This window comes from Pholis gunnellus (assembly GCF_910591455.1).
Source record: "Pholis gunnellus genome assembly, chromosome: 16".
In the NCBI taxonomy this organism is placed as follows: domain Eukaryota; kingdom Metazoa; phylum Chordata; class Actinopteri; order Perciformes; family Pholidae; genus Pholis; species Pholis gunnellus.
Window position 1 is genome coordinate 10,457,979 of NC_136543.1, and position 72,089 is coordinate 10,530,067.

The following is a 72,089-nucleotide window of genomic DNA, read 5'->3' on the forward strand; positions in this document are numbered from 1 at the left end:
TGTTTGTGTGTAATCCTTTCCAGCCCCCCCCCCCCCTTCCTTTCTCTCCGTCGCAGGCATGGGAAGCAGTCATGGGGGGGATCTCTCACAGCCGCTCAGTGTGTGTGTGTGTGTGTTTGTGTGTGTGAGTGTGTCTCGCAGACAGCTGTGTGGACGGCCGGGAGCAGCCGTTACAGCAGGAACACACACACACGCGCACCGCACCCACAGCCGTCCCATCTCTGCATCCCACTCCCCTCCTGCCCCAAAAACTCTCCTCAGTAAAGGGAGATGTCAGATGTCAGCTGTGTGTGTGTGTGTGTGTGTGTGTGTGTGTGTGTGTGTGTGTGTGTGTGTGTGTGTGTTTGTAACAGGGTCAGTGGTTGGGTGAGGAGACAGACATGGTCGTCCAGCGCATAGGACAGTACAGGTTATTATATCATTATGTGTGTGTGTGTGTGTGTGTTGGGGGTTTGACCACCAGATGGTAAAGCGATGACCTCTTTACCGGTGTGTGTGTGTGTGTGTGTGTGTGTGTGTGTGTGTGTGTGTGTGTGTGTGTGTGTGTGTGTGTGTGTTGGTTAAGACAGGGTCACATTACACGGTTGACTAAGTGTTCATGTACCGTGTACCATCTCGAGCAAGTCAGCATGTGTCTGTGTTTATCTTACATCTCTGTGTGCAGAGGCTGACAGGTCATGAGAGGAGATGGTTAGATGGTCAATTCAACACTTGTAGACTTGTAGAGTTAAGTAAAAAAGTCCTTTATTTTTTTCATAGCCATCATTGGTTATGAAAACAGTCAATGTTCATCAGCGATACAAGCGGATAGGCGGTCACACAGGAAAACAAATCTCAGCCACTTATTTGGAAGTAAAATGTAACACTTTATGTTCTTTTATGTGACTATTTTAATCAATATGTTTGTGTGTGTTATCATTTAATTGTCATCTTATAGCTGTTTTTGGTGTTTTTTCTAATGTAATGTTTAGCTGCAATATTGTGTTATATTATATAACTTGTTACATATATTGTTCACGGTGCGGTTATGTAAAAGAAAGCTTGCTCCCAGTTTCTTTTCCCAGTATAAAATGAGATTTCAATCAATCTCCCAGTGCCCATTACATGGTTTGGAATTATGCCCAAAATTAGGTTTTAAAAAAACAAAAATTCTCCAAGACATTGTTTTAAAATTGTGATTGGGCCTCTTCTGCTTAATGTTTAAAATCCTCTTAAAGGAATAATTGAACATATTTTGGGAAATCTGAGCTCACCTGGCTTGTTTTTGAATGCTGATATGAGAAAAGAGGTATAATGTGTCAAGAATTGAGCTTTAGAGTTGTTGGTTGGCAGATATTGTTACCTTATAAACTGCCTATAAAACGTTGTGAGGGTTGTAAGCTCTTTGATATTTTCTTAAAAATCGTTCACACATTTTGTCTCAATGACACTGGGATTCACTATAATGTGCTTTTTGAAACAGTATAGTCTAAGTATGGTTCTTTACTATTTAGAAAGAAATCTTGTAATCATAATGATTTACTGTATGTTATTTCGAAGCACAGACAGGAAGCTTGGTGTGGGAGTCTCAGTGTGCAGGGGACAGAGGGAAGAGCGCGACCCCAGTGTTAGTGTTGGTACGGCCACAGGGACCCAATAAAAACAGAGCTGTCAGTAGCGCTCCTGACTGTTAGGCTCTGTGTCAACCCACAGACCAAATAAACAGCAATCAGCGCTGCGCTAACCACTCTGTGACAAAACACACATACACACAGCGAAGCCAAAACCTGGTGAGCGAACCCAAACTCAAATCATAGTCACCGCACACAAAGCACAGAAGAGCCCTGCATGTGTGCGCATGCACCCCCTAATACACACGTGCACGCATGCACACAAATGCATACACACGTCACTCACAAGTCCAAAAGCAAACAAGCCGGGGAAGTCTGTCTAATTAACGTTTTGAGTCTGGCCTCTAAGTGACATAATGACGAGGGCGTGCGACTTCTCATGAACCTGGAGTTGAGCACCAGCATGTCATCTGCAAACTAAACACCATTTTATACATCACATTTATCATTAGCTGTTTACATTGTGTCGTGCATCATTTCATGAAGCGATGCTTTTCATTAATTGGAGGTTGAGAGATGATTGTTGATGTGGAAGTCACACGTATTTATCCATAAAATGATGGAACTGACAGTGCTGCCGTCACAATCAACCTCAATCACAAACGTATTGCTCTATCTAATCTGCTAAAGGATAAAAAAAGGTCTTATGTTCAAGTCAAGTATACGAACAGCTATACTGAATTTGACATTGCATGCTGTACTTATTATTCACAATGGGATATGCTGATGGTTGATGAACAATAATATGAAGAACACATTGCTATATTTTACTTTTATTATAAAAGCAAAATGCAAATCTTTCCTAGTTGGTCTGTTTGATGCGGCACATTTATCTACCATCCATCACCACCCGACACATCGCAACACAGCAGATTCTTATGGACATCTGTGGCATTGCTTCAAAGGTTTGGTAAATTCCTGGCAAATTTTCTTTCTTTTTGGCAAACCTCAAGGAATATCTGAACAGGGTGTGCGCATATCCACGCAGGCCCCATGTGCAGCGGAGGGATCAGACATCACAAGTCCTGACTAATGTATCTGATTGTTTCGAAATGTCTGTACAAAGCCTCCGGGAGGGCGCAGACAGACAAAAAAAAAAAAGCTCACGAGATCCCTCTGTGATTGAATAAGCACGAGGAGGGATCGGTTTTGTAGCTGCCATAACGAGCCTGCAGATATGACTGAAGTGGTTGCATCTAAATAGGCAGACCAGACGCACAGCGGAGGCTTGGCCCGAGAGCTCTGAGAAGAATAGCAGATGCTGAAGATGAAAGAGCAGCCTTCACTGGAGGGGTCTGTCTCTCAGATACTGACACACACACATGCTTAAAAACAACCTCGATGTGACTTTTGCTCTCTGCAACATACAACTCGTCCCGATCATGTACATGAGAACAGTGGAAGAGGAAGTACTCAGATCCTTGGAAATAATACTTGACAAAACAATCTCACAAGGTTCATTAGCATCCTGTCGAATGATCTTCCTCAACAGATAAAATTGTTGTCCCAGTTGTGATGGCTTACACTTAGATGAGAAGATCGATACGTCCTTCCTATACGAAGCGACATGTTTGCAGCTGGTTAGCTTAGCTTAGCATAAAGACTTGAAACAGGGGGAAACGGCTAGCCTGTCCCCCAGGAAGTGACTGTTACTAGCCAAGAAATAGTCTCGCACATTATTCCCTGTAAAACCACAACTTGCAGTTTTTACACTTCTAATTTTCTTTGGATAAACCAAATGAGATGGGCTAACGTGTCTACATGCAACAAAGCAGCAGGCTATAAGTCATTTTCAATGGAAGTCGGTGACATGTATCTACAAACTGAGGCCTAACACGCGCCACAAATCCGCTGGTCTCAACTTTCTTCAGCGCTCCAATGATGCGGTGAAGCGTGGACTCATCACATTTTTTTGTTTTACTATTCCTGGTCCCCTTCTCTCCCCACAATCCCTGTCCCATTCCATCTAAAAACATGAAGGCAACACTTATTCTTGCAGTTAGTCAGTTTCCAGTGCTATTCAATGATATAACCACGTCAACGAGCGCGGGGGCAAATCTTAAATGGCGACTGTGACAATCTAGCTGGGCACGCTTGGTCATTTAATAGCTTTGTCGCTCGTAGTGTAAACATAGCATAAGAGGTGCTTGTTGTCGGATTTTATCACCGTTTTGGACAGCCTAGCAGTTTCCCCCTGCTTCTGGGCTTTATGCTAAGCTAAGCTAACAGGCTGCTGGCTCCAGCTTCATATTTACCTTATACATACATGAGGGCGGTATCGACCTTGTCATCCAACTCTCAACAACTATTTCTTTCCGTTCTGCCGGCTGGCTGAGATTGGTAGCTTTGTGCTGCATTGTGCTATTTTAACTATGAGAAACACTATTTTGGGGGTTAAATTTGCTTTTTTTCTCTCTGTCTCAGGAGACTTTTCCCGCCTGTCATTCCTGCTGTAGACAGGCACGCAGACAGGGCACCCTGGTCACGGCAAGACAGGCCAACCTCTGGGATCTACTATTTCCGCTGCTGTGTCTCCTGTCGCGGTCGCTCCCCTCCTACACACACTCACACACACTCACACACACACACACACGCACACACAACCACCACACATAAATACACACCACTGGTCCCCTCTGGAGAGATCAATTTCACAGGATCACACAGCGAGCTCTGGTTCCCAGGCGCTCCTCACGTGCTCAGCAGACGTAGACGGTTCCTTCACACAACCTGACTCCTGACCCTCCATCATTACCGAGGTCAGAGGACCAGCAACCCCTCGCTGCAGCAGGAGAGGGTGGGTGCGGTGTGTGTGGCTGCTCTCTCCCAAGACTGCAAAGATACTGAAGGGAGGCTCGTCTTGTTCTCTCTTTCCTTTTTTTCTCGAGGCCAAATGTCAAACGTTAAAACATGTTTCAACTGTTCTGGCTGTTATCGAATTAGTGAGTAAAGATGGGCGATTAGAAGTTTGTATCCCATTATGTGTGTGTGTGTGTGTGTGTGTGTGTGTGTGTGTGTGTGCACATTTGACAAATGCATGAAACCAATGTTGTTTTTTGCTTCACAATTCTAACTTCAGGCTCAGAGATCCCTCTGCAGCCATATCAAAAGATCAAATTCAATCTGAGTCACTCTTCTTCAGGCACAAACCATGAACTTCTTGGTCTGCTCGTGACTTCTGTCGCATGCCAGCTGGTTTTCCTATATAATTATGTAAGATGTCAAAACAGGACAAAATGCCCAGTTTTCCAGGGGCACGAGGCCATGTTGGAAAGTGTGACTGGGTCAAACTCAAAGCGAATAATTACCTCGAGCTGAGATGAAAGTAAAATAACTGCCTTTGTTCTCTATGACTTTCTCTCACTCTCCCCTCACAGTGACCACCCACCAGCAGTGGGAGTTTCACTGACTCCAGACATGAGTCACACCCAAACCCCCACAAAACCAGCCGCTCCGCTTCCCACTTTACCTCCAGATTAAAGTCAGACAGCGCTGATTATGACATCCTGCGGATATTCACCGGCAGGTCTTTTTGATTTGACTTGACTGGATGCAACAAATGGGAATCAAATACCAAGTTCTGCCTCCCATCCACCTGTTGAATTTTGATATCAAATGTACCAGACTGAGGATTAGCAGACCATTTAGAAGATCAAAGAATGGCTGATGAAGGGGATGTGTTCAAGTCGTCTGAGTTTCCTCTCGCCAAAGAAATCACAGACATGATCCGTGCAACATATGTCCATCAACTCAGCTGTCTGGGAATAGCTACAGGTGCCTCAGAGCCCTCACATCCAGGCTCAAGAACAGATTTGTCCTGAAGTTGTTAAGCTAAACTCATTTACGCTAATGCTAACTGCATAGTTTAGATGTAGAGTAGACGATTCTTATTCTTCTTTTTATTATTATTCAGTTTCTTTTCTTGTCAGCTGATCCTATGAGAAATCGACCAACAATGAATCGATCCTGTTAACAGTCAACGTAGCCTAAAGCTTGATGTAGCTGATTCCTCTGTGCCACGGACCTCCATTTGTGTTCAAAAACTACTAAAAGCACATAAATGAGATAAACTGTTGCACTGTGTGACGTGTTCCCTCATTACAATCAACATGGCGACTGTAGTTCCCACAATCTATCCTGTTCCCGATGTTATCCAGAGCACCTAATGTGTTTCATCCGCAGCTGAAAATAGTCCTCCAACAAATGTACCGAGTACAGTACTCAGACTTTTATCAGGAAATGACTGTGACTTTAACAAGAAAATAAATGTACAAGTTGTTTTTAAAGATCTACAGGAGTAACCCATGAGCTTGGGGCTGAGAGCCACATAAAGATGGAATAACACATTGTTGGTTTTGGTCTTTTTTCAGTTGAGGTATTTGGTATTTAGCATAATCCAGAATGATGCCTTGACCTAAACATGTATGAATGATGCACCACTATGTATTTTCTTCTTCTACTTATTATAACAATTTAGATTTTACATTCTAGTTTTTCCAGCTATTAGCTCATGCATTACAGTATTTACACGTCTATGAGCAACACCATGATTTGTTGTATGCAAGTATAATGACAGTAAAGTTGAATAGACTTGTCTGTGTGTCTTTGAGCAAAATTGCAAGAGTGGATGTTGCAGGAAAAATAAAAGAAATACTAGTAATTTGAAATTTTCCAAATAGGTTTTGTATGTAGATTTTTAAGGAAAGTTGGCATCACATTTCAGCACTACAAGTTGCTTTATGAAGCAATTCATGAAATAGATTTAGCTAAAAGATGTCCTTAAGTAAAATAAGGAGCCTGTTAAATAATCATTTGGAGCACAAAAGGAGAAAAAAATACATTTGTCTTTTGTCATCGAGACAGAGTTGGTTTCTCTGTGTGTGACAGAAGGAGGCCCTCGAACACTTCCCAAGGGGAGACAAGACAGAGATGTGTGTCAGTGGGTCAACTTTGACACGTCGTTCACTTCCTCAACACACACACACACACACACACACACACACACACACACACACACACACACACACACACACACACACACACACACTGAGAAATATGTTCTGTGGAGAACCAAAGTGAAGGAGAAGACCCGGTTAACAAAACTCACGGTGGAACTGTTGGTGGTAGACAAGAGCAACAATGAAACCAAGTTCAAACCCCCACCCTCCTGAAGGACAATACTAGGGTGTCTCACACACACACACACAGCCCTCACCCTGCCTCACAAACAACCCACCCTCCTGAAGACACACATTCATGAACAATGTCTCTCTCTCCCTCACACCCCCCTCTCTCTCTGAGGCACAATGGTCGGGTGTCACACACGTCTGCAGCAGAATTAGCTGTCGCTTCCTCTCCCTGTCAGGGGAAACAAAGTTAGCCTTCCTCAGTGGTGCACACAGCTCTATTTATAAACAATAACAAGGCTCGCCCTCCGCAGGGCTTCACCAGAAAGCGGCTCAACGTATTGTTATCAAGCGGACGAACATCTGTCTGGGGCTAACCTGCAGACGCCGCAGCTCTCGGTGTCTCACCGTGACTCACTGTGGTTTTTTAACAAAGCCAGAGATACGCGTGTAACAAAAATATTTAGAGTCCCTCTGCACTCAAAATATGTTTTGCTTGTTGTTACTTCGCTTGGATGTCTGAGCTTCCCCGTGCAGAATGATGTATGTTTGACGCTGTTTCCACGTTCATCTGCTGAAGTTTGAGCGTGACTTCATGACATCACAGCTGGAAGACAATCCCGGTCCAATACACAACCGGTAGTAACTGTTGAAATGGAGAAATATTTGCATATTCATTGATTATGAGGTTTTTAAATGAGGGATTGAACATGCTTTTAAGACATTTTAACAAGTTTATAGAGCGTTTTTTACTCATGTCTTCATACATTTCTGGAAGGGATTAAACTAGTGTTGGGAAACCGATGGTACTGACATCATCTGTATTTGCTTACACAAGGATTTAATGATTCAAAGACTCAAACCCAAATCAATAGACACACATTTATTTGACATGAACTTCAAAGGCAACATGTGTTGAGGGATTGTTTCCTGGCAGATGTCAATTGATTTATTGCATCACATGATATGTGTTGAGTTTGATATATTGAAACGATATATAACTGAGACATCCCCAAATGAAGGCTTTGTGTTTGAGGACCTTCTAGCTTTGGTGGAGCTTTTCCAAATCAAGGTTAGAAGAATAGAGATTCTTGTTGTAACGAGCTGAAGAGAGTTTGTGTTTTGGGGGGTTAATAAAATAAATTGAGAAGTTTTGTAAAAATAAAAAAAAAACACCTTCTATATACTTTAATTTTATAGTGCTGTTTATTGGAATAACCCTCATTCTGACCCAGACAAGAAGCACAATCATTGTATTGTACAGTTCTTTGTATAATCAACCTTATTGAGTTCTTTTTCGTGTTTTGTGTCTGTTAATAATATTAGACACCACCAAGATTATTTCAAGCAGTCAACAGTTTAGATTGACTTTGTTTGGTTAAGGAGTAACTGAGAGTTCCCGAACATGATATCAACCTCATTCATCATTGTCACTCCGTCAACACTGCAGCCGAGCTGAATTTACACTCACTGAAGTCATGTAGATCCACACGAGCTCTGTGCAGGAAATCAAACCTAAACAAACTTATACAACTAAATACCTGATGACACGTGGACCATTGTGTAAACGTGTACAGCAGAAGCAGTTACACTTAAGGCAGAAAATATTAACTGAGTACAGCATTTATTGGTGAAATCCGCCTTTAGAACGACTTCAAAGCCTGAGTGTGCATGCATAACTCCAACCATTTCCTTCTGGTAAGACAGTCTAGACTCTTTTCTGTCTGCGATGATGACATGTTATTGCCAAAAAAATGCACTTGTGGCTTTCTAATAAACTGAAATTCAAAACCCTTTTTGATTGCACAGGGCGAGTCGGCAGAGGACATGGAAACATATCATCTTCTGGCCAAAATATCACAACGATCCAATGTTTAATTTATAAGTTAATGTCTTAATGCGTATCCTTGAACTGACCCTTAACCGAGTGTATCAATATTCTGTGTTTGAGAGGATCTGGCAGCTAAAGAGAGGGTTTGGAGAGACAGAATTACCATTGGGTTAAATCTCAGCAGCAAAGTACTGATTGAGAGGGAGGAAAGATTAGCATTTGGGATGCAAGAAAACAAGACAATATGTGAAAACAGGAAATTACACATGAAAAACGACTGAAACGAATACAAGAGCAGAGAGATCAATGGAGGTGAACCGTCACTGCATCCCTGATTATTTTGGCCCCGAGTTTGACTCGGTTCGGTGGCCTGATTTGGAGCGGGAGAAGAGGGGAGGTGGGTGGGAGAAGGAGGAGGAGGAGGGCGGGGATTTGATGATGCCGTGTAGCGGGCCCTCACCTTCAAAGGGCGGCCCCTGAAAGGCCCTACTAATCACAACATGTGATGAGACCGGTAGAACAAAGACAGCCGTGCAGAAAATAACAGCGTGGGAACTCTGGGTGAACTTGAAATACAACAAGAGGGCTCACCCCCGCCTCCTCTCCCCTCTAGTTACACACACACACACACACACAAACACACACACACACACAGTCAGAAGCTAATGTGGACGCACACCTGTGTTTATTGTGACAAAAGCTTCAGGTTGCATGAACTCAGATGTATGTGAACGCAACTCCCACACTCCCACTCCACACACACACACACACACACACACCAATAATGAGTTCGATGACTGTTGTGCATCTGTGTGTCTGTCCTGCTATAAGCGCAGCCTTGTACAACAACAATAAGATGAAAACAGCCCTAAGTGCTTCCTGTCATTCATATAAACCAAACAGGCAGCCTCCTCTCTCTCTGATGACTGTTGTACGTCTTTGGTTGCTTTCGGCTCCCACTGATAAGGATCACCACACCACTTTGTGTGTGAGTGTGAGTGTGCGTGGAGATTAGTCATGGCTGATCCATAGTTCAGTGTTGATCTGTATAAGCACAAGATCAACAGTCCATTACCTCGGGGAATGAATGGCGGCGTATATTTGATTCATGTTGTAATATTGTTTTAATGTCTGATGAATCACGATTTTGTGTTTCCTGATTGCATGTTCATGGAGTAGTGCATATTTCCCCACCTCAGTCATAGCCTTTCAGTTTAGCATGCCTTTGAAGAGATATTTCCCAGGAGGCATTATTTATATTTGAAAAAGTAACGTATAAAAGCAGTTTTCCTTTTCAGACGGTTTGGCAGGTTGGGTGAATTGACAGTGTGCTGCCGGCACCGACTGGTTTTAATGTGGATTGGAAACAATGTTAACAAACCAATGTGTGTGAGACTGAGAAGCCTTTTTCTGTTAATGTTAATGTTGTTTACGTTATTTTCTGCTTCTGTTTTCCCTCCCTGTTGGAATGTATTTCATGTCAAGGGATATTTCAATATATTTAACGTGAGAAGTAATATGATTGTTTTTAATTAAGATATAGTTTTAATGAATGCAGCTCTCTTATATAATAGATAACAGGTCTGGACAGCATTGTAGAATGAACTTCTGCATGTGAAATCTGCAGTAAAACTGCATAAACTTAAAGAAATAATTAGAGATCTGGGACGATATATATATATATATATATATATATATTATATGCTTCTTGGTGGGGAGTTTGATGAGAAGATGCGCAATACACGGGGCTGTATCAGATCTCTGTATGTCCTTTGAAGAGCTCATTCTAAGCCAAAGAAAACATGATTCTTATTCAGGTGATTATAAACCCATGAAAACATTATTTTAAATATATATTATATTCCATTTCTGCCAATAAACTCCACTAAATCCCCCACACTGGCACTCTAAACTAGAATGTACTTTTACCATTTAGATTATCTAGCCTATGATATTCTCCCTTTCTATATTAACTGCAGTCTTCTATTTAAACATGCCGCAGTCCAGTCTGCAAGGAGGGCCTTCACTGAAGAGCTCCTGCTCCACATGCAGTAACACGAGCCCTCCGTGTATACAAACACACACCAGCAGCTCTGTCAAATTATTTGGGGAGTGTGACTATTATAGGAGCCACCAGTCTTGTGGTGGCGATGATGTGGAAACTCCGGGGAAAAGGGACCGAGGACGGCTTTGATTGCATTATGGTCTTTTGTTGAAAGTACTTGAAGTCCCCACAGCGTCTTTACCGAGCATGAGGTCTCTCTGTGGGGTAAGATTAGACTTGGTGGCTTCCTCTGGTTGCGGCGGTGCTCCCTGTCTCTCCTCCCGGGCTGAGTTAGTATTGGATTACAGGTTCACACGCTCGCTCGCAGACCGCCCGTCGCCCCGACCAATTGCTCCATTCATTCCAGCGCCGGAGACGGCCGTCGGCCTCTGATTGGTTATCAGCGCCGGTTAGGGAACTTTCCCACGGCCAGCGCGTGCTGACAGCCGGCCAGCCACTCCTCACCACCACCGGGACGCACACGGGGGGAACAGGGAGGGAGGGGGGGGGGGGGGGGGGGGGGGGGGGGGCGGGCATTGGCGGGGGCAGTCACGGACCGAAAGTCCATTGGACCGCTGTCAAAGTTTCTCCAAAGATCCTCTATTTTAGGAAGATGAATTACTACAACGTGTCGTGTTACTTTTCAAGAAAATGGCAAGGCCAAGATTACACTTGGAAGGAAGAAATGATATTATGCTTATGCATGGTAGCATGTGTTGTTGATATATAGCCTATGGGTCCTGCACATACTGCCTGCTGGAGATGGAAGCCATGTCTGTATTTGCAAAATCGATTTATTTGTATAGACTATCGTAAATTCTGTTATAGTGTAAATATTTTCATGCCTTCAGATGAAAAAAAATAAAATTCATACATGTTATTTGTGTTGGTTGGACTCTATTTAAGATGTTAGAGAGAAAAAAGAAACAAATAATGACAGACTACAAAGATGGTTAGTGTAAAACAGCTGTTCATGGAAAGCCATTAGCTCCACTTCAAAGGTCCGTTTCAAACGAGAATTTGCTCATGAAACAATGTTCGGTGGCTCTAAAGAAAGAAACATCTAACTGCTGTTTCCAAGGTCAAAAACAAACTTAATCTTAGAATTGAAACAACCCTGGGAAAGAGGTGCTCAGAAATAGACATTTTCAGACCACGATATCTGCTCAATATGGGACGTTTTAAGATGTTTTCATAACCTCAGAATTTTTGCATTTAAACTTTTTTAGGTGTGGATGGCAGGAATAGTTTTGGTGTTTTCATGATAAGAGCCAGCTACAAAGTCATCTTTTGACACGCCTCCAGTAACACCCACAGAGTGAGATGTCTTTATCTTTTTTATCCTCTCTGACTTGGCAAAGCGCACTGGGATGCGCTTGGGCCAACTGCGCTGTCACTCAAACCCACTGCCGCTTTGTGATTGGTCGGTTTGTCCCGAGGCCCCTCCCCTGCTGGCCGGCAGCAGCGTTGAAATGACACCGTGGGAAAGCTGAGTGCTTCAAACGGAGACTCTCCGGGCTAACTTGGTTCAGACGCACGTCTGGAAGACACAACAGGAACACTGAAGGACTATTGTGGACGAATCAAGATGAAGAGGAATCACGATTTCAGCTCCTCGGACAGCGAGTTGGATGAGACTATTGAGGTGGAGAAGGAGAGCGCGGATGAGAATGGGTAAGTTTGGCTCTGAAGTGTGGTTTATTTTATAAAGTGGTTAAGATTAAAGGGTAGCCCAGATGATAAACTAGCTTAAATATTTAAGAATTAAGTCACAAAAAAAATCAATGGGATTTTGATTGATCCTCTCTGTTTCGTCTCTTTTAAGGAACATGAGCTCTCCTCTCGGGTCCATGTCTCCAATAACATCAACTCAGGTGCAGGCGAGGAAAAGGCGTCGAGGAGTAAGTACATTTATTTATTTAAAAAAAAAGAAAAACCCGTTTGTGCAATTGGAATCCCTGTGCACGAAGTCCATACATTTGTTTTGTCATATGCACATATTGTGAAAATAACCAATGACTGTCTTTCTTCAGATAATCGAGAAACGGCGCCGTGACCGGATCAACAACAGCCTCAGCGAGCTCCGCAGGCTGGTTCCCAGCGCCTTTGAGAAACAGGTAAGCAGCAGGCGACACGCCTTTAATATATCACGAATACAAACATACACACAGCACTTTGATATGAAACCACCGTGTTCATGTATGCCCTGTTGAATTGTTATTTACATCTAATTGGCTCCTTTTTTTCCGTCTTCCTCGCATTGAAGGGCTCAGCCAAACTGGAGAAAGCAGAGATTTTGCAGATGACTGTTGACCATCTAAAGATGCTTCACGCTGCTGGAGGCAAAGGTATGTCTGGGATTCATTCATGGTGACGGAAAAACACCTCTCACGTGTTGAAGAATCACAACCATATGCGTTAGAGTGCAAACTGGACGTGGAATGCTTTTGTGCTCACTTGGTTCTCATTTCTTTAGAAGAAAAAAAAAGAAAATAAATGAAGAAACTTCAACTAGTCTGTCTGGTTTTGACTGAGTTTTTACACTTTCACACTCTCAAAGCCAGCGGCACATTGATTCATGTCAGACAAAGATCCCTCAGCTCTGGACAAACTCGTTTTGTAGCATCTCAGCGGACTTTTCTTAAACTAATCTTCTGTCTTCTTCTTCTTCTTCTTCTTCTCCCCTCAGGTTATTTTGACGCCCATGCCCTGGCTATGGACTACCGTGGTCTGGGTTTCAGGGAGTGCCTGGCTGAGACGGCCCGTTATCTGAGCATAATCGAAGGCTTGGACAGCGCGGACCCTCTGCGGATCCGCCTGGTCTCCCACCTCAACAACTACGCCAGTCAAAGAGAGGCTCACTCTGGCCTGAGTCACCTGGCGTGGGGCTCTGCCTTTGGATCCCCTCCCGCCCACCTGACGCACCCCCTCCTCCTCCAGCACCAGCAGGGGGCACCGTTGGCAGCTTTAACCCGCAGCACCACCAGCAGCCCCCAAACTCCCCTTTCATCTACATCCACCTCTTCCTCCTCCTCCTCCTCTTCTTCTTCATCCTCCTCGTCGGTCGCAGAGACTCACGTCCCAGGCAGGCGCAGCGGCAGTGCCACCCCCCACTCAGAGCAAGGCCCGATCCGGGTTCCCCCCACCACTGCGGCTCCCGCCAGCGTACCACACCCGGCCCTGGTCTCCTCATCAGTGTCCAAGTTCTCCCCTCCTCTCCTCTCCTCCCTCTCGGCGTTCCCCTTCCCCTTCAGCGCCTTCCCCATCATCTCCCCCGCCATCAGCGCCCCAATCCCCACGTCCAGTGTGGGCAAACCCTACAGACCCTGGGGAATGGAGATAGGAGCTTTCTGACTGAGATGAAAACCTCCTCTCAGTCTACTCAAAGACTCAAGCTGAGCTGGACTTTCAAGGACTAGACTTTTTATTTTTTATTTTCCCATTTAAGAAAGTGCTATTTTTTCTATGACGTTGACATCCCACAGAGGGGTACACCTAGATATATGATTTTTACCTTTATTGCTAATGTATTGTGTTTTGTACAGAAGAGAAAAACAGTGAGGAAGGGGACCACGTCTAAAAAGCAACAAGAGTGATTTATTGTGACTGATCTCTGTCCCTGCCCACCCCCCTTTAGAAGTTTCACTCACTGTTGTCAGCCTATCAGGAATGGCTTTTCCAGATGGTCAACCAGTCGCCGCCCGTCAAGTTCCTGCCTGAAACTGGCCCCCCCCCCCCCACCCCTTTGTTTTCCCTCTGCGCTGAAGCACCCAGTGTTGGTGCCCTGGTTACATACAGAGAGGGGGAGTGTGAAAGGAGGACTTGAAGTAGTGGAGCGTCACCCCCTTTTTACAGCATTTTATGGGGTGGAATAACCGAAACCAGGTGTTTGTTTGACAAAATACTGGGAACATAATGTAGCTACCAGCTTGGTTGAAGTAAACCTGATTTACCCACAACCTCTGAGGTCCATTGTTGAGGCTCGCTTCACTAAGTTATGTTTCCTCTCTACGGTAAATGTAAGGCTTCACATATGTTTCACCAGTGTCTACCAGCTGTTCCACATTTCCTTTTGATTTCTCATGTAACTGATGCTTGGTTGATTTGAATCACCTTTTATTTTTCTTGTCAAAGTAGCAGCATTATTGATCTGTAATTACCAAGAGGGAGCTCATTTGTATCTGCCACAGTATTTGTTGTAAAACAAGGCAAAACAGATCAGTTTCCTTCTGTCCGCCTGATATTGTTGTGTCTCCTGGTAAACCTCACTGTTTGAGTTTGTATATTTTATGGTTGTACAAAGCACAAGCAAGCACTGACAAATCAGATTTCTCCGCTTTTCAGAGTTGTCGCTGGTGGTAATGACAACTTCCCTGTAATAAAAGAGTTCTGTTAAATCACCTGAGGCCTTATCAGCGTCATGTTATATGTCTGTGTTCATTGTAATGTTTGTCCAAGTGTGCGTGTGTGATATTTGTGTGTTTGCTTATTGATGCCTGCAGTGTGTGTGTGTGTGTGTGTGTGTGTGTGTGTGTGTGTGTGTGTGTGTGTCCCGTACATGGCGACGCCTGCTATCAGATGAGGCTGCTTGTTTCTCTCAGCGGCCCTCTGTGTGTGCACAGGAAACCATTAACAAGGAGGGGATATCCTGGACAATAGCAGCCCGGCTGGCCCCATGCGCTGCGTGGGAACTAGAGGAGGAGGAAAGAAGGAGGGAGGGATGGTTGGAAGAGGTTGAAGAAGGAAAGGAAGGAGGGATGGAGCATAGAGTGGGGAATTTAGGGAAAAGGGGGAAGAAAGAAACGGGTTAGGGGGGATCAAAAGGGAGAGAAGAAGAAAAGGGACGGAAAAGCTGCGAGAAAGGAAGTGTGCACACAGTTTTGTCCCTCTGCCATAGTTTCAGCTCGCACCAGCTGCACCTTCTGTTCTCAGCTCCTGCATGCCGTCACCTCTCTTGCTGCACCAAAAGTTTACTCACTCGCCAAAAAAAAAAAACCCTCGCTCTTTCATCTATTCCTCCAAAATGTACACTCTGTCTTTCCCCTCTGATCCCTCTCGTCATCCTCCTTAACCTTTTTATTTTATTCCTGAGGATGATGCAGAGCCAGGTGGTGATGTAAGCTCCACTGCAGCCAAAACCACAAGGTCAATGAGACAACTTGCCTTTTGTCTCCCCCAGCTGGTCATTAATGGTACTTCATCAACTGAGACCATGGTGCAGAGAGAGGACAGTGGGAACACTACTGACATTCATTCTTATGTGAATGGAGCAATGACACAATGTCAATATATGTTACAAGTAAAAATACTGCTTAAAAATACTTAAATAAATGTACTTAAAGTACCAAAAGCACTAGTAATGCAGAATGACAATAGTATGACACTGGAAGTGTTACATTATTATGCATATTGAATTATTATTGACGCTTTAACTTGTCAGCCGTAGGTCACTGTTGAAGCGTATCAGCGTGGAGCTGCTTTGTCCTCTTTATACTCCCCTTTGTATGTAAAGAAGTTGGTAACAAAAACAAAAGCTTTTATTTTTGGGGGCTCCTGATTGGAATAACTTTACCTTTATATATCTGTTCTCTGTCAACATTTTGCTAATTTAAAAATGTTTTGTTCTCTCATCTTAAAACAGATTTCCAATGTTTTCAGTACAGGAATTTAATGGAATAAACTCATCTTTCATGTTCTGCTCGACTGTTTGGTATAGAGCATATTTTGAGTCACTATATCTTAGTGAAACATGTTGGACTCAACCTGATTGAGCCCTCTCAACCACTCTGTTTATGTATGTTACGCTAAAAGAATCCACTAGATGTCACTGTGTCTTTAAATTGTAAGCCTTCTCAGTTATTCTCCTTACAGGAAGATGGCAACAACAAAAGTCACTCCAAACATGATGAGCACTTTATTTGGTCAAGTTTTCAAAGGTAAGCATACTTATTAGATATATCATAGTTATCAGAAATATGTAATTTGATACAATAAACTCTAAGAAGGGGCGAATCACTTTCTAAAAAACTTGCTCTGCCAAACGGTTCAGTTATCCTTTTATGGTCAAGGTAGTAAAACTAATAAAGTAATTTAAATGAAGTCTTTGTTGTTAATATGTTAGGCCTACATTCAATGTCATTACATTATATCAATGCTAAAATCAGAAGTATGATTTAATGAACATGTTCAACCAAACAGTTGAATTGTATTTTAGTGATAAAGTTAGTAATGCTAAGATGATCCATTTACAATTTGTTGGTAAATAAAAAAGGTTTCCGAGATGTTTTCAATAAATACGTGAACATAGTACTAGTACTAGTAATCCTACTAACTTCATGGTAAAAAATGTACACGTGTTTGAATACGTACAGTATTACTAGCATAATAACAGCACATGGTTTGTATTTCACCATGATGCCCCATCTCAACCATTTGGTAGAGACCTATATTAAAACATCTGTGGGGGTCTGTTTAAAAAAACATTGTTTTTGACGTTATTGCCCCAAGGAAATAATAAATGCAAAGTCCATGCGTTTTTCTTAGTGAGGACATTAAAGGGTTAACTGAATGTAAAGTTATAGTTTTTCAATTTAAATCAACTTAAAATTCAAACCACTTTCACAAATTGAAACTTTGGAAAAACCATCTATTTGAATAAGTGAATTAGTCCCACCAGGGGAATTGTTATGGGCATTTTCTATTGTTCTCTGATTTTGTGGACATTCACAGACCAAATTAATAATAGATTAATTGTAATACACAATGGAAATCCACGCGGTAATTTGTGTCTCAACACAGTGTTCTAATCTGATATGTTGAATGCTACACTGGAAACACGACTGAACACAGGATCTGAAAGAAGTCACTCTCAAAGCCAGCTTCATTCACTGAACCCCAAATCTTTATTAACCACTGCTTGCTCACAAAGATATACGTGGAGAGGAGGGATACACACAAATGGACAGAGGAGAGAAAGAGAGGTGGCAGGTAGGGTCGTCTGTCTGTGATGTTGTTACACACTGTAATGGCGTTGGTTTTACTTCACCGGGTCAATATCACATGGCACGAACATTCTGTTATCTACCTGCCATTCCTGCAAAACACACACACACACACACACACACACACACACACTCGCACACATCTATTGGCCTACCGTGCGTGTGTGACCGACATTCCTTTAATACACTCATGTACACCTTTACAGATGGCAATACTTTGTTTTAATCGTTGTTGCAGCTGTACCTGTTATGGCTTAAATATCTTTCTTGTGCCGACCTTTCGGTGGCGTTGACTGTGTCGAGGAGTGAAGTGTGATGAGAACAGCAGGAGCTGATGAGATGTTGGCCACTACTCTAGCCTCTAGGAAATCGAGAAAGCTGCAATTTATTTGTATTTTCTCCAATTTAAGATTCACAGTAACGCGCCTGGTGAAGTTGTTTTTTTTCCCACTCCAGCATTCTTGAGATGCACTTTAACCTCAGTTGTGTTGTATAGTACAGTAACTTGTGATTAGAAGCTTCTTTCTGAGGAATATCAGAGGCCAAGGATGTTATGTGAGCTTTCCGGTGCCAGATGGACAGAATTTAGCGAGCTCCTCCTGAGCTCTGTGCTGTGATTGGCTAAATGCCTGCCCATGTGGAGAGCGTGTGAGTGAGTGCTTCTACAGTATGTACGTATGTGGAGAGATGAAGAGGTCGCAGACGGAGGGAAGGAGGATGAGGATGGGCTCGTTAAATGCAATGGTGTTCTCCTGTGGTACAATCACCATCTACCTCACAGGAGTGGATGTGCAGCGACAACTTGCGGTCCCCAGAGAAAGCAAACTGTCCCCGTTCCTTTTGGCAACTCTCCCGCCCGTGTCTCTGGCTAATTGGAACATTGGCAAACTCTGGATGGAAAATCACTCCAACCCAACACAGATCCAGTTCTGTTTGCAGATCTGCTGGGTCAAATGAGTGCCCGTTCGCAGGGACGAGGGAACGGAGCCAGGATGCGGGCCTTGTGAGGACGCAACCGGTCGCAGCACACATCAGCTAGCTGGCAAACTCACAACAAACACCTACGCCTGAAATGATTCTCAGGCTGAAATGAACAAAACAAAAGCATGAAATTAACAAATAATTACATCCATATTTTAAGCAGGAGAGAGAGGAAACTTATATAGAAAAAATGGCACACTGCAATCAATACTTTTGCTGCTTGTATCGTACTGTATATAACAAAAAAAGAAGTATTTACAAAAACCAATACCCACTGTCGCTTGTCAATTAGAATTTTTTTTTCTTTTCATTTGAAACGGGGCAAAAACATTCTTTTTTGGGAAGAGTGGGCGGTAGACACGAATTATTTAGCCTAAATTATTTTTGCTGTATTTTTCCACCCCCACCCCCATTTGAACCTCCCACTGTCTCGGGGTGGCATCTCAGGCTGTGGTAGTTTCATAGTAGTATGGGGGGAGTATGGCGGAGGGGTGGAGAAGGTGGGGACATGTGGGATAAGGTGGGGAGAGGGGTGGTGGTTGGGGTTGGGGGGTTTGGAGGTGGGACGTAGAACCTGTTGGGGCTTCTCACGCTGTCACTTCTTCTCTCAACTCCTTGTTCCGGCGCACCTCCTGAGCATGCCTCTCCTAGAAAAAACACAGATTGAGCATGTCATGTTTGTCTCTGCTGCCAGGCCTTTCCTGACATTTACTTCCTGCTCACTCCACCATTCCTCTTCTTTGACCTTTGTACAGAAAGCACAAGACTCCATCTTTGTTCTTATCAAACCTTAATCTTCTCTGAAAGGTGCTCTATTACAGGCATCAAGTGTATCAGTGCTCCTTACCCTTTCCTTCTTCTTTTTTTAAATCATTCTCCTGTCACTTGTTATAAATCCTCACTCTTTCATCACACTCCTCAACAGGAGCCATGTTGTACCAGTTGCACTGCCTTAGTTCAGACTTATAGCTGCAACATAAGTGGACATTTACGCGTCATTAAATTAAAACGACTTGCACCACAAATATAGCTGATTCTTGCATAGTTGTTATCGAGTTTATACACCCAGTAACTGCCTGGAGTAACTATTACGGAGCTAACTGACAAAGCTAATGTTTCACAAATAACATCGTATACCTCGAAGCTTCAGTTACATTAGCCTTATCAGAAATCTCCCATTTAAACTTTATGAATATCACTAAATGTTATGTTAAAGCTTGTGATGCTACAGTGACTTCCTGTTTACATTGTTGGCTGCTTTTGATTGAACCCTGCTAAATATCGTTTTCTAACAACCAGTTTTTACATCACTTGAGACATTTTTTTGAGTTTTAATTGTGCAACCTAATTTACTATAAATCACAAATTTTAAATAAGTAAATAGGAACTTACTGTTTATATTAATAAAACTTGCTGTACAGACAATATAATTCAACAGTTAAATGAATATACAGAATGTAGAAAATCCAAATAATCAGAATAATTGAGAGAATTTTTTTCTTCTTCTTTCGGATTTATGACCCGAGCATATCGACGTCTCTGCTCCTCACCCTCTCCTGCAGGCGCTCCATTATGGCAGCCAGGTAAGCCTGCCGGTTCTCCTCGATGTGCTCCATCTTCACCTGGAGCTTCTCCTCCGCCATGCGGCTGAAGTTGCTGTTCTCCTCCATCGCCTTCAGCAGCACGTCGCGCTCGTGGTCCCGCTTCTCAGCCAGGGCCCGGAGTACCTGTGCCTCCTGGGACTGGAAGGAAGAGAGACGGTTAGCAGAGGGAATGAGTCGGAGAGCAAGGGGTCGATAGGGAGACGGTCATTTACTGAAAACCACTCATTGATTTTTCTTCAAATTGAAGCATGACTCAGCGCTGCTGCAACTAATCAGACTTATTAATGCGAACTATAAAAATGTCTGGAGGTGAGAGAATTTCTCCCCTTGACGTTTTCATCCTCTCTTGGCATTTACTATGATACAAATAATACACTGTATGTTTGACCCACAGTATTGGACATCTGGTGTTTGGGGATGCAGACAATGTGAAACTGCGCTATTGATTTTAATGATTGATTTGTTGGTGGGCTGCTGGATTTGCCAGCTGCTTATATTGACTGCATTGACATTCAAATCAATGAGATTCTTGAATTAGCCAATGTTGGATTAGAGTTTTCAGTAGTCAATGTGACCCACAACTAACCAAACATCCAGCCATCAAATTAGATGTCAAGTGAAGTCTAGTAGTCATTACATCATCACCATACCAGCGGCATTGCGGTAGAACCTCTCCTCTTGTTTTGAGTCAGAAATGGTTTTGTTTGGGTGCCACAAAAAGCTTTTTGTGGCTTATTAAAGCAAAGTGATGCGTGGCAGCTGGGTGCAATGGAAATGATTGGAAACGTCCTTACTCTCCTCCGTTCCTCAGCTGCCTCCAGTTTCTTCTGGATGTCCTCCAGGGAAACGTCCCTCTTTGGGGGGGTGGTGACGCAGTGGGTGGCATCAGACACAGGGGAGGACGGCTTCAGGATGACCTCAAAGGCCTGGCCTGAGGCTCGCTTGTTAATGGGCTTGATGGCCATGTCTGCATTGACGTGTAAGAAAGACAGACAGAAACACTCTTCGTTTACTTTTAATTCAAGCACGTTTTTATAAAGAAGATGGAATTGATTGCCACGTACCTTCAAAGTCACCCAAGATGTTTTTGGGGGTCTCCGGGTACAGACAAGAGCAGATGAATGAGAGAACTGAGATCTCCTTCATCTTCTCTTTGTAAGCTGCGGAGGAAACGGGAAACATGAAACATGACTGTGTGTTAACTGACTGTGTACACACATGCATATACAGAAAATATCATTAGCCTACTAACATACAAAAAGATGAAACATCATTAACCCACTTGTACCTCCACAGGAGGTCCTTGATGTAAAGAATTATTCAAAAGAAAAGCTCATCAAAGGATGTCTCGTGCTCGAGCTGCCCTGGGTTTTGGAGGCATTTTGTGGCCTTTGTTTTCACCGAGCTGCGAGGGGAGCTGGATGGAAGTGTCCTTACTTGGCCTAATTTCCCCAACAGCCAAGATGCTGCCGTCCCCGCAGGATTCCCCACACATCATTAGCTATGCATTATTATTTATTAACAAAGTCAGACCAACGCCCTATTGCCTCCCAGCCGTTCTGAGACAAACACACCAAAATACACCATACTTTGTTTTGTTTACGATGGATGTTGGGCTAATGCTTGGGTTGTTCCTTATCTTCTTTGTCTGCGGCGTGTGGATAGAGGCTAATAGTTGAGGGTTTAGCTTATCAGCACAACACAGCAATGTGGCTGTCCAACCCTGGTCCATTGATGGTCCAAAAAGTGAATAACACTGAAGCAAAGCTGGCATCAAATCATGCTGGTTGTATTTGGCAACCTGCTTCTTCTGCTCAATAGGGAGGGACAAAGAGCTCCAAAGGGCAGACGGTGAAAAAACAGAAAACTAAAGAACACCCAACCTTGTCTAACCTTGATTTTCTTTTTTTATTTATTGGCATCTACTACTTTGTAATGTGAGCCCAGAGTTCAGCAGTCCCTGCAGGGAGAACGGCAAAAATATCTGCAACGCACAGCAGCTTGTGAAATATTCTGCTTTTGCTCATTGCTGCTGTGTTCTGTCAAGGCACACTGTCCCATGGAGGAGATTTGAATACCGACTGTCATAATATAGCATAATCCATCACCCGGAGTACTGGGCCTGCAGGGCTGAAGGGTGCCACGCTGATTTATGATTTGCAGAGAGCTACAATAGCAAAGGCAAAAATGAGATTCGCTGTGAAAGAGCTGCACCGTGGTGGGGTATACGGTGTACAGTATGATTACTACAAATCCTCTTCCTCGATCATATTCCCTGCTCACTCTCTCCTCCTCTTCTCTCTGTGTCTCACTTTCTGCCCTGCAGACTGGCAGACGCCACAGTAATGTGATCAACTCTCAGATGTAGCTCTCACTACTCTCTCATGGCCTTGTTAACCCCTTCCCTGAGGAGGAAGTGGGAGAGGGTGGGAGCATGGAAGGGGTTGAACAAAGGAGAGGAACGGAGATAAAGGTGTTTTGAAGAGAAACAGAAAATAGTCATATTTCAGTCGGATGAAAGGAAAGAGAAGTTGGAGGAAGATGGAGAAAATGTTTGGCTGCTTCACCGTCATGGTAACACCTTTCTGGTATAAACATGAATCCCAGACAGGAGGATTAAAAACCAGTAAAGGGGGCAGCTCCCAGTGGGACTTGCAGCCACCATCAACCGCCCCGAGGACAGCCTAATGGAAGCAGCCACTGCAGGTGGATAGCGCTTTAATTTGTAATTAGCGGACCGCACCATTTCTGCTGACGAAAGGGGGAAGGGACAGAGCTTTTGTAGGGTTGTCACGGGCTCATTAAGTGCGGCGTATATGTCAAGACCCCAGTAGCCATTTTCTCCCACTCACACAACCCCACTTGACTGCTCAAGACTCAAGCAGTTAACAATTCAGTGGAGCAGGTAATTTCAGTTAAGTGCTCATGGAGATTCTTGTTCAGTGTTTGCAACATTCTGGGTGATTTTCTGTGTTCAATAATGTTTTCATTTAGATCTAGATTTTTAGTTTTGGGCTGACTGTTTGTTTCTTATGAACGATTGATGGTTAGCTTAGTATTTTCTCAATTAATTGGTTATTTTGTTGGGTCTATAAACGAGTCATTGACTGTCTTGTTTTGTCCAAACAATCCAAAACCCAGAACTTTTCCATTTACAATTATATCAAACAGAGAAAAACAGCAAACCCTCTCCGGAACCATTAAATGTTTACTAAAAAATGACTAGGGACTAATCAATTATCAAAATAGTTGCAGAATTATTTTCTGTCGATCGATTGTTTGTCAAATCGTTGCAGCTCTATTCTGGTTTGTTGAGTTTTATTTGAGGCGGTTTGGACTATCAGAGCTTCTTGGAAGATAAGCACTCACTGTAAATTGAAACATCTCTCTATCTCCTGCACATTTTTTTTTATATCCCTAATCAAAAATATATGAGATTCTCCATTGTGCAAAAATATGAAATTGCCTCTGTATTTCTCCTGTGAGAATAGATATTTTCCTTCTCTAACCGCTGTAGTAATAAGCCAATTCCCAGAAGGTCAGGCACATTAAAAATGTCAAATGATCCAGAATGACGTTCCACAGCAGGAAGTGTCCAAACACCAGCGTCGGTTCAAAGATATCGGCTGAGTTTCAGACATGCTGGGTCAGGCAAAATCATTTCAGACAGAAATGACACCACACCAATGCTCCCACTCCACTCCGGCAGGCTGGTTTCAACCAGCCAGCTCTGCATCCTCTCAGAGAGCTGCTCCTCCTGCCCCGACCACAGACACACAGCCAGCAAACTGCACTGCATCTCCCAATCCATCAGCCAAAGAGTGTAGATCATCAGTATCTATACATCCTCCCCCGCAAGCATCCCTCTTCCCCAGCACCTTCTGCATCCCCAAGCCTCCGTTTCATCTGTTGCCGATGTATTCTCCCTCTCAATTCCAATTTTCTCTTTTTTTTTTGTCGACCCATCCCTCCACTCTCTGCATCTCCTGGGAGCTTCAATTCTGCGTTAGCAAAAGCCACCACCACACCTCTGTTTGGTACCATTATTTCTCTCTGCCACACTCTTCCTCTCTGCCTTCTTCCTCTTCTAAACACCCAACCCCCATCATAAAAAATTAAACCGGCAATAGAGTCACTTTGAGCAAAAAGGCACAAAGTGAGAAACATAAGTAAGACACTGTTGACAAGGCTACGAGCAAACAGTGACCGCGTGTATCGCAGCGTTTACTGCCTTCCTGGGTCCAGTAACCTGGCAGCAATATGGGCTTGGCGTCTGTGTTCGGCATATACAGGCCCTTTACAGCTGTGCCACCCAGCAACAATATAGTCACAAAATTATGAAGATATTACCACGGCAAAATTGGCTATTAAATACAACTATACGACACCCAGATGATCACGAGCAAGTCAAGTAATTTAATGTAGGAGGGAAGGGGTGATGGGCCACACCCTGTGTCCACCAGATCAGTGCACAAGGCTGCAACTAAGGATATTTTTCAATTGATCAATAATCTTTTGGTTTATATCATTTCCAATAATTGCAATAGTACACATCTCAGTTTCCTAAAGCCAGGGGGATGACTTTACATGTCTTGTTTTGTCTGACAATCCGGCCAAAGCCCAAAGATATTCAGTTTATTATCACACAAAACCAAGAAATGTAGAGGCTGTAACAAGATTATCTATTAAAATTTATCAACCGACTAAATGATTAATCAACCAGTTGTTACAGCTCCAGATCAGTGCATTAAAAGAGCAGACCAAAGAGGGAGCGGTGTGTAATGTCCAGAATTTACCGTTTAAAACACCTGAGGATAACATCAGATTTGCCAAACTAGGACGCTAAAATCACCAAACTGTCTCATCCTGATGTTGATTTTCACAAGTGATGAACAAACCATGAGCGTATGGCGTATACCATCACCGCTGGATTGATGTCACCTCTTCCTCGCAGCCTCGTTTTAAAGAGCAGCAGTCCTCTGAACCAGGAATGGGAGTGTGCTGCATTGATCGATGAGACTCAGCGATAAATCAGCATGAATTATGAGTCCGGCAGTCTTTTGAGCTTTATACACATGGACCATTAAGACAATAGTGATGCGGATGATAAGATGAGAAATGTAACTGCTGGATGTGATGCCCGAGAAGCCTCTGTTTCTGCACACAAAGGAATTGATTTATAGGGGAACCAACTGAATGACCACACCTAATTGGATATGACAAATGTGCATGATAAGGATCAGGAAAAGGGCTTAAGAGGCCTTAATGCACACAGAAGTGGTTGTTAGCACGTGTTTGTTTGTGGGATAGTTGATACATCTTGTTAGAGGCTTTAGGATGTCTCTATCTTTAGCTCTCAGCTCCAAGGAAGGAAAAAAACACACATTCACATATATACAGGCGTATTTATCCTGCCTTTTATAGTCCTACAATTGTCAATGTTTATTGACAAATGAAGCCTACGGTGTTTTTGCTAGAGTTAAATTCCACATGTGTTTCTGTAGGCGACATGAACTCAATGAACTGCTGGGTGCTGACTGGCATGATGACTGCTTTCACCCAGAGTGTCTGCTCCCTGCCCATCCCCTTCAGCCTGTCCACGGCTCGAATCACGGAGGAAAGAAAAGGAGGAGGAGGAGGAGGAGGAGGAGGAGGAGGAGAGGGGAATAAATATAACAGTCGGGGCTTGATTGCCGATGTCCCTCAGCGCAGACACCATGCAGGACCCCTTACTGTCTGTCTGCATGCCCCTCCATCCATCAAGTGCTTAGTCAAGCAGAAAACAAACAGACTATCCCCTAGACTGGCCACACGCACTTTACAGCCTTAACACGCACCCCTTAAAACAAACACACTATCTTTAATGTCAGATATGATTATAGGCTTCTTTTCGATAAAGCCTGCAGGTCACGTCCAGTGTTTATAGGCCTCCCAAAGTGATATATCTAAATAATCTAATTAACACATAAATAAGAAATATATATAAAGCCTTGATGTGTAAATCCATAGGATGGCACACATTCGAGGCCTACCACCTGCCATAACATGCAATCTAATTTTATTTCTACCAAACACTGTCACATTACTACTAAAGCCTCAATAATAATACAGTTATCCAACATAATATGCCCCATTTACAGTCTATAACCCTCCTAATAGGATTGGGTTCTGAAATTCCTGAGACGACATTCATTTTCATCGCCAGTCGTAAATTCTTCCCTCGACTGCAAAGCAATTCTGGAAAAGGATGCTCTTTTTATCATCTCTCTCTCTCTCTCTCTCTCTCTCTCTCTCTCTCTCTCTCTCTCTCTCTCTCTCTCTCTCTTATTCATGCCTTTTAGCGGTCACCCACAAAATTGGTTGCGCAGGCTTTCCAGTACAGCTACATACTGTAGGATGGCCCAGTTTCCATAAGGAGATTTGTCACGGTAAAACATTTCACACCCTGGAGAGAGCGGCTGGCTTGCTTTGAAGGGACCGGAGATGTTGGGTGGGGTCGCTGGCGCTGCATTATGCTGCACGGCTCTGAGTCAGGTGCGGCAGGCAGGCATCGACAAAATGCTGCTGTGTGAGGAAATAAAAAATCGCCTTTCTTGTGTCGATATGGATTCATTCTCTTTCATTCGCTTTAAAAGTGAATTAAAAAAAATATGCGTCACTGATTTGGCAAACTGAATCTCATATTGATCGCCACTCATTTGGATTTAGGATCAAGCATTAACCACACAAAGAAATACTTCTTAAAACAAAGGTTGAAAAACTGAATAATTCTGCTTCAATTGTGCAACTTCATTTAAAAGGAGTGACTTGCAGTGGAGTTTGGCCGCTCCCTCTAATCAACCAACCCTCAGCATCCTTTTGTGCCATGGGTGTCGCCACAGTATCTCAGCATCCTCAAACCTGCGAAGACGCTGCTATCTCACAAAAATAAAATGAAAAGTCAATGTGCAAAAACTCACCGATTGCGGTCTTAGCCATTTCTGTACGGTGGTGGTGGTGCCGGTTGAGCAGAGGAAGGTGCGTCGGTTGCTGGATGCGGTATCTCGGGGTGAGGGGACTGCTGGTAAGGCACTGAGTCAGCAGAGACGGGACTGCCGGTGCGCCTGGTGGTCTGGTATGAGCTGCGTCAGGTCAGCGGGAAATAACTAGAACTAAACCGGAAAAGAGTTGATTAGCCCTTCAGAATAAAGGACATAGTTGCGTACCCATTATGAACATGGATTGACACAGTTGAATGTCGATAGTACTATCATAGACTACTCTGATATTATGTTTGGAGGCAAAGATTAGTCAATTTGTCAATTGGCAGAAAATGAATCGGTGACTATTGTCACAGAGCTCATTTGTTTCAAGTCAACAAAAAACTGAAAAACAAAACAATTCCCTGGTGACAATTATTTCACTATTATGAGGATTTGATAGTTATTATGTCAGACCTTAGCTTACATGATAGTAAACTGAATCTCCTTGGATTTGGAAAATGTGTTCAAATAAAAAAAGGCTATATGAATAGCCTACATCATCATCTCGTGCTGTGATAAAATATAATGGGTATATGGCTATATTTTTCACTATTGTCTGACATTTTCTAGCCTAAAGACCAGCCGCTTAGTCGAGAAAATAATCGACAGATTCATTGATAATGACAGTAATTGTTAGGTTGGTTGCAGACCTAGCATGTTGCATAATATGCACGGAAAGGAAACGCATAACTTTTAAAGTTAATGGTAACTATTTGTTTTTGCAACTTCCCTTAGAAGGAGAAAGACAATGCTTTGGTTAGGCTGGGTTATGTTGAGTTTCTCATCCAGAGAGAGATTTAGCATTGGCAAACAGTCAATGACACCCTGACCCACATTAAGATGAGCCATTTTTTAAAAAGGTTTTATTGTGAAATTAATGCCAGGAAGTCTAAACATATCACAATCTGATGGGTTTTACACTGGGTCACTAATGAGCGTTTATGTGCCTCCTATAGCTCTCATGCACCCCTTGACGAGCCTCCCCTTTCTCAAAGGCTTGACAAACCCCATGTCCCCTTACGGAGCGTTCAGGTCCTCAACAGGATGGGTGTTTCCCTCTTTGTTTCTGTGTCGATGAGCAGGTAGAGCACAGTTCAGCTCTCTCTCCATGCTGCGAGGAAGAATGACTCTTCACAAGACAACAATAGAAAGACAAATAAATATGTAAATAACATTTTCATACAATTTGGATTTTAGGCCTTGTGAACCTAAACATGCATGTCATTCTGGGAGAAGCAGGGTGAAGGAGAATTACAGTTTTCATATCTCATATTAAATAATACCCGCGGCTTAACGCATCCTATAATGAATGTCTACAGTCAAAAGGCCAAATCATACTAGTGATCACCTCGATCTATGTTACCGCAGAACATATTGATGGTCAAATCATAAACTGCCAAGTAGGTGGGTGGAATCATTAAATCAACAACCAATAGGTGGCAGCACATCTCAGGCTATATGAGAGGAATGTGTGGTTTGAAGGAAACTATTTTACAAGACAGCCTGCACAATCATGCAGTGTATAGACTGTCCGGTAGACCATCTCCATGCACACTCAACAGGACGTGTCCACTGTAATTCATATCAGGATTTTGCAGTTATCGGCATGTTTGTGCGAGTTTTATTGACAGTTGAATATGTGCATTAAACACAGAGTAGGCGACCAAACACCAACTCCATCGGCATGTTTCTTATCAAAAGGCGCACGTTTGTAAAGATAGCAGTTCATAGGCCAGGGCTACTGTTTATTTAAAACGATACGCAAATCTCAAGGTAAGTATATGAATGGTCACTAATTAACCAGAACAGAGTTTTTAGTTGTTGTGGCTCGTATGATGCTGTAGATAAGCTTAGAACAGCTTACGAACAATATTTAAAGTAAGTGGGTACAAGAAAAGATATAAGCTTTCAAAAATAGAGATTGCTTGCATCCTAGATTTAGATCAGGCTGCACAATAGAGGCTAGATAAACAAGATGCAAATAAATGAAACAGGGTGTGACCGCATCACCGCTCAAACATAAATCAATGCGCTGCTGCTTTCACGTGTGTGTGTGTGTGTGTGTGTGTGTGTGTGTGTGTGTGTGTGTGTGTGTGTGTGTGTGTGTGTGTGTATGTATGTTTACTATCTTTATTTACGCTCTGTATTAATGTAACTAACTAGTACAACGTTCGTGGTTTACCGGTTGTCCTATTACCCATCAGAGCCGCTCTGTTAGTGGGTGACGCCCCCGGCCTTTAGGCGGTAGGTGAGGATAATGAGGTGGAGCTTACTGCAGATGCTGCTTCAGGACTTACGAGCCAAAGTTGGTCTCGCAATGCAGAAGAAGCACGACACGTGAACTGCTGCATTGCTCTATTGGGGGGGAAGAAACAGACAGCATCCACAAAGGTAACTAGTTCCTCTTTTATTATCGGGTGGATTAACTATCTAGCCGGTGCTAGTAACGGTATGTAGGAGAAGTGTCTCCACTCACACGAACGTTAACCGTTGCAACCGTCGTTCAACGTTCGCTACCGTTACATCACATACTAACGTTAGCATCAACTGCATCAAGCATGTTGCATCAGTGTGGTAAACTGGGCTAGCTCCGTTAGCCTAATGCTGTAGTTCAGAGTCTCTGCACAGCCAGTTTAATGTGTGTGTGTGTATGTGTGTGTGGTTGAGATGGATACCGGTGTAAGTTAAGTTAACAGCGGTAACGTGGTGATGCACGTGTTTTAGTTGACCCATTGTCCTCTTTTGACCATGTGCCAAGCCGGTGCTATTAGCCTACCAGCCGATCTGGTGCTATAGTCATTAAAGAGTATTTGTATTTGTCTTATAGAGGAGTACCAGGAGCGGGTGGTTTGATTAATATAACATTTAAAGTCGCACAAGTTCAGTTGACGTTAACAGGCGGTGTCGCCACGAAGTAGTCCGAGTGACAGTCCACGTATCACATCCCCATCCTGTGTGCTCTGTGACCGTGCAAGTTGTAAACTTTGACACATGAGAGGAAGTTGATTCCTCTATGCATTGTCCTCAATAACGTCTAATAACTTAGTTTAATTAACTTCTATACGCGTTCCCCTTGTCAACAGGGGGTAAATTAACAGGAAGTGAAGCTGTGAAAGTGGAGACTATAACTATTTGCTCCACAGAGATGTGTTTTTTTTGTGACTTTGTGAACAAGAGCACTTAACTGCAGCAGCCATATTGCAGATCAGCGCTACAGTAATGCCATTAGTCTAGTACTGGGACACATGGCGCGTGTCCCTCACAGACCCATTAGTTCTGGGCTTTTTTTAATTGTTAGGCAAATGTGAAACAGTGAAAGGCTGTTAAATCTTAGCAGCTGTGAGTCTGCAACCAAGTCTTCTTTTTTTTTACTTTGAATGAAAGTACATTTTAAAGTCAGTATTTTTGTCAGATGATGAATATGCAGTGCTTGTGACATTGAATGACTGAAAGGTGTACAACTTTGGCATTGTAAAGACAACCTTATCCCCAAGTAAATTTGTCGATAAGTGGCAATCTGTTTAAAAAAACAAACCAGTATGATCCTGTATCTTAGATTGTTTTTACCCAACATCAACATTTTAAACTTTAAGGATTAAAGGATCATTTCTTGTCATTATGCGACAGAGGGATACACAATGAAATTCAGTTGTAGCCCGTTTGTAACACAACAAACGTATGACAAACAAAACTAAAAAGTATTACATTCCTGTAATGCATTTCTTTAATTTGCATCATAAGGAATGTAAACGGCAGCAACAGAAACAATTCTCTGGCCGACATCTTCTCATTAACAATTCAACATGAGAACATTGGCCATCCAAGTTTAACTGTGCCTGAGCATCGTGATAAACACAGAGTCCACCTCCTCTCGCCCCACCAGAGTCCTGCTCTCTGTCCTACTGTCCTCCCGTCACGTTGCAGCTTGATCCGGGGTGAACCATGGAGCCAGGTCTCTGTGAAGATGTGGGCTCAACAGTCACCGACCTCCCGCTGCGTACATCCGTCTTATTTCTCTGCTACCAGGCATTAGACAGTCAGCAGTAGGCTGGGTAGTGGAGTAGCCTCAGGTCCTATAGTTCGCTGCTTTAGTTTAGCTTCCATCTCGGCTCTACTCCTGGGAGGCAGTTTGGTCTGACAGGTCCGACCGGTTGGTCGGCCGTGGGCTGTGATCGCCTCAAAGTCCGCTGCACTTAATCCCCACGCTAACGACAAATAAAGACACAAATGTAGCGAAATTCATGCTGGCTACCAGCTATGTGTACATTTAGAATTCAACAGTGTGTACAACTGCTTAAAATCCATTTCGCTGTGAGGCAGTATACTTACGTCTTATTTATTGACTTATTCGTGAGGGTTTTTGTTAAGTTTAGTCATTGTGACTGTTTCTGTGTTTGTGTTTCAAACATGGAAAGAGCATGTGTGATGGATTTGAAAGTTCTCTAGCTGAATGTATGTTTTAACACACACCTGTAAGGTTGTTTCAACCAAAGGAGATTTGCATACATTTTACTAGTGAAGTCTCAACACAAGGAGCTCCTTACATGTCTCTGGGTTATCAGTTTGGTTTAGGTCTCGCTCCAAAACACCCCCAATGTAAGCTTTGAATGCTTCCCATCTTACGCTTGCTCTAGTCTGATCCGTGTTTATACGGAAACAATCTCTTTGCTGGTGAAAACGGGCTTCTGTCAAACAGCAGTTTAGTCAAGCTGGTATGTAGTAGGCTACTGCTTCTTATTCGGAAAGCACCTCGTGAATCTAGGAAGGCGTTAATTCAATTCATTCTGTCACTCATTCATTCATTTACTCATTTGCGGTCACCCCGTTGCCCCCCTATTAGTCCATTAGGTGATAAAAGGATATATGCCAATGACACACAGGAGTCAGGCTCACTTACTCCGTCTCCTCTCTGCAAAACTGAGATTTGTGAAGCAGTTCTGTGACACGGTTTCCTTGTTTTTATTCCAGATTATACCAGTGGAGACTTGCTCCTCGGATTCAACAATGGCTGTTTAAAACGTTCATACGTCTCCGCCTTCCAGTGACGCTCTCTCCTCCCTGTTCTCACCCTCATTCCATTCCACTATATTGGTTTTCTGTTCTTTCACCTCGTGTCACATTCTGGCTCTTCCGGGAACTAGTCCGTCTACCTTCTCACTTCCCTGTTGCATCATCTGAGGTGGGGCTGAAGTCAGTTTAACCCCTCGCAATGGTCGCTGAGATAGACTCAGCATCTCAGGGCAGCGGCGTGCGGCTGAAGCAGGAGATTTCCCTCCTCCATGGGGTCTGTCTGATCGTGGGAAATATGATAGGCTCCGGTATCTTCGTCTCACCTAAGGTAAGAGTCTCTGCTTTGTTAGCCCAATTGATTGCCGTATTTGCCCTGATATATATTTATTTTCGTATTGTAAAAAGAACATAGTTTCTTGCTCTTTGATTGCAAAATGCATGTAGTGATTAATGGTAAGGGGTTGTTTTTTTTTAGTCTTTGTTCCAGTTCAACTGACAGCTTACACATCACTCTTGAAACTGAAACTGACCCGGAAACAAACAGGGAAATGCACTTGAGTTATTTTGAACCCCACCAACCAAACAAGTTAGACAATAAACCAGAAGTGAGACAACTCTGGGATGTATTGAAAATCTTTCATGCATCAAAGTGTACTTTCTTGTGTATCTTATACATGTATGATGTCTCTGCTCTCTGTTGTCCTGCAGGGGGTTCTTATGTACACGGGCTCATTTGGCCTGTCCCTGGTGGTGTGGGCCATTGGAGGGATATTTTCCGTGTTTGGAGCGTTGTGCTATGCTGAGCTGGGCACTACCATCCGTAAATCGGGAGCCTCCTATGCCTACATCCTGGAGGCCTTCGGCGGTTTATTAGCTTTCGTTCGGTATGCATTTATTTTACTCTTTCTCCCTGCAGACATTCCTTTAACATATTGTCCTGGGAACTACAAACAATAGAAACTCAGTATTTGTTCTACCATATGTTCTTTATTCAAGTCTACCAAACATGAAGTATAGTGTGACTAACATGAGTTTGGCCTTGTTGTCCTTTCTACTGTATGTCGGGTCACTTTTTGACAGCTGGAATTGTTAGCAAGTACAGATGTGATTCTCTCTCATAACTTAGTGCACAACTGTGACACTATTACCTGCAGTGTATTACAATATTTAGCATATATATTCTTAACTTCTAATGCAAAAGCTCACATATACAGCTCAGTATAATAGATTTAGTTTCCCCCAGTAAATGGTTAGTCTTGTGGAGCCAATATTGTCGCAAAACTATTTTCAAATGTGCGTGGAGAGTTGTGTAACTATCTCAATCTGTGTGCAAGGCACTTATCTTGTCGGTTAGCGGTTATTGATCGGTTAACAAAGGTCGGCTATTGGTCAGAAACTAATTCTAAATTGGCATCCCTAGCACACCTGGATTCTGAATACACAGAAGGTTCAGATTCCTGTACATATTCACAAATCTGATTAAGATGCAGTTACACAACTCTCCACACACATTTGCAAAAAGTTTTGCTTCATTAATAGCTCCATATAGTCTCCCCGCTAGGTCTGCCATAACCTAACAGCATCTCATCCTTTCTATTGAGTAATGATTTCAACAGAAGCCTCACACATTACACGATGTTCTTTGCTATATCAAGATATTTTCTCTCATGAAAGTGTTAATTTCTTACGACTTTATTGGAGACAGTTCACTAACATACAAGATAATTATTTTTCAAGCCATTTTCCTGATGGTAGAGGTATAGAAAATGACTGTTATTAATTATTGTTATCTTAATACAGTTTAACAATAGATATGCTACACGTATGCCTTATAATGAAGACCTTTCTAATTCTGTAGACTGTGGACGTCCTTGTTGATAGTTGAGCCAGCTTGTCAGGCAGTGATAGCTCTGACCTTCTCCAACTACCTGGTGCAGCCCTTCTTCTCCACCTGTCCAGCCCCCTATGTTGCTGTCCGCCTCCTCGCTGCCGTCATCATATGTAAGGCTCTCCCTGTACTAGACACCCTTACGCGTGTGTGTGTGTGTGTGTGTGTGTGTGTGTGTGTGTGTGTGTGTGTGTGTGTGTGTGTGTGTGTGTGTGTGTGTGTGTGTTTGACATCTGTGTAGTGTCCATAGTGAGAGGGGCTGTTGTGGTAGGAAGGTTTGACCAGAACTGGGAGCGCCTCTCTACATCCCTAACATAATACTGATCTTCAAAGGCAATTTTAACCAACAACATCCCTTCAAAAGGCTCCGTGCACCAATTAGATGCAGTACGACTGTTGTCTGTCACTGTCAAGTCCAGTACAGTCGGCACTTTAAGATGCCATGAAAACCACAGGGTCAAATATGATCACAGTGAATGTGTTGACAGTTGAAAGGTAGTTATTGTTACCAGCACTACTGGTACATGTTAAACCAGGCATGCTTAGATTAGATGACACACCTTCATGTTATGTGAACTCTTCCAAACAAAGCTGCCTCACTTAGTCTTTGTTTGCATTGCTCTTAAAGGGATATGTGTGTAACTACACTTAATACTTGTGGATTTCCTCTCAACTCTGCCTTAAATCTACTTTGGCTTAGTGAATGGCAATCCTAAAGCTTTGTTATGTGTCTGGATAGAGGGCAATGAAGAAGAATAATGGCAATGTAAATGCAGCTGTTCAACCTAAATATCGTTATGATTCGGGCTGGGCGATAAGGCCTGACATTAAATCACATTTTAAGGGATTTCTTTTCTATTTAAAAAAACAAACTAGGCCAAAAAAAACAATGGATGTGTATTGGCATGTTTGATTGTTTCCATACACAAACCTTACAACTAGGGTTGCAACGCCGACGCGACGTCCTCTTCTTATACACAACGCTCTCCGTTGCTGTTGTCGCTCCAGCGTTTTCATTCTTCTCATATGGGATACTATGCGGGCTGCAGCCGTTGTATGCAACTCACAGTGCAACACTGTTCACCCACTTGGCTGCATGCCTCAGTTTGAGATGCTGGAAAAACATTTGTTGTGCTGCTACTTGTAGTTGCCACAGACTTAAGACAATATTGTTTCTTCCTCTTTTTCTCCTACCAGGTCTGCTGACTTGTGTGAACTGTATGAAAGTGAAATGGGGCGCTATTCTTCAGGTCATCTCCACCGTAGCGAAGGTCCTAGCGCTCATCGTCATCATCATCACTGGCCTGGTTAAGCTTGGACAAGGTAGGATGTCCCAGAAATCTCACTGTGACTCCAACACCACTGCTCTGACTTGGCTGCAATTTGAAGGGATGAAGCAGTTCTGCACTATTTAAGATGAACTCATTGAATCGGCTAACTGAATACAGTAAAACGGTTAAAGCGTTCGTTTAAGATCAGCCAATATCAGTTTCTTGAAAACAATGCGAAAGTAAATATTGTACCTGCTGTACCTCTGCTCCAACTTAAATACTTATTGGACAAATTCTGCATTATTTTACTGATTAACCAATAGATGCAATTTTTGCATTGGACCACCTCACTAAGAAAACTATACATATTAAATGTGTTCGTTATGTATTGATACATTTTATTAGCGATGCACCAATTTGCAATTTTCTTTCTGATCGAGTCCGAGGAATAAGAACTATAATTTACTGCATACACAAACATTTTTGTAACTTTATCTCATGGAAAATTGAATTTCAATTGTATAGTCATAACGAAATGTTGACAGTTAAATAACTTCCATTTTCTCCAAAACTGCAACAAGTTTCAGGACTTTATTGTTGTCAAACCTTGTTTTTCAAGGTTGTTCCTCCACAGCTTACTTTGGTGTTTTATCTCTTCTTTACTCACATCATTTCATGATTGTTTTTTATGTTTTAGATTGTTTGGCACTTGTTATTGATGATTGGCATCTATGTTTTTGTCCTTTTCTATGACTAAACTGCTTCCAGCACATATCCACTTACAGTGTATATATATTGCAGGGTATTATACTAGTTATCTGAATATTACAATAAAAAATAAGTAAAACATCAGCTAGATTAAATATTCAGGAATGATTTAGCCTTAGATGATGCATCTTTATGGACTGGGGTCATTAACTAACCTTGTGTTGGTGTAGGTTTTGACCAGAACTTTGAGGACTCATTCAAAGGCTCCAAACTGGACCCTGGTAACATGGCCCTGGCCCTCTATGCAGCACTCTACTCCTACTCTGGCTGGGACACACTGAACTTTATCACAGAGGAGATCAAAAACCCAGAGAGGTACGACGTCTTGTTATTTCAGAACGGTTTTTACAACAAGCGTGACTGGTGGCATTGCTTTTAATGAAGCCCATAACGTTACGCATTATAAATCTGTAAATCGAGCATTTCATAAATCTGACTTAAAGCTAAGTAATCTGACTTGAGAATTTCACATGACTGAGATCTTAGAGTTCATGAAATCCACTTTTCTCATTTTCAGAAATCTGCCCTTGTCCATCGCCATTTCCATGCCCATTGTCACCGTGATCTACATCTTGACCAACATAGCGTACTACGTCGTCATGGATGCAGAGAGCGTGCTCGCGAGTGACGCCGTCGCTGTGGTGAGTAACTTGGTGCATTCTCCTAAAGATGTATAGGAGCAGTAACCAAATCCAACATTATGACCGTGTGCATACAAATGCCGACCTATAAACTCTATTAGTAAATCACAGAACTGAACCAAATTACATTACATTACAGTCATTTAGCAGACGCGTTTATCCAAAGCGACTTACAATCAGATTATATCACATTTCTATACCGTAGGCACAGCTACGGGAGCAATTTTGGGGTTAAGTGTCTTGCTCAAGGACACATCAACATGCGGCTAGTGGAACCGGGAATCGAACCGCCGATCCTCTGATTAAAGGTCTGCCCTGCTATCCACTTAACCACAGTCGCCCTGTAGCTGTAGGATCGAGGTGATGGCAGGAACCTCGGTTAGCTAAAGAGGTTAGCGCCTCATACAGGAACATGGGGATGTGATTAGTGCAGGAGGAAGAGTCGTACTGTTTTTTTATTATCTGCTTTTTACTGTTTTTTATTATCTGCTTTTTATGCCTCCGTGCCGCCGATAGCGGTGGAACGCAGGGAGGTAATTTCTTCAAATTTGGCACAAACATCCACTTGGACTCGAAGTTGAAGTGATAAGATTTTGGTGGTCACTGTGACATCTTGGACAGACATGGGTGTAAATTGCAACTTGACTGGTTGGCAAAGGTGAACAAACATAAGGTGGTAATTCTAGTTTAATTTTTAACATCATTGTTACTGATGTTCTAACTCGCCATGGGCCTCTCAATGATGCTGGATTTGTCACTACTTGGGCTTCACACATCAGCACTGCAAGTTCATAATATTTTAACTTCAATCTGGTTTGCTTCAAACATGTTAAATCGCATCCTGATTTAAGACGCTGAACTCAAAGAAGCTTTATTAAAGTTTTCAAAGATATTACTGTAATTTGCATAGAAGTGTGTATCAATGTTTAGTTGTTGTAAATTGTATGATGATGTGAGTTGCGCTTTTGGTAGCTCCCATGGATTTCGTCTTAATTTGTTGTTTATTATTATCTGTTTTTTTTACTTTTATTTGCAAACACCACTGATTACCAATAAATGAATGTGAGCAGTAATACACTTTGAATGTCTCCTCAGACATTTGCAGATGAGGTGCTGGGCTGGGGTCGATGGCTGATCCCTCTGTCTGTGGCCATATCCTGCTACGGAGGCCTCAACTCCTCCATCATCGCTGCTTCCAGGTCAGTACATAGGGGCACACCTGAATGCAGATTTACCTTGCTATTCTACAAAATCCTACATCAGCAAACATGGTGACGTGTTCTCAACATTTTGTTTCTCCTGCAGGTTGTTTTTTGTTGGTTCCAGAGAAGGCCACCTGCCCAATGTGCTGTGCATGATCCACATTAAGCGTTTCACCCCAATTCCTGCCCTGCTTTTCAATGTTAGTATCACTTATTCTTGTTGGTTTTAGTATTGATCTGTGTGTATTTGGTTGTTTTGATGCCTGTGTCCCTGATGCTTGCTTGTTACCAAACTTCTTTTCAGGGTGGCATGTCTCTGATCTACCTGTCTGTGCCTGACGTCTTCCAGTTAATCAACTACTTCAGTTTTAACTACTGGTTGTTCATCGGCTTGTCAATAGCCAGCCAGATCTACCTGCGCATCAAAGCTCCTGATCTGCACCGGCCTGTTAAGGTAAGAAATTGATGCAGCTTGAATGCTGTCTCTTGTTTGCACTATCCACGATGCTGCTGTACTCCTAATAAAGGATTATCTTATAATAATAATAATAATAACTTTTATTTATATAGCACCTTTTCAAAACAGAGTTCACAAAGTGCTTTGACAGTCAAAGCAGCAAAAACAAGGCAATAGTAACAGAAGGCTCAGTGAGAACAATCGAGTGCAACTGCATTTATTAAAATAATTTTGTCAAATCAATAAATGAAAAGAAAACTGAATTAGAACAGGAAAGCGAAGACATCACATAAAAGCCGGTCTGTAAAAATGTGTTTTTAAGAAGTGATTTAAAAGAGATTACTGATTCTGAGAGCCTCATCTCCTCAGGCAGCTCGTTCAAATCTTTCCCGATGGCAAAGACACGGGTCACCTTTAGTTTTCAGCCTCGACTTTGGAACAGCCAGAAGGGCCCCACCCGAGGATCTAAGGCTGCGAGCTGGCTCATAGGGGGTCAACAGTTCCTCTCTATATGTTGGGGCCAGACCCATACGTGCTTTAAAAGTGATCAGAAAAATCTTAAAATCAATTCTAAAACGTATAGGGAGCCAGTGGAGAGAGGCCAGAATTGGGGTGATGTCGTCGGTTAGAACCAGTGAGAAGCCGAGCTGCTGTGTTGTGAACTAGTTGGAGGCGAGAGAGAGTGACTTTTGTTTGATGCCAGAAAGAAGGGAGTCAAGTAATCAAGTCTTGAGAAGATGAATGCATGAATTACTTTTTCCAGGTCAAGGTTGAGAGAGCATTCCTTTTGATTTTGGCGATGGTTCTAATTTGTAGAAAACAGGACTGGACAACTTTTGTGACTTGTGGTTTAAACCTTGAATCTGAATCAAAAACTTCTCCTAAATTCCTGGCAGTGGACTTTATGTTAATGACGGATTTGCTAAAATTAAGTTGGAGAAGAAGGAATTTCTGGCACCCTTAACTGCCATTTGATAAGTCCTCATTGCATTTTTTTCAACTCTCGTAAAATACATTTTTTCCATTTCCGTTCCTTTCTCCGACAGTCTCTCGTTAAATCATGAGTGGTTTCATTTAGCCAGAGCTGGGGTGTTATATTTGGCCTTTTGTCTTTTAAAGGAGGCAACAGAGTCATCTTATCTTATCTTATCTTACAACAGTACAGAACATTCCCTGCTTGCATGCAGATACTGGGCATTCATAATATGTTGGAATGAAACCTGTTCAGAATACATGTTTAGCTTTGTGGCAGAAGAGGCTCTAGACCTCTTCTGCCGCAAGGCTAAACTCCTATTAGACATAGAAGACTTGTATTTACATTTGTTTACCCATCAACAGTGCCTCCATTGTAGCCCTGACCACCCCCAGCAATGGCTTAGAGTTATGACAATGTTAAAAGCCCATGATGTTCTGAATCTAATCACGTACTGCATACTGGCTGAGCAATCTGAGGGCGATTAGAGCCACAATTGTATAATCAGAGGAATGTGGTTAGAGTGTTTTCTTTTAAGTTTTCAACATTTCTTCTCCCTAACCTTTCTCACTAACCCTTTTGTTTGTCCTCCCTCCCTTCCCATGCAGCTCTCTTTGTTCTTCCCGATTGTCTACTGCTTGTGCAGCGTATTCCTGGTTGTGGTTCCCCTCTACAGCGACACCATGAACTCTTTGGTGGGAATTGCTGTGGCGTTGTCTGGTCTACCAGTCTACTACTTTTGCATCCACCTGCCACCGAGCTCACGACCAGCCTTCCTCACAAAGATGCTCGGTAAGAGGCTTCAACTGGCGCCGTTGTGCGTGTCATCGCTGTGGTCATGTTTGTGTTGGGAGACCCTCGTACTCCTTTTTTGAGATTTAGATGCGTATTATAGAGTTAATGACGATTCAACCATTATACAAATATGCATGGGTACCAACATGCCTAAAAAAAAAAAACATGACCGGTTAATCCCCAGCAGCAGACTGGAGGTTGCCTTTTTCAACGTTAGATTACAAACATTTGTACTAAAGTAACATTGAGATTAAAAGCCTGACAGATGAGATGGACTGGATTTGTGAGGCTGATATTGATATTTGGGAGTTTAAGTGTACTGAGTACGATTTATAAATGGAGCCGATAGTAATTTGTTTGAACTTAAACACATGTTAAAAATGTTCATACCTATCCCATAGATTTGTATTGATGCGTGCATAATGATCATTTTAGAGTTGGAAAAATCAACCCGTCAGTGCTCTCTGGTGGGAAACACTGTTAAGAGTTTCACTCTATCCAAATGACCTGAAACCTTATTTGGCATTTCTGTCCTGTGACTCCTTGTTCGGTTGTATCAGCCGACAGATACATCTACAATAGGCCAATATCGGTCTGTATTTTGGCTCGGCTAAATGATAACGTTCAAAGTCCGGGAACGTAAACTGTAAAAAAACAATCCCTGTGCATGAATGTGGACGTGTGGTGTTATTATGGATAACCTCCTTAAAGTAGCTTACAAGTCTTACTGTAAGTTGCATGTAGACCAGCCACCGTTGGCTCTTGTAAAAACTCCTGGTCTTACTGTTAAGAGCTGAAGAGTGATTGAGATTACCGTTTCAAAGTTCAGTGTATTAATGAGCCCACATACTGTAAAAACCTGCAGTTGAAGAATAATCCCTCCTAATACGATTTGTTTTATGCAAAATGTTTAAACTAGTAATCCTTTTAAGTAGTTTCTTCAGTACAACCCTTGATATATATTTTTTTTCTTCTATCACCACAGATCAGATGTCTCTGTACACCCAAAAGCTGTGCCTGTGTTGTGTGACCTCACCTGATATCGACCTGGACAATTTAGACCCAGAGAAGATCGAATGACGGCGCAACCAAACCCCTCGTGTGAAATACTGTATGGAGGGATGGAAGAGGAAGAATGAACACAAAGGAGGCTGAGAGGATTTAGATGAGTATAGCTGGATTGATTTAAACGGAGGATGAAGAAAACTGGAGCGGTGAGCTCAACACACCTCTTCCCTTCTTCCTCTCACGCACAAGCCATATAAATACAAAAGCAGGATTTTACTCGGCATGATTAAAAAATGGATGCTCGGTATAACCCTCCAAACAGCAGCACTCTCTAGATTAACTCAGTGGAACTTGAGCACAGTCACATGCTGTCACACAGTGCAGTGTTAACTGTGTAATTCCCTCCACACATGTGCCCGCACAACTGCAACTCACGCACAACAGCTGACAGAACGCCTCAGGGTGACAAATGAAAAGTGAGGACCTGATCCACAAGGAACCCACTCTGCAAACATGCTTCAGGTGATTTGTTCACAAACAGGAGGTTATGGCAGAAGTACACAAGTGTATTTACATGTGTTTATGCTTTACGTGTGTTGCGTCACACCTCACGTTAAGTTACTGTAGCTCATTTGAATGTGTGAAAGATGAGCATGGATGGTTCAAACCTTGTGACTCTTTTTTAAAAGGACGCTCGATCAAAGGCTGCAAATATCACACTGTGATGGCCAATCCAACCATTTTGGGTTCCTTAAGATCAAAGATATACCTCATTTATCTTTCAACCCAATGAGGCGGGACCGACCACTGCTTTAAATGCTGAGAGTTGCAGACTTGAAACTCCAACTGCTTGTGTGTAAATGTTTTGATTGGCAAATTACCGGTCTGATGTTGATGCAAACCAGTGTGTAGTTTTCATAAATGTATTACAGTTTTGTTGGAGTTTAAAACCTCAACTGAATCGGTGTGGCAGCCAGGCGATGTCCCAAAACATTGTGGTTGGACTTTTTGACAGACCTCGGAAAACTGCGGCAAATTTGCACATCACATTAGCTTTTTCTGTTTTGTTGTACAGCTACCTTCATTATAGAAACGCTTTATTGTAATCTGTTAATCTACTGTATGACCAAATGGACAGATCTGTAATTATTAGCTTGGTTAGAAGATGGAAGAGATTATTTACAAAAGTGCGTTCATTTTTTTGCAAACTTGTTGTCAGTTGATGATAAATCCTGTTTCTGTTCCACTGAGAATCCTTTGAATGCATCTTCAGGGCTATATCTGGGTTCTGGTGCCCCCTAGTGGTAGCCATGAGGCACCTAATATTTACCTCAGGGACGAGCTATGAGATTTTTCCATGTGTCACTCTAGAGTCCGTCTACAATTTCCATGTTTTTGTTTATTCCGTTTCTGTCACCTTGTTCTCTCTTCAAACTCAAACCAGCGAGTAATGTAACTCAAGGATCATAGATGTGAAAAAATGTACATTGCCATCAAGCGAACGTACCTGCCACAGTCCTCTGGGTGATGTGTGTCTTCTCAAACAAACGGAAGCCGATATGCAAACGTTGTAGCTGTTACGTTCTCTTTTTACCCACTGTCTTGTCTCAAGAGTGTGTAACACAAAATGGTATATTTAATGTATCGTTGCCTTGTGAATATATCACCAGCGTGGGCCATTTATTCACCGTGCACAGCCAAAGGACGGCTGTGAGCCCGTAGCAACGTGTGTCTGCTTTCTAGTGAGACAATGACTTCTGTAGTGAGTCGAGCTCCAGGTAGAAACAAGTCAAACTTTGAAGTGTTGTGCTCTTGTTCTTATGAACTTGATGTGCCTTCTGTGTGAGTGTGGTCTGTTTGTGATGAAGCTCAGTTAATTCTCAACTGGAAATAATCAGGACCTGGATTTAGGACCCCATAGTGTCTTGACTTCCACAACACCAGCCAGATATCTGTTAATGTTGCTTCCTCTGAGGCAGTGGTGTGTGCGCGCGCGCGCGTGGAAAACCACCATATAATTACTGTGAACACAGAATATTCTCAATGTATTTCCATGTATAATTATGTTATGACATTCTTATATACTCAGAAATCACAGGGCTTGAATGTTGTAGTATATTTGATGTGTTTCATGAAGTACCAAATACTGAATCCGTGTGTGCTGGTTGGCTCGTGTTTGACAAAGTTGTGTATTTGTAGAATTGTGTCCGAAGTGTTTGCTCTGATGACTGTTTTTATTTATTATGTGTTGGACAAACCAAATGGCAAGACATGCTTATCAGTGGAGGAAGTCGTCTTTGCCCAGACTGAAGCATGAAGGTTCTTTGTTTTATTTGAATAAAGGAGAGTTCAAAATGTGTGTTTTAGTGACTTTGACTGTTCTTATCCACTGTCCTCTACCCGAACTGGAAACATGGCGGCTGACCGCCACTAGAGGGCATGGTCTTGTAACACTTAAAGAAAACTTTTCTAAATGCAGTTGCTGTTGATTTAGCTCCAGTGGGTACCTTTTTGTTTGTAAATAGTTTAAAGCTGTTGAAGTTATTTTCAAGTTTATGAATCTCTTGAGGTTTTGAACTGTTAGTGTTACTTTAGGCTATTAAAGTTTCTTTTTTCTCCTTTTTAAAGCTATTTTCTGACCTTTTTTGTAGAAAACATCACATCTTTATTATGTCTAGCAAACCAGCTTTTTAAAAACATTTTAAGGTATGGGAACTTTTCTAATGAGAACCTGATTGACAGCACTTTTTAAATGTTTTCTTATTATATATTGAGATCTACCCCTGGGGGAAAAAAAAACTGTATACAGTTATGCAACAGCAGATTAATGCAGTACAAAATGTCATGATCAGATAGTAACGTTTTCCAGTGAAAGATGAGCAGACTACTCGATGTTTAGTTTTATAAGTACATGAGTATTACAGTAGGAGTCAGTATGATTACTGAATGGGATCTTGTATTATCAACATGTAGATTTTATATATATATATATCTTTTGAGCACAATAATGCTTAACAAACTTCAGTATTCTATTTCATAGCTACAGGATTTTGCAACCAAAGTAAATATTCAGGTTGGCAGAGAATTAAAGACCAACATAGCTGTCAGCGTAGGTTCAGTAGGCTGCCATAGTTCTTCATGAAGCTGTGTATTTCTGTGTGTTCACACTCGGACAGTGTCCACCTGTCTTGGTGTCTCTGACTGACCGTCTTCCTTTCAGCCTCCTCAGGTGGCTGGCCAAGCCCCACCTCCTGTCCATCCATCCACCTTGCCTCCCCGAGGGCTCGGTGCGGAGGCATCACATTTCAGCAGTATGTGCGCTCTTTGCTTCAGATGCTGCCTGTCAATAGGCGCCCGTTCCTGGGGAGAGTTCTGCCTCTGTCCCCCCCCCCAGGAGTGGAGGGAGTTGGGTTCCACTGACTCATGCATTAAAGATAAAGCAGTGGAGGGGAAATGCAGCCGAGCACCAACGGCTACAATAACAGCTCTCACTCAGAGAGCGCAGGACGGGCTAAAAGATAAAGTCAATTATTAGCTTTAAGAGATCCAAGCTGCTTACGGGGACACTTGGCACCACTGATGCTCTGGAGGGAGAGTCTGTCCTGGGGATGGGCAGAAGCACCGGGTTGCTGCTCTTTGATGGGTGAGTGGCCGTCGCACACTGGCACCATCTTGGCATCATGGAGCTGCCTCGGCGTCTGAACTGGATACGAAACCGACCCTGGAGGCCCCATGTCTGCCGCAGGGAGTTCAACCGTAAGTGTCTGTGAATCGTGAAAGGGTTGTGGTTCTGATTTGTACCAGTTTGGCTTTTCTCTGTCCTCATGTTTTTGTGTTTCTTTCAAAATGTCTGTCCCCTGGGTCTATGGCTTTAATTGTTTTAAGTGCTGCCGTGAACCTGAGAAGCTCCCATTGAATTCATCTCTGTCTTGACGACTGAAGTGTTGATGGTGACTCCTACTGTGTGCTGCTCTACTATCCTTTATGAGCTGCATGCTGTGGATAATAGACACTGTTATCTTCTGTTTCTGATGCTACTCTATTTTAAGCATGTAAATAATATACTGCACAATCCTCCAGGTTTAGTGTTTTGAATTAGTAATGTGACTCAGTGAGTGCTACTCTCTCTTTTTCCAACAAGCAGGCGCTGTATACACCCCCCACAGTGGGTGTCGGATAAGAGTGATGTTGGGTGGGTAATGTCTGTTTCTTAATGAAATGATACACCAGGCTATATATATGTAGGTTCATGTCATAAACTCCCTCTAATAGCGTCTGCATTAATCATATCATTTGGACCCATTCGAGTAGATTTTGCAAACCACTCATCACACCTGGTTAGTGGCGGGCAGGGTCAAATAAGATGAAAGTGTCTCGAGTTGTAATACACGTTTTATTGAAGCACTTCTGGATGATTGAAGACATATTCTTGTATGTTAACATGAAACGTTTTAATAATATCCCATCAGCACACAGAAATGGTCTTCAGCTGATACTCTGGTCTATTTGATCAGTCTTGATCTGTGAATGTTTAATTGAAATAGCATCTGTGTTGGTTGTGTAGGATCAGCTTGATTACAGCACTTGTGGCCGTGCCAAATGGGTCGAGTGGGGTAATATTTAAGTCTGCTGTTGGCTTGCCTTGCACACTATAAAAGAAAAACAGGAATGTACATACGCACAGTTAAAAAACATGTGTATCGTTAAATGTGGAGAACGTGGTTCGATTGATGGACTGAGTGCACTCTGGCTGCTGTTGTCCGAATGTTGCTGAGCTGGAAAGATTTAGTCACTACAACTTGAGCGAAGTGCAGTTTTGTCCTCATCCCACATCCTGTCGTCACTGTTTTCTGAGAGTGCTTTCGAAACAGAGATGAGGACAGTGAGAGAGGAAATCGAAAAAGTATTTAATTTTCTCCCGAGGATCAATAAAATGTCTTTCTTCACAGAGTATGAACGCTCTGTCTGTTTGTATGCATGGTTGAGTGTGATTGACTTGATATCTGTGTGTTTTCGCATTGTGTTTCAGCCTTGTGGCAGTGTGGAGGGGGAGAGAGGGGGAGGGAGGGAGGGGGGACAGACTTGCAATGCTGATGCTTTGAAGAGAGCATGTCCTGTATTGTTGTTGTCTGCACGGCATTTGATCAATGTTGTTTGATGGAGGCAGTGAACCCCACGAGACTCAGGTGGGCTCTGATGAACGCCAGCAGACTGTACTTCAAAAGTAAAATCACCTCTTACCCTCAGGCTTTCCCGAGCCAATGTCTTGCCGTTACATCTGCGTGTGTAGTTTCCATTATAGAAGACTCAAGGCACTACAGAAGCTACCAAACTACCAAACACTAGGCCACCTAAACCTAAAACATCCCACAACGATGTTCTGGGACTCTATTACAAATGTAGGAAGACTTGAAGATGCAGCGTCATTTTACATCGGCACAATGTTGTGTGATAATCTCATTGATTATCTTTTAGGTTTTTTGGTCGTAAACATGTTCCCTCCAGCCTTTTTTAATCTGACCATCTGTTTGAAGCCAACACTTCAAAGAGGAAGAAGCACTGAGGGTGAAAGTTATTGATTATTTCCTCAGTAGTCTTTGAGTGGCTTTGTCCACTGCTGATTATCTCAGTATTTATTAACACAATAGTAGAGGTTGCAGGGTTTTACCAGCGGCCACCACAGAGTAGATGATTTAAGCATAATAATAATTTGATTTCTATCACTTCTGAACAAAGATACAAACACTTTAAAGGAACGGCTGCATTAGATATGACTACTGATCAAAAGCTGTATTATCACCATCAACTATCGATAAAAGTGCTAAAATAATAACTTGACTAAAACAGGAAGTTGATACGGTCGCGAGTGTTTGTATTGATCCATATTTTCTTTCTTTTTCTTTCATGCAGGATCAGAAAAGTTGATTTAGCTCTTATATGAGATGTTGAGTAAACCTGAATGAGGCCATTTAATATGGAAGTCACTCCATTTACTGGTTAAAAGTGTTGAGTATTCAATTTAAGTAAATCCTCTTCGTTAATTCATCTGCTGATGGTTCCAAACATCGTTCGTGTGTGTGTGTGTGTGTGTGTGTGTGTGTGTTCTTGTGTGTGTATGAGTTAGATAAGATACATTTTAAGGCCAGAAAATGACTCAATTTGACATCATCTTGTTTTCGCTGTGCAACTGTAAACTCTGGTTATATGACACGGCTGTGACTGGGTTGTTGGTTTGTGGCTCTGCATGTCAAAGTGTCCTTGAGCAAGACACTGAATTCCATTTAGCTCCTCATGCATGTGTAGGGAAGAAAATACAAGTTGCCCGACACAAATGCATCTGCTAAATGAATGTAATGTTGTGCGTGACAATTTTTCTTTCATAGATGCTGTAGCTTGAGTGCCTGTTAATCGCAGGGATGGTGGTTCAATCCCATCATAGCAAGTCCTCCAGGTTTGAGTGTAATGTAGGTCGCTTCAGACACAAAGCCTAAATGTCATGTAGCACTGTCATGGCAGACCGCTGCTGTTCTGAACTGTAAATGCGTTGATACATGTTTTCATTTTGTCACTGTCTCTACCGTTGTGATGTATCACAGAAAGACAGTTAGGCTGTTGTCATTGTCTGGTAAGCTGTTATAGACACAGATGTGGCTTCGTGGATATATGTTCACTTCAATACTTCTGACTGTTTATGTGCTGACGTAGTGGAAATGACTGTAGTGGGTACATCGGATCGTATGGTAGTTGGTTCTTATGTTCATTCATCATATGTTTCTACATTTGTTTTGGTGCAAGTTGCCTCTTTTAACTTGTGTACCGTTGGGTTTACAGTCGACTTTAACGCACACGAGTCTTCCTAACATTGTTGCATCTGTTATAATCCTGACTGAAATCTGTGTAGCCACCAGTAGAGGGCCTTCACAGTTTGATAATATAATACATGAATGCTGAACGTCGTCTTCATTACAGTTCAACACGCGCACACACACACACACACACACACACACATATATAGACACAATACTGTATCTTCCTCTACTCGGCTCAGAGGGAAGTGAATCAACACAAAAGATTGCACTTGCTCTCCACTCAACAATGCCGTAGTGTGTGTAATGTAATGAAAAATGCTCTCTTCCTCCTCTGAAGATTGCAATTTATTCTTCTTGTTTCTGGCACCACGCTGAGGGCAAAGTGCCACTCAAAGGATCATCCGACTGATTTTATGAATAATTTAGGGGCTGAAAGAGAGAAATACTTGTTTTCTTCTAGCGATACGCACGAAACCGCAGTAAAAATTGTCATTAATTATCTGTCATGCCGCCACTTTTTACTTTAAATGGAGCCGAGGCCATAATGGAGGTGGTCAAAGCTAAACACTTAACCAGATTGTGTTATTGTTTCTATGACCTGCCTGCACATTGTCTCTTTCCTGCACTTCTCTGTCCCTCACCTCTGCCCTTGATGCATTTGCTTTATTGCCTCCTTTCTCATCTCTCTCAGCCTCTCTTCTTACTTATCAGCCCTGTGGCCCGCGCCCCCCCCCCCCCCCCACACCTCCCCCTTCTGATTCTCATTATCCCCCTGCCTCCCCTCTTCTCTTCTCTCCACAAACAGATTTGTAATGGTGCTCACTCTCTGAAAATCTTCCCACTCCATAGCAACGCGCCTCCTCACTACTGTAGCCCCTGCTGCCACTGATGCAGGAGGCGGCGTTCGGAGGTAGAACTACATCAGAGGAGATTACATATTGCTTTGGCTCATTTTCCAGTTGTCAGCTGTAGCTGGAAATGATTCTCTCTGTCTCACTCGCTGCTCACTTTCTTCCCCTCTTTTATTTCCTTTATTGCTCTCTCACACCACATTTCTCCGTCTTCCTTCTGTTCTGCTTATCTGCATGTTCCTCCGTCCCCCTCTCACCCTGCAAATAATTCAATTCAGAAGCTTTCGGGGCACATGCGAGTGTGGAAATGTGTTGGTCCTTTCTCTGTAATTTCACACAATAAAGTCAACAAGCAGGGCTGCTACGTGGGCTGCTTGTGAACAGAGAGAAAAAGACTAATGGAATAAGAGAAAAGACAAGGGGAGAGTGAGAGACGGAGGGAAGAGGGAACAAAATAAAACACTGCCGGCACTTGCCCAATAAAGAAGGGCACCGGTTATTTCTGCTGTAGCTCGTGTAACATATGCTCCTAATTCCACTGATCATGAGGATTATGAATGCATACATGTAGAATGAACTCCTGTTGTCTATGTTAAATAAGTTGACATGGCTAGCTTGTTAACACTTGAGAACACAACATGGAGCGATATGTCTCATTTTGAAATGCTCCACGATGTTCACCAGCTAGTTGCTAACTTGGTCCGTCTACCATTTGGTGTTGGTGTTAATCAGAGCTTTTTCTCAGCTGCCTGCTGAGGTTTTTTTATGTGCATATTGGCATTTAAATACTCTTAATACTGAGAGAGTTCAAAAGTGTTCTAGCAGCCACACAACACCCACACTGCTGAAGCACCTGAGAGCTAGACACTGCCTTCAAAGGGCTGCACCGTAGCCAAGCCTGACCTCTGACATCGCTGTATAATGGTGAGAGCAAATTAAATCGGCCGTGTAGCTTGTTGTTGTTTTTGTTGCAATCCAGTAGTTAAAGGTTCAGGTTGACCTTGTCTTCTAGCTGTTGTGTTACATCAGCCTCGTTCATGATGACTCACAAGATCCATTGTTTGGAAGAAAACACTTTGAAAGTGCTTCATGATGGAAAAGCACAACACGGTCAATACGAGGAAATGCTGAAAAATATGCTGTGATGAATGCAATGAACAGATGAGGTTGTCTTGGAGGGGCTTTTTTAATATCCCACTGCAGCAGGACAATATACTTGAACTGCTATAAATAAAAAAATACATGAAGTTGATCTGAATTAGTTCCATATTGCAAGATTTTTATGACACAAAAAACATGATCCAATGTCCTCTTTCTTTTCTCGGTATCTGTTGGCTCTGTCTCCTCTTCTCTTCAATGTGTGTCCACGTTCTTGTCTCAGGATCTATTGTGTTTTTGCCAGATCATCACTTTTGTCAGGTCTTCAGACATGTTGCTATCCAAACACACTGCATAGACATCCAAAAAACGCCTCCCACCATCTCGTCTTTTCACTCAATTCATAGAGACACAAATACAACGTTTTTGGGTGAATAACATAAGGCTCACTGATCAAAAGTGTCAGCGTCTCAAGGACGAGGCTGGAAGAATTGGCATCGTCTGAGTGTATGGCAACACCAGCTCATGAGCTCATGGTTCCCATGTCACTGGGTTTGGACCGGGTTGACAGTTTCTTCTTTGTGCTTCTCAGTAGAACTCCTGGGTTTTCATGGTGGCCAGGATGTGGCTTTATTGAGTGTCCATTCCCTTCAGAAGGATGCCAGACAAACATAAGTGTGTGTGTGTGTTTTCTGTGTGCAAGATGCTGGCCTTAGTTAAACCCATGCTGGCTTCACTGATGAGAAGAAACATTCAAATGCTGATGAACCGGAAAGACGGACTTGACTCAACTCTCCAATGCTGTGGGAGAGTCTGGTTCTGTTGCTCAACTGAAATCTATTTCTTGGAGACCACACATTTCTCAATGAAAGCCTGCTTTACAAACGGGGGGGTGTGGAGTTTGAAAGATGTTACCAGGCAGGGAGGGTTTAATAAAAAGAAGCCATGGGTTGCATTATGGGAAATGTACGATCCAGAGCTTATAGAGAACCAATCTAAATGGCAATGGTGTCATTATTCTATTTATTCTTAATAAGTCAAAGCAAAAAACGTGTCTTTTACCACATTTTTTGTGTGTAAAAGACACAAAATATATTAAAATATATAATATATTTCTTTATTTCTATCTAAGCGGGATGCATCATTATTTCATATAAGGATATGTATGGAATATCTGAAATAGCTTTAGATAGTGTTTGATAAATTAGAAAAAAATCCAGACTTCGGAACAAATTGCTATTTGACCAAAATGTATATGTACAGTATGTAGGTCATGTACTTTTGGTGTATCTACATTCTCATACTCCAGGGAGAAGGACAGATGTGTAGTCATGACAGATGTCATCATTCTGGAGTGACTCCAGACAGCAGGAAAACACACCACACACACACACACACATACACGCACACACACATACAGAGCATCTTTAGTTGTTTTTTTAGATGCCCTCATGCGTGATGATGAGCTGTCACTACAGTTTCCAGCTCCCACTGCCCCTCTTCCTCTGACCATCGGGGCAGAAATTCTACATGTGTAACACTTTCAGCGACCAGTTCTGTCATCCTCCGACTCTGAATACATCCTCCACCCACTTCCTGACTGTGACACCCTGTTTGGCTACTGTGGCACATGTGCACTGTGTTGTACTCTCAGAGAAAATACAGCTGCAATAGGGACTTAATGTTATTTTACACACTATTACCCAACCTTCCTTCCACGTCCCCACCCTAATTTCTCAGAAGCTGCGTTGTGACATCCTCCCTTCCTGTTCACATGGAAGAATTTAAATAATTAAATCTCTAAACTCACCCTACCTCTGCCTGCTCGCTCTATCTTTTGAATCTAGATGTTTGATTGAAAGTGTCATGCCACACTATTTGCAGCTCAAACAATATCAGTGAAGATCATGTCGTTGGGTAATCTAGGGTGCATTGCATCAGTTGCCGGTGTTTTCTAGTTTTGAAAGTTGACTTCCCCTTGTAGCCGGCAGGTGTTGGCTCGAGTGTTTGGAAGAGGACTTGGTGATGTGCTGGGTGGCGTGGGAGAGGAAACTGTGGTTTTCAAAGTTCTTGCCCCACCCTGCTGCAACTCCTAGACCCTCGGAAAATGTCTCCCTGTCAACAAAAAAAAAGGACTGCATTATGCAAAATTGAATTAACTGCTTGGAGCTGTGGGGAGATATTACCTGTCAGAAATATGTCATAACAAAGTGATTTTATGGCTGGAGCACGAGTGGACTTTCATGAACTCTGAGTTACTGTTACCGTTGCTATGCACAGCACACGCAGTTTTAAATACCTCACGAGTTATTTTTAAACAATACGTCCTCGATTTCAAACAGAGGTAGACTGAAGTAGCTTCTCATTTGTAGCCGACAAAGATCATTTTTGCTGTGTGAAGTGAGTTGGTTGAAAACGCTTGTTTCCGTCTGACTTTTACTTTTCTTTTTTTTTTACAGCTGTCTTGTCTTAAAATGAGAATTTTGTAAAAGAGGTTGTAATATGAACTTGGTGCTGAATGCATGGTATTGTGCATAAAGACTAAAGGGGCATGTTCTGTGCAGATGAAGGCATAGTTACATCTGTTCCTTATGCTTTTGCAGTTACATTTTTGGTTTTTGGAAAGGCTAGGATAACCAACTTCTACATGCTTCAGCATTGGATTGATAGGTGGGGTTTAGTGAACAGTCAACTATACCTCCTTAAACAAATCCATCCCATCAATACCCGATCTACACATTAAAAAGCACTTTGCTGCTACAGCAGTCGTTTTTAGGAGATCCTCCTCCAGGTTGTCTTGAACATCCGTGTTAATTTATTATTAAGCGTCAGAGACAAAAGGACAGCTAAATAAGGCTGTGGTCTGCTGCTTCATTTGGTTGAGTGCCTCAGCTGCCTGTTATCTTCTCCCTTGAGGTGAAGCCTGCAGCAGCCGGCCACAGCACGGGCACTGACATCTCTGTGGTGCCAGTCTGCACAGCTGGCCTCGCAGCGGCTGTATTGGTGCCATTGTCTGATGCACTCTGTGCACTCTGGGACGGAGACAGAAAGGCAAAGAGTAAATTAGCGAGAGAGAAAAGGATCCAATTGTGGAACAGAGTAAGACAAAATACAATAGCGACAGGGAGAGACAGGGAGAGGGCACAGAAATAGAAATTGGAGACAGCACAAAAGGAGTCGTAGGCTTCGGAGTCACAGGCTTCACACTGGCAAGGAGGCGTCTGCTTGGATTACTCTTTAACATAATGTACCGCAGAGTCAGGACATACAACCATATAAAGATGAAAAGATACCAATATGCTTACAGTAGGTATATCTGCCAATTGTTCCTGCTTTTTACTAACATAACTTTGGCTCGTGGTTTTCTTTCGTCTCACCACGCTTCCTACTGCACACTAAACCAGGCAGTATATTCGAACAATTACAGGCTGCCGGTTTGTCCAGCTGGTGTTTGCGTGAATAATTTTAGAGTGGATGCTGCGAAGAAACTGTGAAGTTTGAACTAGAGCGGTTTTAAATTCAGAACTTATTTGCAAGTTCATACATTCTGTCCCTCTATGTTTCATGCAGCAGTTCTCAGTTTTATTCATTATGGTCATTCTCGGGTCTTAAATTTGGATGATTTATGGTTTTTACCAGCTTGTGTCTTTGGTGTGATTGTGACCGACTGTCTTGTACTGTGACTTACTGTAGGAATGTAAGATCCAATCTGTGATCTCCTGTTTGTGGTCATTGCTTCTTCCAGTCGGAACAGTTTGCAGAGACGTAGAAACGATGTGTCTACCTTTTAAGTGTGCGTGTCTACATGCATGAGTATGTGCAAGATGGGCTGCAGTGCTGAACGTTAGGGTCATCCTCCATCAGACACATGAAGCCACATGCGCGTCACACGCAAACACAAACTCAACACACGTGCACCTCAAATGAGTCAGAGAGTGCCGTGGCAAATTGGATTTACCACGCATTGCCCTCATTATTGTAACCAGGGTAACCAGGCGCCCCTTCACAATCATCCCATGTTGTCATCCTTCTCAGAGGGAGAGAAAAAGAGGCAGAGGCCTGTGTGAAGGGAGCGATAGGAGGGGAGAGAAGATGTCCAAAGAGGTCTCTTTTTTTCTGACGTCTTCCACCCACAATCCTCTGTGACTCTCACTCACGTTAGCCTGTGGGAAATGTTAAGTAGAGTTGAACTGCACCGTCCTCCAACTAGGACATTATATTTCTGTTCTCTCTTCTTTTCCATCACCTTAGACCCATACCTGTCATGGATTGGGATATCATGCTGACGTCAAGAACTTTATCCAGGATAGTTTTCCCATCTGTCTCCTCCTTAAACTTCACCACACCTGTCTTTGTGTCTGATATCTGTGTGCAGTCTGGGATGACACGCTGTTACGACACGCTTTTACTCAAGTTCTCTGTACTCGGAAATCTAGTTTCCACAGGATTTATGAATTGGCTTTTTGTGTTGCAACAATATCCTGTTTGACGGGTGTGTTTTCCACTCTTCATTCACACTTGTAGTTTCATTGTTTCTTCATATTTCATAGCTTCTTTATATTTTCATATTCTGCAGTTCTGTATTGAAATGTGCTTCATAAATAGATTTAATTTGTTGTTATTGCATCATGGCAAGATCATGAAAATAAAGTCTGTAATTGAAAAAAATAATTACTCACTTAACTGATATAAACTGCTAAAAATAAAAATGTTGTGATAAAATGAAGGTTGAAGGCTTTATTTATCTATTTTCTATTAGCCTAATTTATGCCAAATTAAAGGAAATAAATAAATAGAATCAGCCTATTAAATAGATAACAGGTTTCATATTTTATTTGAAGTGTTTAAATAACACCCATGTTGCAAAAACTCCCTAATGTTTGAACTCCGTGACCTCAACTGTAGCTACAGCCCTGGAGTGCATAAATAACCTGCTGTGAACATTGATCATTTCCATGCATGAGTCAGTTTCAACACAAGCAAGTAAACTAGGTGATCTGACTTATATATATTAGCTTTTAATGTTAAATCAGGGAGGGATTATTAAAAACAGCATCTGAGTTGTGAAACTGTTCTTTTTAAAGTATTTAAGCTAAGTTGCCATTTTATCTATAATTCTTTATTGCATGTTCTGTGTGCTCTGCTTTATGTTAAGATGTTGTGGTTCTACGAGTCTTCCGGGAAAAGTTGAGAGTAAAACACAGCCAATTATTTTCTCTATTTTCTAGTTTTTTATGGCTACTGTGGCATCTGTGCAAGAGGCTGCATACTTGCAAATTAGCTAGCAACATAGCATTAGCCTGGATACTAATGAGTTGCGGCTTCCATGCTAATAACGGATATTTTAGTCCATAGTAACAGGCGGCGCACTGATGCATCAGGGCCGGAGGAGCGAGTGTGTAGGAGGCTGAAGCTGCCTATTCAGCCTCCTGGGATACTCATCATCTGGCTCGATTCAGATGCCAAAGAGCTCTTTTGTTTGACCCATTCAAACAACACCATTGTACCAAGCGAGTCTGATTGTGCTACTCTTTGCAATGCCGGAGTAACAACTGTGTATGTGTGTTCTTGTCTGTTTGTCTCTGCAGTGTTTTGGTTGCATTGTTAAGAATTATTATACAGACGTGTGTGTGTGTGTGTGTCTGTGGCGTTGTGTGTTTGCATCCCAGCAGCATGCGTTTGCATTTCCCGAAGCAGGGTTTTTTTTCTCTGCTGGTGACAACAATGTACCCAGTCATTGAAATGCAGCAGGGCAAATTCAGCCCAAACGTGACCCCGTTTTCTGGCACTGCTGCCTGTAAATTAGCTCAGAGTCAGAAGCTTCTGCTGAGAGAGAAAAAGAAAAAAAGTTTTCTGTAAACGCTCAGATTTGGAACTTTTCGTAACTGCGTGCAACTCTGAAAAGTGGCTGCACGTAAATCATGATACAGTCACCAGCCATCAACATGTGATGATTAAAGCAGTGAACAGATGGGAGTGGGACGGATCTGCATAAGACAGTAGGCTTTGTTTTGCATGAGTCAGGGTTCTGTATGCCGGTGTGTTTTCTGTTTACTTGTCTGCATGACCAGTGATTCTTCACTTCCCGCATCACGTTTCTAACATCAGAGCACTCAATCAAAATATTCCTGCTGTCATGTGTGAACCACCATATTGGTCGGAGAACATTTACATCTTAATTCAGTGTTTGCAAGTAGTTCTTGTGTTTCTTCTGCATCCTCGTGGTTCTAGATTGTTTTGTCATGCAATTTGTTTCACCACTTTCTGTAATTTCCTGTTGCTCCTTCATTTTGTTGATTGCCTCAATGGCTTCTGCACTCTTTAAGTTGTTCCTTCACTGATTTTAAGATGCATCATACTTTTCTTGCCACTTCTTATTTTGGATAAGTCAAATCTGTGAACATTGTTTCTTGCGATTCTGTCAGCAGGGTGTGTTCAAACTGCTGTGTCCCACCCAGGCCAAAAAACTTGCCGTGTGTGTGTGTGTGTGTGTGTGTGTGTGTGTGTGTGTGTGTGTGTGTGTGCAATTCGCAGCAATATCTTTCAATCATCTAATTGATTAAATGTCAGAAAATAATGAAGAAATCCTTTTACAATTTGAAGGTATTGTCTACAAACCCAAAGATATTGTTGTCTTGTCTTAAAGGATGAATTCATTATCGAATTTTTCACAAGTTAGCATGATTCCCCTTCTGCTATACTCAGACGTTCTTGCACCACTTATAGGCTAGAGGTGTACAATACACATTTTCACCTCAGAGTCTTTAAACTCAAATAACTATACCTGAATCACTATTGTCACCGACCGAGTCAGTAGCTTTTAGCAGTGGAGCTTCTCACTCTGTTGTCAGCTCTGCAGTGACAGTTGGCATTACTTCCTCATTAAAAGCTTATTAAAAGACTGCAAAACTACAGAATAACATGCATACGGTGTCTCTGAAACACACCTAGGCCAAGTCTATTTCTCACATCCTCCTCCTCCTCAATGACCTCAGAAAAATAAGAAAACCTCTCATCCTATACGTTTGTAAACATCACTGTTAATCCACCAAGTTTGCACAAAGCAAGTTCTTCTTATGTATCCGGACCCCACATCACACCTCCTGATGGATGTGATGTATCTGAATTGTCCGGACTAGCCTCAGTGAAAATGAGTTCGTCTCCAGGTTCGTTCCCTCGAGCTTTGGCCTTAAAGTGAGGCGGTGGCAGGGGAGAGGAAGTCTGAAGGAAAAGTGATAATGAATTGACTTAAGGCCTAGTTTCTATTTTGGTTGGGGATTGGTTGGTGAAAATGAGGTGTGAGTCAGAGAAACTGCACACAGTGTGGACAGATGGAGGCACGGTAAGACAGAGGAAGAAATTCTGTCTCTGGCTGCTTTTTTTGACTATTTTCAGCACAGAATAAACTAAAAGTCAAAAAGAGCTAAGACTGCATGCTACCACTAATTTGTGATGGAACATGAAATGCTTGAGAGGCACTGGTAAGGGGCCTTCTGAGGATGGTGCAACACTCTTAAAAAGCTGGATGAAAACTATTTCACCCTGCTGACTGGCTGGAAAGTTTTTCATTACACGTGACAAGAATTTTGACTTTATTCACCAGTGGCACTCAGTTTGCTTTGTGTGAATGAGACGTACCAAACATGACTTGGTGTCTGAGCTACAATGAGGTCATTATATGTTTAAGAAACATACAGTATTGTCATGACAGCAATTTTAGCCAAGATAGTGGAGTGAGTCAACCCATCACTTTGATCCAGACTGAAATATCTTGCATGGATTGTCAAGAAAATGGGTTCCTCTGGTCAAAATAGGGATCTGTCCAATACTTTGGTTTATGATATGAATGTAAAACTGATGATTTTCCCATCAGCCTCAATTGTACTTTGCACATTAGCAAATGTTAGCATGTTAACACACTCAACAAAGACGGTGGAAATAGTAACATTATACCTGCTTAATGTCAGTGTGTTAGCATTGTCATTGTGAGTTAGCATGTTGCTCGAAGCACCACTTGTCTTGTTTCTAATCTCATGGAAAAACATAGCAAGTGTTCATTGTGTTTACATTTTGAAACTGTTGCATTGATGATTACTGTGCAAATGTTTGACAAGATATATCACAAATAAATAAAGAAAATCCAGATTCCTAAAAGGCTTAGCTTGTTGTTCTCGTCAACTTTTTTCCCGGTCAAGAAAGAACTTTCAATCACAACTATTCAAAAATACAATTACTATACATCACTAAATCAATATGATAAAAACACTTTGCAAATCGTATCAAGATGTTTGACTGAACAGAAGACTGGCAGCTTGGGATACCTGTTACAAAGCGACTCTATTGTGCAGCGGGTGGACTATTTGTCATTCCAGCAGCTGGATAGAGGAGTCTTTGATTCTGGAAAACAGCAGCACGTGGTGTCAAACAACCTGCGGAGTTGTTAAAAATGTAGGCTCATATTTATGTTTGGAAAACACAGATGCTTACTGTAGCTCTGTGACTCAAATGTCATCATCAATGCCAAAGTCCCAAATGTAAAAACTGTGATTATTAGAGAGGTATAGACAAAGCCTCCCACAGGGTCTGAATCCGTCTTCTTCAGAGCAGGTGTGTTGTGTGTGTGTGTGTGTTTATCCGCTACATTCTGAGCGGCACCATGGAGACTTTCAGCAGACAGCAGACGTTATCAGCTCTGCTGAGGCCCCCTCGATGTGGGCCAAGTGAAAAAATAGAGAGAGCAATCAGTGTGGTCCCATGATTCCTAGTGAGCTCTGAAGGAATGACATGTAGAGTCACATCTCACACGCCATGTCACGTACAAACGAACACACACTTTCACACCCTTTTTGTGTGTCCTTGCTGGCTCAAAATACAGAATCTAATTATTCCTGTTAATCAGCAGCCTCTCAAACTGACTCATTGTAGAGCGGCATACTGTGCATATGGACACACGCATGCACACACCACTGACCCTCCCCCTCACACACACACACATGCGCACACTCACTCATACAAGTGCTCTCCAAACAGCACACTCTCACTTCAGCTTTGCACAGGATATTATGAAATCAGCACTGTTGTTGAAACTTAGTGAAGGTCGCTAGGAGTCCTCTCTCTCACCCACACACACACACACACACACACACGCACACACACTTCACCTGGCACTTAAACACTCACACACACACACACATCCTTATGCAGAGAGCTGAATCTCCGCTCAGTCCCAGTCCTCTGCTGCTTGAGCGAGGAGCCTGCTGGTGATCGGACTGTCGCCTGAAGCGAAGGGGCCAAGCCGGCGTTGATTCAATTTTTCAGCCCAGTCACTCCTTCTGAAGCTCCGATTAGTCAGCCAAGGGAGACGACAAGAAGAGGAAGAGGAATAGTGATGGCTATGGCCGACATTGCGGAGGATGACCTGGATGAGGTGATGCGCGATGAAGCGGAGGATGTCTTCTTCCAGGACGGTAAGGCTTGCCAAGGGTCAGTCGTAAAGTCTGAAAGCAGGCGTGGGTTTACAGGTGGGCTGCAGGGCTGAAACGGCATCTCGAGGATCGCAGTGAGGTCAGACTGGTTGGTTTGTGTCTTGTGGTTGTTATCAGGGTTAAGAAGGGGGCAAAAGTGATGGTTGAGGTGTGGCCCAGAGGGATCTCTTCAGCTGTGTAGGTGGGGTAGTTTTCGGCATGGTTGAGTAGGCTCCGACATGCACTGATGCTGAAAGGTTACCACCAAAGATGTATTTATTAAATAGAAGAATAGCTTCAATATGCCAACCAGTAGTTACATAATTGTAACAGTCAATTCAACCAATGTAACGAATCCTTGAGAGCTTCATGCTGTCCGTTTTTGAAGGAGCTCTGTGCAGAGTTTGTTTATTGATTCTTCAACTTTTACCCTTTTTAGAAAGCCGAGAGCAGCCATGCCCTCGGGCAGTGTGGGTGTTCTTGTATAACAGGCAGATGTTTTTAAGCAAGCATTATGCACCACAGTGTTTTTTTTTTTTTTATGTCAGAACCAGCTGTAATCATAACCTACATTCAGTTTTATCCTGGGAGAGTGATGAGCAGTAGAGTTACTGCAGGACCTGGATGATGAGCATTCAGAGGTAGATGGAAAAGCGTAAATTGCTGTCAGATTGAATAATAATTGACGACGGTTCAATGTTTTTGAAACAATTATATAAATAACCTCTGACCAGGATTGTGGCTAAAGCGTTATGGATAATGATGCTTCATTTATCAGCACTCAGCACTTATAATGTCACTCTGTGTATCATGAAGTAAAAGGCTTTTTTGTGTTTAAGAGTCCCTCACCAATTAGGCATCTCAACACACGAATATGCTCAGCGCAACTGAACTGAGGTGTTTGATTGCACACCAACTGCTTGCATTGGACTCATTAACACTAGTATATTTATAGATTTGAAGACATATTTAAGCTCTATACAAGCTCCACATGCTCTGCTGCAGCTTCACTGATGACGAGTGGGCAGTGAGCAGGAGGATATTCCCATTTATTGCATCATTTGGTGTGTAAAGTATGTTAATGCCTCCACTGACCCACTTCTGACTGAGATACACCGACGGTAATGTGACGTTCCCTTTGAACAACACAGCCAGGAGGTACTTATCCAGCTGACTCTCTGCAACCAACCATCCAATCACAGCGCACAGATCCATGCAGAGGCTGGCCGGCAGGCATCGCTGTGTTTATTCAAAGACCCAGCTGAAGGTTGCAGAATATGGATCATTTATATTTTCTGTTATAATTAGCTCTTTGGGTTAGTGATGGAAATCATGCTGTGCATTCTGTGTTGAATATTCAAGTTTCATTCTCATTTGTGCTGAATGTAAATGTGTTACCACTGGCCTATTTCTCTTGTAAATCATTAGTTTTGTCATTAGCAGTGGGTTTGCAAATCTTTGAGGTTTTTTACCAACAAAAATAGAATTCAGTGTTGAATGAACTCCGCTTGAAGAGTGGGATGTGTGATTGAGCAACAGTCTTGTGTGATGTTGTTCCCAACCTTTGGGGTCTGAACTGGTAAATACAGGCAGGAAATTCATAAATGTACGATTATTTTTGGCTTTTCTCTAATTGTGTGTGTGTAGCCGTTACGGATCTACAGCATGCAACTTAGACACAGCTCTGCTTGCTAATATGCTCACGATGACAATGCTAACACGTTGGTACAATGTTAACCATGTTCACAGTCTTATTTTATTTAGTGTGTTAGCGTGGTATAAAATGCAACTGGGGCTGAAAGGAATGCCATTAGTTGTGCAGGTTTTTAGTTATACCTCCAAAGTATTGGACACATTGAAATGTTGACCCGACGATGGCACTAGAAGGAAAGTTAAGGGATCATTAAAGCGTTACAATTAATCCTGATTGGAACATGAATATCTGTAAAAAACGTCAAGACCACCAAAGTAATTTGCTATTTATTGCAAAATGTTGTGTGCTATAGAACCACACAGGTGGCTGAAAGGTTTGAGGACCACTGACCTTATGTCATGTGATACAGTTTTTGAAGAAGTGGGCAACATAGAAATTGCTGTAAAATGCATGAAATAAAATAGAAGACAAGAGGCCATGAAGCGAGTAACAGACCTCAGAGTTACTGTAGTAAAGAGGGAGTGTATAAGATATCTTTGCTGTCTTCTCTGCCCTCCCAGAGACAATGGGTTGTATATGTTATGGTTACTCTTGCTAGAAGTTGCTATACTCTAGCTTGTTGTTCTTTTGCTGCTGCGCTGCAAACTGAATTATGGAGCACTACTTTTGGCCCGGCAGCAGAGTGTAAGAGAACAGAGCTGATACAGTCACAAGCGCACTTCCTCCCTCCCTTTTCCTGCCTCTCCTCCTCAAACACACACACACACACACACACACACATACACAGTGAGTCCAGTTCAGGTCTTATGAGTTAACAGAAAGACAGTTAACTTTGGTCAGTGGGAACATTGGGCCTCATGCTAGAGCCACTCGTACGAACAGATTCAGTCTTAAGTGGCCTGTACAAGGGATTTAGGAGAACTTGCTACATTCACCAATTTTCTTGTACTTCGAATTTTCTTTTGGGTACAAAAACAATTTACGAGTGTCCAGACCTGTGGTAGGATTCATGTGCAGTGAGTCTGCTGTTATCCAAGCTTAATTTTCTCACTAGTGGATTGTATATTTCATTACCTAGAAGCAATATTGAGTTTGAAAACCCTTTATGAATTACACTTCATAATTATATTTAGATTATCCTGTTTGACTCTGCAATTAGAATTATATGCTCAATTTTAAAATGTATTCACATAGCCTAACACTATCCTCATTCATTTAAATTGGCGTGATGCTTTTGTATAACACCTCAATATCAATATGAACATCTTAAACTGCAAATGGCGCTGGTCATTTGCAGTTATCTACAGTTAGGAGCGTTTGCATGAATCTGACGTGGATAGGAATACGAGACTGAGGTCCTCTGATGATTGCCCCCGCAAAATCCCCTCTGCACCAACTCCCACCTGATCTGAACGGCTCCATTCAGGTCTTACAGAAACTACAGGCAGAGCCATTAAGTGGTGTTACATACACGTTAACACAAACACAACTCTGCTTTCTTCCCTTCTTATCACACTTTACCACACACATGCACAGCACCCATTTATCAGAAAGAAAAAAACAACCCGGTTACACAAAATGAAAAAGTGCACAGCAGTGTTATTGAGACCAAAATAAACACAATGGCCTCTTTAACTCCTTCTTCCTCCTTATGAGTTATTCAAAGGGCCTGATTTTGCTCTGCTCCTCTACTCATGTGGTTGGCAGCGGAGTGCCAAACAGTGCAAGCAAAGTACACAAGAGTAGTGTGTCCCGAAGGAAAGGAAAGCCGCAGCAGTATAGGGCTTTAAAGGCAGAGATAATAAAGTAAGAGATCGATAGTTGGAATGGTGTTTGCTGTCTAAATAAACTTGTTTGACTAACTAGGTCAGGTCAGAAAGCATGACAAAGTTGCCCTCAGTCACAAGTGAGAAGCTCCATGCAAAGCAGCCTGAATTACATTTACGCTCAAGAACCACATTGGAAATAACTCTTCATGTCAAAAAAATGTCAGACTTGACTTGAAATGTGTAGTATGTAGCAACTTGGCATTTGTATGTGTGTTTAACTGAACTAAATCCCTGTCATTTCATAGAGTTGTGACTTAGCGAAGAGTTTATCCGCTCTGATGCAGGAATGTTTAGTATTGTTCCTGGTTCTTGTGCAGTAGGATGCGTCTCCACTCCTCCACTGACTACCAATTACGTGGCAAAACCACTAATTGCTGGGCTGAACAGCTATTGTTTGTTTGTTTTTTTAAGTCTGGTTTCTGGCACAATGACATGTCAATCACTCAGACTTAATGAGAGTTTTCCATTCAGCCAATGTCCCGCCACAGATTTTGAGAAGAACTAACTACCATGATAGTTTAGATAATCAAATAAATCCTAAGGGGAGGGGTGTGCATGTAACCTGAGAGGGGTTAAAGCTTTGATGGAGTGTTTTCACCCGAACTCTTTAAGCCTTTGCTCAGACTTCTCTTTAATGTTCTCATCTAAACAACACCTGAGATTTAAAGCGGAAACAAATAAAGCAGTAAAGGCATGACACAACATGCAGGTCTGTTTTAAAGGAGGAATGTCAAAAACACCAAATTTCTCATTTTCTCAGAAGGTTTTAGGAGCTTTTCTTGGAACAGGTGAGAGGGCAGCATTCCTCTGGTAATCCATGAAAAAGAGACAATACAAAGAAAAGGCACCTATAGGCTTAAATTGAGCCACACACATTAACCCAATAATTCACTAAGACTGGGTCGGGACCCACAGGTGAGTCACAGGAGATTTTATTTGGGTCACCAAATAAATTAGCAGAATTTCTTCCATCGTCTTTTATTTAGCATATTTCTGCAGTACACTTTCAGCCACATGAGCCTGAATGTTCGTATTGTTCTGATAATTGTGCACATAAAACGAAAAAATGGTCAGAAACCTTCATTTATGCACAAAGTAGCTCTTATGACGACTCATAGATGAGGCCTAGTGTGAATTGGGTTGTGATGGTTTGTAATTTGTAAAAATGTTCTTTCTTGTAAATTTGGAGATAGTTGTGGAGCTATTTCTAATCTACTACGCGTACCACACGCTGCTTGGTATTTAAACTGCTTTTGAAATTTTCAGTTGAGCGTTAACATTAGCTAGTTTAGCTAAATTGATAAATATCATCAACAGTTAGCCTTAACCGACAGTGAACTGAAATCTAACTATTTTATGATGAATGGTCATGCTAAAGAAAACAGATATGATTAAATTGATTGTGTATTAAAGCCAGAGGTTTGTACTTTACAGCCACATAATCACATCTGTATTACATTTTAAGGAGGCATGAGTATATTAAAACTGTATCCCAACTTCAAATATGCTCTTTGAGGAGATCTCATTACGTTATCATGCTGATGACATGAAATCAATCTCACTTCTACAGTGCAGGGGTTCTACTCTTGCCCAAAGGGTGAAACAGAGGACACACCCCCACCACACACACTCACACAAGACATTAGCATGATATGCAGAGCCCATGGAGACGGCTGCAAGACTAGGAGCCAGGTCAGATTTCACAAATCCATTTCTCCCTGTGTCTTGTCCGTACTTGCCTTGTGAGGCAAACCACAGGAAACTGTATCCTCCTCTGAGCCCACATGGTGCCCACCGAGGCTCAGGATCACAGTGAGCCGAGAGGAGGGAGGAGATTTATCTGAGAACCATCTGATCTGACAGTTTAGTATTCATATCGAGATACAAGAAAGCAATGAACAAGCTGTTACTACAGTTATTATGCATTTTAACCTTATTAACCTCATTAAGTGAAGCTCAGTCCAGACTAGAATCAATACCAAAAAAAGCAGTGGCAACCTTATAGCAACAATGTCGACGAGCATATTGACATCCAGTATGTCGCTTAACTGTACTGTATGGGGAGGTAGAGTTATATTATGTCATTACAATATAGAGCGATTTCCTAGTAATGAAGAATGATTTGGTAAAGTGATAGCGTGACTTGCTTGACTTTAGAGAGTTTAATTTAGTTTTTTGTTTGATCTTTACTCTCCTTAATACTTTAAGATCCAATTTGGATTTGTTTTGGATTCAGCAATACAATACTTTTCTGCCCAAGCATAGTTTTTCAGGTGCAAACCCTTATATCTCTGAACACGACCCTTCTTTTATCGTGGGAGGACTATATGTCCAAATGCCACGAGCATAGCAACCTTAATGCACTCTCCAGGCAGCAGAACCTCCAGGTTCACAGTCTGACAAGCAAATAATTAAATCAATGTTCGTTGCTGTCTGTGAAACATTTTGTCAAATTTTGCGAGTGATAATTTGATTTGGCGTAAGTGCATATCTGATCTGCAGAAGCCATAAAGAACATGGAGAGGCTGCGTTAGAGCCAAAAGGGGTCACTGCTGGAGGTTGGAGAATGATCTAAAACTGACTTGATCTACTACTTACCCTTCTATAAAACACACACACACATTAACTGACCCGCTGCACACACACAATCGTCATCTGTCCACCCACACATACACTTCCACTGTCTGGCCATAGATGTCATCTCTGTCCACATACAACACACTGAAGAACACGACAGTATACTGCAGTTTGTGCGTCAGTGGTCGCTCCGTGTTGGTAATAGCTCTGACCTGAGGGGACCTACTGGAGCTGGAATATTACCGCTCCGCATCACCCTCTTCCTGCTTCTGACAGTTGGCTCCACTGACCTACTTTTGCTAAGAGACTCAAATTATCTTTATTTTCTGCAGTTTTCACTGACAAAGGCGAGCTAAATAATACAAAGGAAGGCTAAAAGAGTGGAAAACACTCTTTGCATTTTGGGACTGAAGGTGAATTTTAATGGTGCAACATTCATTAAGCCAGATGATGAAAGAGTAGAAATCTTTCTTTCTTTGTCTCAGCCATAAGTGTAACCTTGTCTCGGTTTCTTGGTCACAGATGTTTACATGTGGCTTAAATCTAAGATGGCATTTTCACTGTACTGCTAACCTTTCCTTTGCAGTTCCCATGTGGTTACTATGACAATCTGTGCTGTGGGCAGCACTGGGCGTGCAGGGTTTACACTTAGTGGTTTGGAACCTTTCTCACAATGAGGTAATCCTGTTAAAAACATGAAATGTAACAGACCACCCATGGCTCTTCACTGGTGGAAGAGGGGAGATCACGTTTTGCTCCTTATTGGGCAGCAGGTCACAGGTGTATTGCTATCTTTTGTAAATTATACAATTACCTAATTGATGGTTGCTTGTGTAAGACTTGTGCTCTGGGCCAGAGTAACCTTTGTTTGACATACACCTAACGGTAAGATGTTTATATAAAAAAGGGTTAGACACATGCAGTGTAAGGCGCAACGTTAGTATAAATGTATTGTTGTGTTGCTGACGACTTGATGAATTAATGTCATGATGATGAAGTCCAATAGTCACGCTCCTTTTATCTCTGTTTTGGTCCCCACCAACTCCTGAGACAAATAACTTGCTCTTTCTTCAACTGCTAGTTACTAACTTTGTCAGTCGTGTCTGCTGTAGCAATGTATCTATCAAAGCTTTAATTGCTGCAATCGGTTGCCGGCTGAAAACGGGGCTGATCAGAGAAGTCTGCACACCGCCTGAAAAACAGAAAAAGAGTTCAAGGATGCTAATAAGATCAGTGGAGCTAATGTGGGACTGTTGGATTATTCTCTCTGGGTTCTTACCTACAGACATTTGATCCATTGCTGTTATAAAAAAAATAATTAATTCAGCTTCAAAATATATAAGTAGTCAGAGAGAAAAACCGTTGAGAATGAAATAGATATTATTATTGCATCCTATATTGCATGCAATTGCTTTGTGAGGTCACTGGTGGTATGATATTGTTGGCCTATGACGTGTCTCCAAGCTCCTCGGGGCAGAAGCTCTACCTGCAACAAGCAACTTGTCATTACAGACCAAAGGAGCCGTGCCATACAGCCTGTTATTAGTTCACCGCTGAAGAGACACACAGTGTGATATGCAACTTTGTACAGACGTATCAAAGCTTTGGATTTATAATTTAAGAAGCAATGCAGTAGACACACCTGTGTATTCAGAGCTGCACACACACATACAGTGCACTGTGTGTTTATACAGTATGTCTCTGCAGTAAACAGAAACCAAAGCTCACAATGTCAGAATTTAGATTCAAGTTCGTCATTTACAACTAGCGAAGTCCAACAATGAATCAACCTAAACAGGGCTAGTAACCGGAGAGGAGGCAGAATTTTCCTCGGACATTCTAGTGCCACACACACACACACACACACACACACACACAACGTCAGACATGCGTGTACATCCCTTTGCTTTGACCTTCCTGCCCTCCAGTCATGTGGCCTCTCTGACTCATCCTGGTTTAGTGGTTAGACGTCGTCAGGCAGAGACGAAGGAAATGTTTAGAGAAAAAGACAAAGAACAGCAGTAAGATAAATATTATACGTGAAGGGCATAAATGCTTAACTGAATAACACAGTGAAGAATTGGTGGTAGAGCGCGCGGGGCTGTTTTAATGCCGCGCTACATGTGGAGCAGGAGATCGATGGTGGCGACCAACAGCAGATGTAACTGGTACGGAAGGAAAGGAACTTCTCTGCTCGGAGGTCAGTGGGGGTTGGCTTCATTTATACCTTCTGTGTATGAATGGGTTTATGAATGGGCACACGTACTTGGGTACATACTGTTTATATATGTACCCAATGATCTATAGTTGTGGTTAATATAGGGAGAGAGCATTTCGCTAAAGTCTTCAGAGCAAAATAAATGTATTCTAGCTTTAAAAAGTATGTTTTAAAGGGCAATGTGAATTATTTTAACCAGTGTTTTAGAGAAAGGTTTCTGTAACAATAAGAATACAGAACATCCAACTCAAATTGTTGTTATAGTTTAATATTACAATATAGATATTTTAATTGTGTGACTTTAAGAATACCTTTGGACCATATACATCAAAAGGAAAGCTGGACAATTAAAGTTGAAATTAAAGTTATAATCTTGAGTTAATAAAAATGCTCAGTGTTTCTTTGTTGCTGACACTATATGTATGTGAGCCAAAGGGAAATTTCTGCTTGCTGAGAAAATTCTTGAAAGGATTAGAGCCGATTAGCCCGATGCTAAATTACCTGTTGCTGTGATTTTGATTGGCAACTGCTATAAATATATGGTTATGCATCTGTGTGCATATGTGTGTGTGTGTGTATGGTCTTCTCTTTGTGCGCGTGTGTGCGTGCAGGGAGTGTGTTTGTGCACGCTGGTTCTTCAGTAAATATAGCTGCTAGTCAGGGGCTGTTGATGACAGCCATAATTACAGGCTGAGCTGTTCAGCAGCTGAGTCGAGGAGGAAGAGAGAGGGGTGTGTCTGGGTGTGTGTGGGTGTGTGTGTGTGTGTGTGTGTGTGTGTGTGTGTGTGTGTGTGTGTGCATGTGTGTGTGTTAGCGCTAGCTGAGGGGCTTATGGAAACCACACAGAGTCCCTTGAATGTGCCCAGCATTTCATAGTAAAATGTTCACAGGAATGTAGGATGTAGGCTGAGTGTGGTTTTACATGTGTTACAGAGTAATGTTTAACATTACATTTAATGTCCCCAAAGAACATTTAACATTGGACCAATCAGAGTCACAGTTAGAGATAAACTGGGACAGAAAAGGACTATATGAGCTCAGTTTGGTGGAGGTGTGTGACTGAATTAATTTGGCGGTGAGGTGAAAGCTCACTGACAGCAGAACAAGTGGAACTGCTGCATACTTCTTTAGCTTTAAGGGGCTATGAGGAAGGAATAGGTTATAGACGTTTTGGGAAACACGCTTATTTGCATTACTGGGAGTTGGATGAGAAGATCAATACCACTTTCTCCTGTTTCTGGTGTAAGGCTACAGCCAGCAGCCAGTTAGCTTAGCTTAGCTTAAAGACTGGAAACAGGGGGAATCAGCTAGCCTCTGTCCACCTACTAGCACCTCTACAGCTCACTAATTAACACGATAAAAAATGATCTTGTTTGTTGAATCTATACTAAATTGAAGTGTAAATACGACATATTGTGGTTTCACAGATTGCTTGTTTGACTTGTGACTTCCTGAAGTCTTGCCAGCTATATGAGGTTGCCAGGCGACCAGAGGAGACTCAAGGGAATGATTATAGCCGTCCATGAAATAGTCCAGTCTCTGTCTTCTCATCAAAAGACAGACCAGAGGTGTAAAAATCAGCGAACCTTCCCTTTAAGATTAATCACAGCAACGAGTCATTATGAAATCCCTTCCTTTACTAATACCAAACTGATGGATTAAAAGGGACAAGCCATTTTCTGCTTCCTTTGCTTTTTGGAAGGGCGAGCTGAATTGGATTTGTATGGACTCAGCGGAACAGCATATCCACTTATGGAGGGCAATTATGCTGGCAGGAGCACCTCAAGACGAGTCACTCTACATAAAACCAAGTTGCCCCACAGAAATGTGTTTTCCCTCGGCCCTCAAATAGCAGCACCTGTGAGTTTCAAGCTGTTTGTAGCTCCTAAAGATGGAGATGTTTGTGTTTTTCATGGTTCTCTTCCATGTAATTACATTTGTCCAGGGAAAAGCAATTGCTGTAAACCCACTTGAGGCGAACAGATTGGAGAGGTAACTTTGAAAAAGCCCCCGTTAAACTGCGTGATCACAGATAATCACACCATCATTTTCACAACCTGTCAATACATTCACGAGGACAAATAAAACTTCTTTCAGGCACTGAAAAGAGGCAGGTCTCCCCGTGCCTCTGCAAAAGTCTGCTTTAACGTCCAAGTGAACATGAAAGGTCTAAATTTAAACCCACAAGGCTGAAATGGTATCAGCCCCCCCCCCCCCCCCCGAAATGGCCCCGCTGCTGTCCAGGGTACAAGGGCAAAGAGAAATGTTTGAGACAGTTTGTAAGGGTGACAGCTGGTTAAATCTGGTGCTCAGGCGTGGATTCATCCTGCAAGCTGGACTGGTGTGCATAGAGAGAGAGAGAGAGAGAGAGAGAGAGAGAGAGAGAGAGAGAGACCAGCTATTGCCTGTAGCAATACAACACAGACTGCAATGTGCTGTATGTGTGTGCAGAGCAGTAGAGAGATCACGTTCTTCATATTTTTGACTCAAAATATGGGCATTTGAGTAGTTTACACTCTTTAATTGAGAGCTGTTTTAAAAGTCCTCAAAGGCCCACACGTTTTGTTTTAGCTTTTCACACCAATCACAGTGATTGGCACAAGCATTTCTTTATACCACTGATGAATTTAACTTTAAACTAAATTGTAAAAACAACAACAAAAGAAAGTGAAATGAAGTATGATACACTGCACACTGCAGACTGGAAGCTTGTCAGTCTAAGATCTTCATTTTTCTTTCTTTTTTTGATTTTCTTGTTTCTTATAATACCCTCATCTATATTTGGCAGTACTGCTATGTCAAAACGTAAACCAATAAAGCTCCTCTGAGTTAAAGAGACAGACAGTCAGTCAGACAGACAAAGAGAAAGAGACAGACCATACTCCAAATTTAATTCATCAATTTGACCCCCCCCCCCCCCCCCCCCCCCCCCCCCCGACCCCCTCTCCCTCCCCTCCAGTCTGACCCCGCCCTCCCTGTGACATCCTCCGCTTCTGATTGGCTCGCCGTTATTCAGGCGGAGCGCAGCAAACACAAACCAGAGTGTGTGAAAGGGGGTTCAGTGTTTGCTCGGGACGGCGGCTGCACCGACTCCAACCGGGAAACAAACGTCGACCATCCATCGCTCATCCGGGCGGCTGGTTCATGCTTGTGGGAGATTTTTTTCATTAATCTTCATCGCGAACGGCAGCGAAACGTCTGCGTTGGAAGAAACGACGCACTTTCTCTATTTGTTTACGCATGGATGGAGAGGCGCAGGTAGACGGCCAAAGACGCCACTGAGGAGCCACTCGTGAAGTTTTGCAGAGGTAAGTTGAGTCATCGCCCAGTGCAACTTCAGTGAGGCTAGAAACGGTCAACAACACGGGCTTGTGTGATGCTCATTCAGAAATCCAGTGCGTTCTCGCAGATGTGGGGGAAACGCTTGTTCTCCGCGGCAGTAGGTTAGTGGATCACAGCGAGGCATGAGCCGAGTTCACCATAGATGCAACTCATTGGAGGATAATCGTCGAGTTTTTTTGACATAAATATCTGGATAGTGCAAATAATTAGACTGTTGTATTAATATATCTTGTTTTCGCAAGAACAGCTAGTAAGTCACTTTATTGTAATACAGCCAGGAAAAGACACTAATGCCATATTTTGATATCCAAAATCTAAGACAATAACTTGTCTCACATCCCGATATAAATATAATATCGATATTTAGCCCAGCCCCAGTTGAAATTGTTTAATGGTCCATGTTTATCGCATCTAATTGAAGAAATCAAACTCCAAAATGACAAATCTGTGGATTACAGAGGGTTGGAGCGTTTCCAGCCCTCTAGGCTATGTGTTGTTTTTTCGCGTTATCTTTATGTCACTTCTTTTGACAGATGATGTGTTTTAAAGAGCCGTGTCAGGCCCTGAACTGTTTTCTTGGAGACATGAGAAACAAGTTTAAATTGGGTGAAATGTTATGAAGCTTGTTCATGTATAGCTGTGCATGTGGTTGTGTACTTGTGACACACACTCTTGTGATGCGCATGTGAAACATGAGAGAATTAGGTCAGTGGTTTAAAAAATGCCCTTCCAGGTTTGTTGAGGATGGAGGTCAAAGGGTTTCAGTCTTTTGTCATGCACTGATACCACCTACAGTGGATCTGCCTGCTGAACCAGAGCAGCAGCGCTGAAGAAAATCTGCCTGTTTGAAAAAGTGAGCAGCCTTGACTGTTCTGTCAGGAGACATATCCAGTTGTTAGAAGATTTCTACCTTCCAGATGGTCTGCAAATAACTCTCTTTTTTTCTTGTGCTTTCTGGGCTGTAAAAACATCCTTGATATTTTAAAATCCCCTCCTTTTTTTAAAAGTGTGCCAA

General features: G+C 42.4%; 4 protein-coding genes across 4 annotated transcripts in view; 3 read left to right on the forward strand and 1 right to left on the reverse strand.

Moving 5' to 3' along the window:
- Positions 1-11,995: 11,995 nt before the first annotated feature.
- hey1 (hes-related family bHLH transcription factor with YRPW motif 1) lies at positions 11,996-15,011 on the forward strand. The gene is made up of 5 exons (XM_079175565.1): positions 11,996-12,285; positions 12,437-12,512; positions 12,645-12,728; positions 12,878-12,959; positions 13,301-15,011. Exons 1-5 carry the CDS (start codon positions 12,200-12,202, stop codon positions 13,963-13,965), a joined length of 993 nt encoding a protein of 330 aa, XP_079031691.1. The 5' UTR covers positions 11,996-12,199; the 3' UTR covers positions 13,966-15,011.
- Positions 15,012-19,171: 4,160 nt separating this feature from the next.
- On the reverse strand, positions 19,172-27,406 carry stmn2b (stathmin 2b; the record flags this gene model as incomplete). Its single annotated transcript, XM_079176263.1, has 6 exons — positions 19,172-19,240; positions 20,144-20,335; positions 20,992-21,164; positions 21,262-21,357; positions 27,157-27,318; positions 27,403-27,406. The coding sequence occupies 6 exons, from the start codon at positions 27,404-27,406 to the stop codon at positions 19,181-19,183; spliced, it is 687 nt and encodes a 228-aa protein (XP_079032389.1). The 3' UTR covers positions 19,172-19,180.
- A 5,020-nt stretch (positions 27,407-32,426) lies between these two features.
- Positions 32,427-43,667, forward strand: LOC306707922 (Y+L amino acid transporter 2). The gene is made up of 11 exons (XM_079175579.1): positions 32,427-32,557; positions 32,938-33,113; positions 34,088-34,230; positions 35,315-35,440; positions 36,327-36,471; positions 36,674-36,797; positions 37,893-37,996; positions 38,103-38,199; positions 38,304-38,453; positions 40,038-40,221; positions 41,210-43,667. The coding sequence occupies exons 1-11, from the start codon at positions 32,429-32,431 to the stop codon at positions 41,302-41,304; spliced, it is 1,473 nt and encodes a 490-aa protein (XP_079031705.1). The 5' UTR covers positions 32,427-32,428; the 3' UTR covers positions 41,305-43,667.
- A 15,711-nt stretch (positions 43,668-59,378) lies between these two features.
- The window catches only part of ripor2 (RHO family interacting cell polarization regulator 2), a gene marked incomplete at its 5' end in the record, with an annotated part of 52,449 nt that continues 39,738 nt past the window's right edge, over positions 59,379-72,089 (forward strand). The window contains one exon of the mRNA XM_079175647.1: positions 59,379-59,457. Within this exon, the coding sequence (XP_079031773.1) occupies positions 59,379-59,457 (79 nt within the window). The remainder of the gene's footprint in view (positions 59,458-72,089) is intronic.

What these genes read in the sequence shown, in the direction of transcription:
- hey1 (XM_079175565.1), top strand. Translation starts at nt 12,200, where the DNA reads ATGAAGAGGAATCACGATTTCAGCTCCTCGGACAGCGAGTTGGATGAG. An exon ending in CCAGCGCCTTTGAGAAACAG is followed by an intron (nt 12,729 to 12,877) that starts GTAAGCAGCAGG and finishes CTCGCATTGAAG; the next exon opens with GGCTCAGCCAAACTGGAGAA. An exon ending in TCACGCTGCTGGAGGCAAAG is followed by an intron (nt 12,960 to 13,300) that starts GTATGTCTGGGA and finishes TTCTCCCCTCAG; the next exon opens with GTTATTTTGACGCCCATGCC.
- LOC306707922 (XM_079175579.1), top strand. Translation starts at nt 32,429, where the DNA reads ATGGTCGCTGAGATAGACTCAGCATCTCAGGGCAGCGGCGTGCGGCTG. An exon ending in CCTCGCTGCCGTCATCATAT is followed by an intron (nt 34,231 to 35,314) that starts GTAAGGCTCTCC and finishes TTCTCCTACCAG; the next exon opens with GTCTGCTGACTTGTGTGAAC. An exon ending in CCTGGTTAAGCTTGGACAAG is followed by an intron (nt 35,441 to 36,326) that starts GTAGGATGTCCC and finishes GTGTTGGTGTAG; the next exon opens with GTTTTGACCAGAACTTTGAG.